Source organism: Spea bombifrons, chromosome 5 (assembly GCF_027358695.1).
Source record: "Spea bombifrons isolate aSpeBom1 chromosome 5, aSpeBom1.2.pri, whole genome shotgun sequence".
Lineage (NCBI taxonomy): Eukaryota > Metazoa > Chordata > Amphibia > Anura > Pelobatidae > Spea > Spea bombifrons.
The window spans coordinates 67,266,356-67,338,444 of record NC_071091.1 but is presented as its reverse complement, the minus strand read 5'-3'; the positions used below and the strand labels follow the sequence as shown (position 1 = coordinate 67,338,444).

At 37.9% G+C, this 72,089-nt stretch overlaps 1 protein-coding gene across 2 annotated transcripts; it reads right to left on the bottom strand.

The window, feature by feature from the left end:
- Window positions 1-21,517: 21,517 nt before the first annotated feature.
- CAP2 (cyclase associated actin cytoskeleton regulatory protein 2) lies at window positions 21,518-64,561 on the bottom strand. Of its 2 annotated transcripts, XM_053466664.1 has the most exons (14): window positions 64,359-64,561; window positions 63,553-63,648; window positions 54,575-54,699; window positions 52,829-52,929; window positions 45,736-45,813; window positions 32,668-32,811; window positions 32,345-32,430; window positions 31,090-31,195; window positions 26,236-26,443; window positions 25,853-26,028; window positions 24,141-24,264; window positions 23,686-23,768; window positions 23,181-23,321; window positions 21,518-21,759 (listed from the first exon to the last, which is right to left on the bottom strand). In XM_053466664.1, exons 3-14 carry the CDS (start codon window positions 54,696-54,698, stop codon window positions 21,676-21,678), a joined length of 1,455 nt encoding a protein of 484 aa, XP_053322639.1. In that variant the 5' UTR covers window position 54,699; window positions 63,553-63,648; window positions 64,359-64,561; the 3' UTR covers window positions 21,518-21,675. The 2 variants fall into 2 exon arrangements, with proteins under 2 accessions (XP_053322639.1, XP_053322637.1); XM_053466662.1 differs by lacking the exon at window positions 63,553-63,648 and having other exon boundaries at window positions 64,359-64,559.
- Between the last annotated feature and the right edge of the window lie 7,528 nt (window positions 64,562-72,089).

The window sequence follows — 72,089 nt, the reverse complement described above, 5'->3', positions numbered from 1 at the left end:
GGGATGCACTCTTATATCACCATTCGTCCCAAGCCGGCATTCTGGATCTTTAAGCAGAAGCTGAGCAAGCAAAATAAAAATAAAAAATGGTTTTTGTATTCCAATTTCCTTACGTATTTAGCCAAGTTTTTGTTGAGTTTAGTAACCATATTTTGCCCATTCCAGAATCTGCTGCACTACAGTCCCTTATTGTCTATAAAAGTTCCTGTATAGCCACACACCTTATCAGGACATTTGTGATCCACTCACCTTGATGAGGATGTCTTTCTGATCTGCTAGCAGCCAGCTTGGGTACGGGATGTCATTGTGAACGGTGCAGTCCCGGTACTCCCTCTTGGGCTGTGATGATGGAACTGGGACCCTTCCCACCAGCATCTGGTACAGAGTGACTCCAAACGACCACCAGTCTGCGGAGGCGCCATATTTCTTCGTCTGAAAAACCTGCAAAACAAGTTCAATATGTGTAAAATGTAGATAGGTAATGCATTGTAAAATAATTAAGGTTTCGATTAAATATAGCATTAATCTAATTAATAAATTCTCACCTCGGGGGCCATATATTTTCTGGTCCCAACTACGCCTTTGGTTTTGGCTGCTCCGATGATCTTCTCCACAACGAGGCCAAAATCGCAGATCTTCAGGTGTCCCTCGCTGGTCATCAACACGTTCGCTGGCTTCAGGTCCCTAAATGATTCAGAGAAAGAAGATGTTCATTTTCCTCTTAAGAATTCTGAAAGATTTTGAAATGGAATAAATGGTGAGATGAAGGGAACTTGGGGTGATGGAAGACATAAGACTCAACAAAAGAGCAAGAGAATGGAGCAGAAATATTTTTTTTAACCGATGAACTATTCCGTGGCTGTGTAGAAACTGAAGACCGCAGGTGATCTCTGCAGCGTAGAACCTGCCAGAAGGACACAAACAGTTTAGTGAGTAGTTTCTAAATATTAGCAAAGGGTTATTTAAAGCGATAGAGAGCCTCTGATTTCACTGCATTGGGATTAAAGCTAGAGGAGCCATTTAGACAGCATGGAAACGATCATTGGCTTTATGTCTACTCTGTTGCTCACACTGCAGCACTGGTTCCCATCCGGCCGTTCCTCCTCAGGTGGTTTGACAGGCTGCCTCCGCTCACGTTCTCCATGACGAGAAAGACGCGGTGCTTATTTTGAACATAGAGCAAAAACAGTTACAGTCATGCAGAGACTAATAGTACAGTGACACATGCAGATCTTCTGTAGAAATGGCGCATGGTAGAAGGTGAAAGGACGGGAATAGGCTGCAGAGCAACAGACAATTCCGTACCTGGGTGTGAAAAGCACCAAAGCCGTGGCAGAGGAATGGGCTTTCTGCTGCTAGCTCCAAGACTCGTCTTTCCCGCATGATGCCTTCTTTCCACGATGAGCTGCGTTTGATGATCTTTTTTTTTTTTAAATTTAAATTTTTTCTTTATTTTCAACAATTTTTTTAGTCGTTTCCAATACATCGTGCAAGTACAAAAGAACAAGCTTTCATCGTACAAGTACAAAAGAACAAGCTTTTTTCCTGGCGGACACGTAGAACAAGGTCCTCGAAATTAGAAAATGTACAGGGTAACATGACACGTACATGCATAGATAAAATAAACATAGCGACATCTAGGACACTCAAAACTCAGTCGTGAGCTAGGAGAGGTCAATAGTAACATAGAAACGAGAAAGGATGCACACGACATCCCCTCAAAACAAAAGATACTCGACCATTAACGCAAGACTAGAAAGCGCTGATGATGGAAACAACCTAGGCTTCGAAACACTTTGCGTTGAAGCTAAAAATAAAAATAAAAAGAAATAAACAGCCAACAGGCAAGGATTTATAGGGCTCTAGTCAGGCACAATGGTAAATCAAAGACAGCTATAGTCAGGTAAAATAGAGAGCCGTCTTAACAGCCACCAGATGTTTACTGCTCCTCCATGACGCGAGCATGACCTGAGATAACCAGGAAGGGGTGACACAGTTATAATTGATATTTGAAATGTGAAGCTCATTATCAACATAGAAAGGTGCAGTTTGATGGCAGATCAGATCCATTCAGGCCATCCAACGTCCTAATGTAAAGACTCAAACCGTAATCAGTCCTTGGTCTTACTTTATATTCAGGAGCCATATGCCTATTCCATGTATGTTTAAATTATGTCACTGTTTTGTCCTCTACCACTTGTTCTGGGAGGCTATTCCACCTATCTACCACTCACTCCGTCCACTATAATATAGATGCGTAAATCTAATTTTAAAAATAGTCGTAGAATACTTAACCCAGCCCTAAAGGTTCAATGTCTTAATCTGCAAAGACAACCTGAGACCATCTTTTAATGAACAGAATAATATAGGCTCCAGATGCCTTTTTAACATCGACATCTCATTTTATCTCAGACGTAGTTTACCTAATTATTCCATTTGCAGTTTTGTGTAGAAAGCTGACCCCAGAGCATTTGAAGCCTATTGATTTTAGTCCTTTAAGCATTTTCATTTAAATCTGTTACTATGATAAAATTACCTGATTCATAGAAACATAGAATCTACCAGCAGACCCATCCGGCCCATCTAGTGTACAGACTCACAGCTTAATCAGTCCTTGGTCTTGCCTTCTTGATTCAGGAACCATCTGCCTATACCATGTATTACCACTTCTGCTGAGAGGCCATTTATCTACCACCCTCTTGGTAAAGTAAAATTTCCTGACTTTACATGGAATCCCCTCACCCTTCACATTATAACTTCAGGATACCCCTTTAGCCTTTAAAAAAACAACTAGAAATAATAATAGTGATCAGGCGCTTAAATATAGTTGAATAATTAAACAATTGTATATATATATATATATATATATATATATATATATATATATATATATATAAATCAATATAGGTGAATATATACAAAAATGCAGCAAACACTATTAGGATAACCCCAAAAATACCTATCAAAATAAACAAAAATAGAATAAAGTGTTGCGCCTAAAATTGTGAGAAATAGCGATTTGTTAATTATTCCAATACAAGTGCAATATAATAAAAAATAAACAAATACTTATATTGGTTTCCAGTTTTCGTTCGTTGTGTCAATATCGCGTGTCAATATATAGAAGCATAAAAAAACAAAAAATCATAGTGCTTTCCGCAAATATGTGAAAATCAAATATATCTTTGTATAGTGTTCCACTCACATGAGAATGAGCAATGAGTTTGTTCTGACTTGTTGGGATGTATAACGAAAAAATGCCGGCTTCATTCCCGCCGAACAAATTGCTTTGGAGATGCCCTCCTCGAAAGTTTGCGTTGTCCACACAGCAGCAACCCGGGTTTAGCCGATATAAGAACAGAAAGGCAGGGAGGTGAAGTATAAATATATACCGTATTGGCTCGGATATAGGCCGCCCCCGTATATAGGCCGCACCCTAAAAGTTTGGTGCTTTTTTAAAGAAAAAGTTTTTTCTTTAAAAAAAGCACCAAAAAACATGCTGCCACTCTGCCCCCCCGGGATATGCTGCCACTCTGTCCTCTCTCCCCCCGAGATATGCTGCCACTCTGTCCCCCCCCCGAGATATGCTGCCACTCTGTCCCCCCCCGAGATATGCTGCCACTCTGTCCTCTCCCCCCCGAGATATGCTGCCACTCTGTCCTCTCCCCCCCCCCTCGATATGCTGCCACTCTGTCCTCCCCCTCGATATGCTGCCACTGTGTTCCCCCCCCCCGATTTACCAGAGTAGACTCCCGGGTGTCTTACGGGGCCGGAGGGGGACATCTATGCACATCGTGTATACAACTCCCGGTGCCGGCACTCAGCGGAAGTGCCAGAACCGGAAGTTGTATACGCGTATTGCGTAGATGTCTTCCGCCGGCCCTGCAACACACCCGGGAGTCTGCTCTGGTAAGTCGGGGGGGTTAAAATGCATTGTGCGGATGTTCACCGGCAACGGCGCATCGCCGCTGCCGGTGAACGTCTGTGCGATGCGCTTAGACAATCTCCCGTGCCGGTACTCCCCCCGTGGAAAGTGCTGGCAGGGGAGGCTGTCTGAGCGTATCAGACAGTAGGATACAGGTCCCCTGCACCGCTGCGGGGGATCTGTACCCCGCTGCCTGCCCAATTATAAATTTTTTTATCAATTATAAAATACATCTTCAATTAAGAATTCGAATATTTATTATACTGACAGATTAGAATTAATTTTGTATATTATATATTTTTTGTGCTAATGTATGGATGTATTCTTAATTGATTGTTCAAATATATATTATGGCATATGAATTCATTATGTACCATTGCTATTTGTTTTAATATAACAAGGGTTAAAAAATATATTATAGAGAGTTAATTGACATCTGATACAATGTAACAAGAGCCAATTAACACGTCATAGAGAACTAATTGAAACTGGATACAAAGTAACAGGAGACAATTAATATGCCACACATGAGATCAAGCATTTAAGGAGGGAGGAGAGAACCAACCAACACGTCACTGAAGAAGCCCTATTGGGTGAAACGCGTTTGCGTGTTGGATTATTGTCATCGCGCTAAATCTGTAAATCGTTTACCTTGAAAAGGAACGCTGAGACTTAGATGCGCTATAGATTGCTTTTTTAAAAGCACGCTATATTTTTTTAAATATTAAATATATATTTATACTTCACCTCCCTGCCTTTCTGTTCTTATAACGGCTAAACCCGGGTTGCTGCTGTGTGGACGACGCAAACTTTCGAGGAGGGCATCTCCAAAGCAATTTGTTCGGCGGGAACGAAGCCGGCATTTTTTCGTTATACATCCCAACAAGTCAGAGCAAACTCATTGCTCATTCTCATGTGAGTGGAACACTATACAAAGATATATTTGATTTTCACATATTTGCGGAAAGCACTATGATTTTTTGTTTTTTTATGTTTCTATATATTGACACGCGATATTGACACAACGAACGAAAACTTGAAACCAATATAAGTATTTGTTTATTTTTTATTATATTGCACTTGCATTGGAATAATTAACAAATCACTATTTCTCACAATTTTAGGCGCAACACTTTATTCTATTTTTGTTTATTTTGATAGGTATTTTTGGGGTTATCCTAATAGTGTTTGCTGCATTTTTTTATATATTCACCTATATTGATTTATATATATATATATATATATATACAATTGTTTAATTATTCAACTATATTTAAGCGCCTAATCACTATTATTATTTCTAGTATCATTTTATTTATTCCCTCATTAGTGAAGGCTGCTATATTAATTGAAGGCATTTGCAATGTCTATTTTTGAATACCGCAATGGTTTGTGCTTTGATTGGGATTCTACTATCATGAATTCTCCATCAGGGGAGTATACACCTATTTCGGAAAGTCTAGAGGATGTCTTTAAAGCTCTAGATAAATTATTAACGAAAGAAATAAAACTATAAATGGGAAATTGCTACCCTTGAAAGATATTTAAAAGAGAAGATTACCCCGAGAGGATTAAGAATTATGAAACTCCCTACTATGGAGTTAGATAATATGACTTTCCTAAATGAGTGGCACTCCATCTCAGAAAGATGTACGATAGAATGGATGACTTTAATCATCCGTCTACGTAGGGAAGCTCTAGCCAAATTGGATCAGGAGATAATTAATATTAGGGAGAAATTACAACCTTTTCTCAATACTAAAGATTGCAATGAATTGTCTGATAAATGTACCAGAGAACTAGAAAAAATTGAACAAGAGGTTAAAAATATGAAACATAGAAAATATGAGAGATAAAAATGATTATGCGAATGATAAAGTAAGAACATATATGAGGAGAGAGAGACCCCTAAATCACATTATGAAGATAAAAAAACAACTAGTAATAGATATGCAGGTAGGATAAATAGTCACGATAAGTTTATTCCAGTAACTAGGAATAAAAGAAATTATAACAATGAGACTAAAGACAATAATAGTAATAGATGTAAAGGTACATATGAGAATCATAATTATGACAATAGAACGTCAAGTCATTATAGAAATCCACAGAGGAATGCTCCCTTCAAACAAAATACCCCCTATAAACAAAGTAACCCCAATATAATTCCCTTAAAAAATCGATATGAAAGGTTAACTAGTTATAGAGAAGAGAAAGATAATTTCTCTCAAGACCCTTCTTTTTTAGGGGATGGAATAGCAAAGACACAATGGAGAAATATAACGCCAACACCCCTCTCAAAGAGAGGGAGATCATTAGAAAAAGAGAGTGCCGTTGGGGGCGAAAATTATGGAGGAGAAAAGAGAGGACGCCTGTGGAACCAATAGGTATTTTTAATCTATCCTCACGCATTCTATCACAGGATGAAATTAAACTTTTGAATAGGGGGCTGAAATTTGCACCAAATAGGAACTTTAATTCTTTTCATGCATTTATAGATGTACAAAAGTTTTCTAGACGTTTAACCCTAAAAATTTTTTTTTTAAATAACCCTATAGAACATACTGACACATCTATTCGTACAGAATATAAACACACAATGTTGTCCAAGAAATCTCATTTTTATCCAGCATATTATAAGTCACCAGCTATAGATATTTTTGAAAAATCGATTATTGAGGAGATAGATAAATTATCAAAAAGGAAAATACATTATTCTTCCAACAATTTAACCCCTAATGAGACTCTTGCTTTGAAAAATCTTAGAACTAATAAAACTATAGTAATAAAACCAGCCAACAAGGGAGGAGGTCTGGTTTTGATGGATAGACATCAATACATTAACGAATGTCATAGACAACTGAATGACCCCCTTGTCTATAAAAAACTTAAAAGTAATCCTATCAATGAAATGAAAAAGAGCTATACTCATTTATTGGATCTAGGAAGGCAACAGGGCATTTTGAATAAAAAGGAATATCAATTTTTAAATACATTATATCCTCCCTGCCTTTCTGTTCTTATATCGGCTAAACCTGGGTTGCTGCTGTGTGGACGACGCAAACTTTCGAGGAGGGCATCTCCAAAGCAATTTGTTCGGCGGGAATGAAGCCGGCATTTTTTCGTTATACATCCCAACATGTCAGAGCAAACTTATTGCTCATTCTCATGTGAGTGGAACACTATACAAAGATATATTTGATTTTCACATATTTGCGGAAAGCACTATGATTTTTTGTTTTTTTATGCTTCTATATATTGACACGCGGTATTGACACAACAAACGAAAACTGGAAACCAATATAAGTATTTGTTTATTTTTTATTATATTGCATTGGAATAATTAACTAATCACTATTTCTCACAATTTTAGGCGCAACACTTTATTCTATTTTTGTTTAAAAAAACAACACATGCACATTTTTCTGCATCTTTTATTATAGCGGAAATAAACATCATTTTATCTTTATACCCGGCACATCCTGATGTATGAATGACACCAATGCGCTTGCACATCCGCTTTTCCTTAATCTGGCAATATGGACACTCAGTAGGCCTGGCAGTCTCTGGTATATACTGAACATTTCACTCATTACTGTTCCATTTAGTTACAAAGATAAAGTTAAGATCGTTTCATATTAATGAATGAATGATGTATGACGTGAGTGACAGCTGCATGAGCCAATCAGTATCTCCCACCTGCCTAACTGCCGCCGCCATGTGGAGTGTCCAGTAACTGCTCAGTGTGCTTCTCCTGTATGATAGACACCGGATACAATGTATCAAGCTCTACCTTTGCTGCTCTCACAGTCTAAACCCGAGGATATCGTCTCCCAGCCTTAAGTGTAAAGCTTAAAGTGTAAAGTGTGTGGAATGAGTGAAAATAAACAGCTTTTGGAGGCATATTGGAGGCCGTACCGTCTATAATATGAGCTGTGTTCAAACTGATTTATTGGATTAAAGTGTCACTGTTTTCCCTACCTAGGATGATCCCAGAAGTAAGAAAAAGCCATGTTTTATGTGTTTTTTTGTTACATATTTCTGTACCCCTAGATAAAATAAACACGTTACTCACTTTGCCAAATCCACCTCTTCCCAGCTCAGAATAGAAGGTGAAGTCTGCGAGGCTGAGGGGCTTCCTGGGTCCATCTTCTGATCCGCTGGGCTCTCCTGCAGGGCTCTTCTTCCTCTTCTTTCTTCCGCGGTCTGTCTCGCTTCCTTGGGAGCTGTGTTTCTTCCGTTTTTGCTGGTCGTCCCGGGGTAGATCTTCGGTCCTCTCTCCCTCCTCTTTTCCCGGTGGTTCAGGGTTCTTCGGGTCTTCATCCTGTCGTCTACGTTTCCAAGCCGCTAGGAATGGCATTTCTCAAAATAAAACGCTGTTCTCGCACCAATAGTATACACCACTGGGAATCAAGAACTGATAGCTTATAACTGCCATTTGCCCCATATATATAGGCTGTCACATATAGAATACGATGACCTCATGCCCACGGCCGTGCGACTTGGCATGCGGGATTAGGGCGGCCATCTTTTTTTTTTTTTTTTACATTTCAAATGTGTTTTTGAAATATCGAAGTCCCCTTACTGTTTTTGATAGTAAAATATAGTGTTTTCATGAGCAATATGCTGATAGAACAGGGCCCCGGATCTACCGGCACCAAAGATCCCAAACGGACCAGCATTTTTGGATCTCTGTTTTACAGTCATATTAATCAAAATGATTGAAACTGACTAAATTACTGAAGTTTGAGCAAATAAATACCAGTCTTTTGTTTTGTGAAGTGTACTGAAAGCATATGCATATGGTACTTATATGTTAAAACTGATATAAATAAATTTGCTTCATGGGTAACGTATATAAAGATGTTTGATGAACGCTTCATCATTGACAAAGTTGTTGATATAGAATGCAAACATAGAATGCACATTAAGTTAATATCAATACAGAAGAGGTGGAATGAAAGCAATTTGTATACCAAGCGAACATGGGCTTATTGTAATAAATTATAACATTACAGAAAAGAAATATATTTTAACACCTAGATAATTTAAGGGGATAAATAAAAAAATTGTGAAAAACAGTTCTCACTATATAATAATTTTTTGAAAAATCGATTATTGAGGAGATAGATAAATTATCAAAAAGGAAAATACATTATTCTTCCAACAATTTAACCCCTAATGAGACTCTTGCTTTGAAAAATCTTAGAACTAATAAAACTATAGTAATAAAACCAGCCAACAAGGGAGGAGGTCTGGTTTTGATGGATAGACATCAATACATTAACGAATGTCATAGACAACTGAATGACCCCCTTGTCTATAAAAAACTTAAAAGTAATCCTATCAATGAAATGAAAAAGAGCTATACTCATTTATTGGATCTAGGAAGGCAACAGGGCATTTTGAATAAAAAGGAATATCAATTTTTAAATACATTATATCCTCCCTGCCTTTCTGTTCTTATATCGGCTAAACCCGGGTTGCTGCTGTGTGGACGACGCAAACATTCGAGGAGGGCATCTCCAAAGCAATTTGTTCGGCGGGAATGAAGCCGGCATTTTTTCGTTATACATCCCAACATGTCAGAGCAAACTTATTGCTCATTCTCATGTGAGTGGAACACTATACAAAGATATATTTGATTTTCACATATTTGCGGAAAGCACTATGATTTTTTGTTTTTTTATGCTTCTATATATTGACACGCGGTATTGACACAACAAACGAAAACTGGAAACCAATATAAGTATTTGTTTATTTTTTATTATATTGCATTGGAATAATTAACTAATCACTATTTCTCACAATTTTAGGCGCAACACTTTATTCTATTTTTGTTTAAAAAAACAACACATGCACATTTTTCTGCATCTTTTATTATAGCGGAAATAAACATCATTTTATCTTTATACCCGGCACATCCTGATGTATGAATGACACCAATGCGCTTGCACATCCACTTTTCCTTAATCTGGCAATATGGACACTCAGTAGGCCTGGCAGTCTCTGGTATATACTGAACATTTCACTCATTACTGTTCCATTTAGTTACAAAGATAAAGTTAAGATCGTTTCATATTAATGAATGAATGATGTATGACGTGAGTGACAGCTGCATGAGCCAATCAGTATCTCCCACCTGCCTAACTGCCGCCGCCATGTGGAGTGTCCAGTAACTGCTCAGTGTGCTTCTCCTGTATGATAGACACCGGATACAATGTATCAAGCTCTACCTTTGCTGCTCTCACAGTCTAAACCCGAGGATATCGTCTCCCAGCCTTAAGTGTAAAGCTTAAAGTGTAAAGTGTGTGGAATGAGTGAAAATAAACAGCTTTTGGAGGCATATTGGAGGCCGTACCGTCTATAATATGAGCTGTGTTCAAACTGATTTATTGGATTAAAGTGTCACTGTTTTCCCTACCTAGGATGATCCCAGAAGTAAGAAAAAGCCATGTTTTATGTGTTTTTTTGTTACATATTTCTGTACCCCTAGATAAAATAAACACGTTACTCACTTTGCCAAATCCACCTCTTCCCAGCTCAGAATAGAAGGTGAAGTCTGCGAGGCTGAGGGGCTTCCTGGGTCCATCTTCTGATCCGCTGGGCTCTCCTGCAGGGCTCTTCTTCCTCTTCTTTCTTCCGCGGTCTGTCTCGCTTCCTTGGGAGCTGTGTTTCTTCCGTTTTTGCTGGTCGTCCCGGGGTAGATCTTCGGTCCTCTCTCCCTCCTCTTTTCCCGGTGGTTCAGGGTTCTTCGGGTCTTCATCCTGTCGTCTACGTTTCCAAGCCGCTAGGAATGGCATTTCTCAAAATAAAACGCTGTTCTCGCACCAATAGTATACACCACTGGGAATCAAGAACTGATAGCTTATAACTGCCATTTGCCCCATATATATAGGCTGTCACATATAGAATACGATGACCTCATGCCCACGGCCGTGCGACTTGGCATGCGGGATTAGGGCGGCCATCTTTTTTTTTTTTTTTTACATTTCAAATGTGTTTTTGAAATATCGAAGTCCCCTTACTGTTTTTGATAGTAAAATATAGTGTTTTCATGAGCAATATGCTGATAGAACAGGGCCCCGGATCTACCGGCACCAAAGATCCCAAACGGACCAGCATTTTTGGATCTCTGTTTTACAGTCATATTAATCAAAATGATTGAAACTGACTAAATTACTGAAGTTTGAGCAAATAAATACCAGTCTTTTGTTTTGTGAAGTGTACTGAAAGCATATGCATATGGTACTTATATGTTAAAACTGATATAAATAAATTTGCTTCATGGGTAACGTATATAAAGATGTTTGATGAACGCTTCATCATTGACAAAGTTGTTGATATAGAATGCAAACATAGAATGCACATTAAGTTAATATCAATACAGAAGAGGTGGAATGAAAGCAATTTGTATACCAAGCGAACATGGGCTTATTGTAATAAATTATAACATTACAGAAAAGAAATATATTTTAACACCTAGATAATTTAAGGGGATAAATAAAAAAATTGTGAAAAACAGTTCTCACTATATAATAATTTTGCCGAAAACAAGAAACATAATGTTTATCCAAGGTGACTGTAAAAATGAAGTATATTGGTTCTTTGACACAACTCTTAATTTAGATAAATTGCAAAAATGTAAAGCCCCAACCTGTCTATTTTTTTTTTAAAGAACGCCTTTTTTTTCGTGAAGCTTGGTTGTATAGCCAGAGGTATCAGCAGTAGACAGAGAGAAGTGCTCATGCCGTTGTACAGAGCACTGTTGAGACCTCACTTGGGTTAATTTAAAGGCAGTTATGGTTAATGGGGTGTTTAGGGCAAATTTAGGGGCAGTTATGGTTGATAGGGTATTTAGGGTTAATTTATGGGCAGGATTGGCTGATGAAGTATAATGGGTTAATTTAGGGGCAGGATTGGCTGATGGGGTCTTTAGGGTTAATTTAGGGGCAGTTATGGTTAAAGGGACGTTTAGGGTTAATTTAGGGGCAGTTATGGTTGATGGGATCTTTAGGGTTAATTTAGGGGCAGTTGTGGTTGATTGAGTCTTTAGTGTTAATTTAGGAACAGTTATGGTTAATGGGATGTTAAGGGTTAATCTGGAGGCAGTTGTGGTTGATGGGGTCTTTAGCACTAATTTAGGGGCAGTTATGGTTAGTAGGGTATTTAGGGTTAATTTAGGGGCAGTTGTGGTTGATGGGGTCTTTAGGGTTAATTTAGTGGCAGTTGTGGTTGATGGGGTCTTTAGGGTTAATTTAGGGGCAGTTATGGTTAATGGGGTATTACGGGTTAATTTAGGGGCAGTTATGGTTAATTATATCGTTAAGGTTAATTTAGGGGCAGTTATGGTTGATGGGGTATTTAGAGCTAATTTAGGGGCAGTTATGGCTGATGGGGTATTACGGGTTAATTTAGGGGCAGTTATGGTTCATGGGGCATTGGGGTTAATTTAGGGGCAGTTATGGTTTATGGGGTGTTTAGGGTTAATTTAGAGGCATTTATGGTTAATTATACTGTTAAGGTTAATTTAGGGGCAGTTATGGTTGATGGGGTCATTAGGGCTAATTTAGGGGCAGTTATGGCTGATGGGGTATTACGGGTTAATTTAGGGGCAGTTATGGTTTATGGGGTATTTAGGGTTAATTTAGGGCAGTTGTGGTAGATGGGGTCTTTAGGGTTAATTTAGGGGCAGCTATGGTTAATGGGGTATTACGGGTTAATTTAGGGGCAATTATGGTTAATGGGGCATTGGGGTTAATTTAAGGGCAGTTATGGTTTATGGGGTGTTTAAGGTTAATTTAGGGGCATTTATGGTTAATTACATCGTTAGGGTTAATTTAGGGGCAGTTATGGTTGATGGGGTTTTTAGGGCTAATTTAGGGGCAGTTATGGCTGATGGGGTATTATGGGTTAATTTAGGGGCAGTTATGGTTAATGGGGCATTGGGGTTAATTTAGGGGAAGTTATGGTTTATGGGGTATTTTGGGTTAATGTAGGGGCAATTGTGGTTGATTGAGTCTTTAGGGTTAATTTAGGAACAGTTATGGTTAATGGGGTGCTTAGGGTTAATCTGGAGGCAGTTGTGGTTGATGGGGTGTTTAGGATTAATTTAGGGGCATTTATGGTTAATTACATCGTTAGGGTTAATTTAGGGGCAGTTATGCTTGATGGGGTTTTTAGGGCTAATTTAGGGGCAGTTATGGCTGATGGGGTATTACGGGTTAATTTATGGGCAGGATTGGTTGATCGGGTCTTTTGGGTTAATTTAGCGGCAGTTATGGTTAATGGGGTGTTTAGGGTTAATTTAGGGGTAGTTATGGTTGATGGGATCTTTAGGGCAAATTTAGGGGCAGTTATGGCTGATGGGGTATTACGGGTAAATTTAGGGGCAGGATTGGTTGATCGGGTCTTTTGGGTTAATTTAGCGGCAGTTATGGTTAATGGGGTGTTTAGGGTTAATTTAGGGGCAGTTATGGTTGATGGGATCTTTAGGGCAAATTTAGGGGCAGTTATGGTTGATAGGGTATTTAGGGTTAATTTTGGGGCAGTTTTGGTTGATGGGGTCTTTTGGGCTAATTTAGGGACTGTTATGGTTAGTAGGGTATTTAGGGTTAATTTAGTGGCAGTTGTGGTTGATGGCGTCTTTAGGGTTAATTTAGGGGCAGTTATGGTTAATGGGGTCTTTCGGGTTAATTTAGGGGCAGGATTGGTTGATCGGGTCTTTTGGGTTAATTTAGTGGCAATTATGGTTAATGGGGTGTTTCGGGTTAATTTAGGGGCAGTAATATTTGATGGGGTGTTTAGGGTTAATTTAGGAGCATTTATGGTAAATTACTTTGTTAGGGTTAATTTAGGGGCAGTTATGGTTGATGGGGTCTTTAGGGCTAATTTAGGGGCAGTTATGGATAGTAGGGTTAATTTAGGGGGCAGTTGTGGTTGATGGGGTCTTTAGGGTTAATTTAGGGGCAGTTATATTTGATGGGGTGTTTAGGGTTAATTTAGGTGCAGTTATGGTGGATGGGGTCTTTAGGGCTAATTTAGGGGCAGTTATGGCTGATGGGGTATTACGGGTTAATTTAGGGGCAGGATTGGTTGATCGGGTCTTTTGGGTTAATTTAGCGGCAATTATAGTTAATGGGGTGTTTAGGGTTAATTTAGGGGCAGTTGTGGTTGATGGGGTCTTTAGGTCTAATTTAGGGGCAGTTATGGTTAGTAGGGTTAATTTAGGGGCAGTTGTGGTTGAAGGCGTCTTTAGGGTTAATTTAGGGGCAGTTATGGTTAATGGGGTCTTTCGGGTTAATTTAGGGGCAGTCATATTTGATGGGGTGTTTAGGGTTAATTTAGGGGCATTTATGGTTAATTACATCATTAGGGTTAATTTAGGGGCAGTTATGAGTGATTATGGCTGATGGGGTATTACAGGTTAATTTAGGGGCAGTTATGGTTAATGGGGCATTGCGGTTAATTTAAGGGCAGTTATGGTTTATGGGGTGTTTAGGGTTAATTTTGGGGCAGTTATGGTTAATGGGGTCTTTAGGGTTAATTTAATGCTGAGAACTGAGGGTTAAGTTTATTTAATAAGGTTAAATTAAGGTGCAGTTAGAGGTAAAACGGATCAAACTAAGGGGAATCAAAATCCTGGGGACAGTGAAGTTTAACCCAGTACTTATTTATAAAAGTATTGTGTCAGTGTGCTGTGAACGAGTCTGAATCTATGAGGGCATATCTGGGGAGGACGGAATGGCATATCTGGGGGTATAAGGCATACTGGGGTATAAGGCATATCTGGGGAGGACGGAATGGCATATCAGGGTTCACAGTGGCATATCAGAGGGTATAAGGCATATAGGGTGGCATATCTGGGGTATGTGGCATATCTGGCAGGCAGTGTGGCAAGCCTGGGCTCAAACGTGCATAACTGGGGGGGCAGGTTGGGAAATAAAAAAGTTTTTTTTTTCCTGCTGTTTGTTTTTAACATTTTTTAACAAAAACGGCATTTAAAAGCCACTCACCGGCACCCCCCGTGAGATGGCGCCCATGGCACGTGCCATGGCTGCCATACCCTATATACGCCTCTGCACAAACTGCCTTTTTAAGGTCATGTCACAGCATCTCAATCGCACTCAAGTGAGGACTTTGACTAGGTCACTCCAAAACCTTCTTTGATTTATTTTGAGTCATTCAGAGGTGGACTTGTTTGTGTTCTTCGAATGATTGTCCTGTTGCATAACCCAACTGCACTTGAGCTTTAGGTCACAAACTGACATTCTTCTTCAGGATTTTCTTGTAGAGAGCAGAATTCATGGTTCCATCATTCAGTAAGTCGGCCAGGTCCTGAAGAAGCACAGCAGCCCCAGATCATCACACTTCCACCACTCTGTTTGACTGTTCTTATTGTGGAATGCTGTGTTAGCTTTATAGCAGATGTAACGGGGCCCATGAATACTATCCCAAAATTCTTGGGGGTCATCAAGATGTTTTTCTGGAAATATGAGACTAGCTTTTGTTTTCTTTTTGGTCAGCAGTGGTTTTTAGCCTTGTAACTCATCCATAGATGCAATTTTTGCGCATAATCTCTTATTATTCTGGAATTGTAAATTCTGATCTTAACCGAGACAAGTGGAAGGGGACAAATACCTTTTCACAGGATTGTGTAATATATTGTTAGTGCAACAGAAAACTGACATATTAAAAAAGGACCAAAATATATTTTATATATTCAAGTGCTTTCTTAAATATGATAACATTGTTTTTTTCCTTCAAAATTGCAATATATATTTTTCAAATATTTTTTTTCATAATTTGAGGTCAAGAGAAAATGATCTGTTCTGACTGTTCGCCTAATATCTAGATAAAACATGTCCAACGCTTTCTGGTATATTTACAAATTTAAAAATATAGTGTACAAGTTTAAACACTTAAAACAATAAGTGTACATTTAACACATTTGCAGGTGTAAAGAAAAACAAGTTAATTATCTAAGACAAGTGGTTTGCAAATAGGGTAACATATTGGACCTCCTATGTTAACGTTATTCCCCATATACAAGATAGTAAATGTGAAAGTGTACACCAGCGCTATCCCTAATTGACCTCCATCCTTATAAATTGTCATTAATGAAGAGGAGGAATTTAAGATCAAAGAAGAATTTAAATGATCAAAAAACATATGGTAACATTATTTTTTGGCCATTTCTGCCGTGTCCAAAATTACAATGTGAAGCCATCTTGTGGATGAATACTACAATAACAGTCACTTCATTTGGCCAACAACACCACAAAATGTTTTATTTATTTTGAGTATTTCAAATGAGATGGTTTTTAAAATCACCATAGGGTTCTATGTTAGCTAAGGGAATATCGGGTTTATTTACATAGGACACCCAACTGTCAATTTTTAAGCAGCACAGTCCCAATTTTTAGAAGCTGTTCGGCTTTTGCAGGATATCATGGGTCAGTAAGGGAGATGAGAAGGTCTCGCCTCTCTGTCCACGGAGCTGTGCAATCACTCGATGTTTGTGCTATGGCAGTACAGACCTCAATGTCAGCTCTGACAGGGTCACTTTGCGATGTATTGAAACACATCATCACTATTTGATGTCATAATCCCAAAGTTCTGCTAAAGTATATTGTAAGGTGTTTGAATGTTTGAGTTGATGGTCTCCCCACCTCTAATGGCACGGCCCAACTTTGGACATCTGAAATGTCATCACCTTCTGTGTGTTATCTCAGCAATTTGGTTATTGGCAAACCTTGATTATTTAAAGAGAATAGATCCAAATTCTATGTGTAAAATCACCAAAAACAAAAAGGGATACTATATATTTGTATCATTCACCTCTGTGACAGGCAAAACGCATTGAAGACAAATGGATAATAACAAACTTACGATTTTAATTGTGTTTTATTTCTGGCACCTATTATATCTACTGCTGTACTGTTACTTTGGGTGCATCTGAGCCCTAATTAGGTTCTTTTCAGCAGCCTTCTATCTCTCTCTCCTTTGGTTTTTTTTCCCTTCTCCTTCTCTTCTGTCCTCCTCTTCTCTCTTTGTATTCACTAAACCCATTCCAGACGCAGGCCTACACACATTATCTTATTTATTAGTATAGAGCAAGAAAGCAAAATGCTGGTGTTGATCAGCAATACAAAGTATCTTCCCTGTCCAGAACACCCTGAACTGTTTTGTAGAATTGCTAATATTGTAGGATTAATAGTACATAAAGCACTTTTCTAGAAAGCACAAGGAAGAGAATATACTGAAGAGCAGAAAATATTTCATCATCCGTCATATCTGGACTTATTTTTAGATCCCTAGTTTGATGACGTCCAATATCATTTTTAGTCCCCATCTAATTTTGTCTTCAAACACATTTTCTATGTACTATAATGAGAGTGATAGCTTGTTGCAAGCAAGGTATGCTGGATCTTCGAAACACTAAATAATTGTAATTTTTCAATCACTAGGGGAGGAATCATGGCCATGTACAGTGGACCTCACAATGCCATCTGCGAGGAGGTAGCAACAGTACGGTAAATCAGCAACACTGTTTAGATCAGAGTGGGAAAAACGTGTTAATCTCCCTTTACAATTCATTGCGTATCAAACAGAATACAGCCCAAGAAAAACAGGAATTCACAAAAAATCTTTATTCAGCAAGTCATTTTCAATCCAGATTTAAAAAACAAACATTCTGAAATATTGACTTGGTGCGAATGTGCTACATTGCCATACTTTCAATAGCCAGATCATATGCCAGTCACTTAAATCTATTTTGTGCAAGGTGGGCAAGACAATCTTTTGCCATCATGGTAAAAGCTCGACTGTTTACATGATTGATTCTGCCGAACCTAGAATTGAGTTAATTACATGCAGGTCCAAAGCATTGCAGTGCATAATAAACGCATAAACCAACATCAAGCCATTGCAAATATTGATGTACGTAATGTATTTATCGCCCCTGTCCATTTAAAAGGTTAATCCCCCAACTCTTTGATAGAATGTGAAAAATGAAGGCTGATGTCCTGACCATCCACAAATAGCATAGTGAACACCTATACAACTTACGTGAGCTTTCCATACATTTTACTTCACAGCACAGAAACACAGAAACTCATATTTTCCCCTCACAATTACATTTTGCCAACATAAAGAAACCCCACCTCAATTCACATGGACACTTATTTTAGGGTGATTACTGTTTGTATACAGTATTCCAGGTCCAGTTTGCCATATAATATATTGGCTTTGTTGTAAGATTAGACTACCCTTCCATTTCTGTTTCTTACATGGTCAATTCCTTTTGTAATCTGAAGATTCTACAATTGTAAATTGTAAAATTACTTAATTTGATTATATCATAGAGTAAACTGGATTCATTCAGTATCACTTTCCTTTCACTACCAGAAAGATTTGGAATTTGCATACACATTTCAAGCAAATTTTGTGATGATTATACCTTCAAATGCCTTTAAACTGTATTAGATTGCATGCTTGTGAGAACATGTACGTTTCTTCTTCAGGTATTATGAAAAGCGCTAAGTAGTCTCACAAGATTACAATCTAATGTAATTAGTTAGCTAATAAAGGTATCATCTTCACCAGATTTTCTTATTTCCATTCTACAGCTACAATCGCACTTTACACCGCCATATACGCAACAAGAGAGTTATAACAGTAATACTACTCAGTGTTTTACATTTACAATAAATTCAATTAGCCCCTATGTCTTCAATCTGCATAATACTGAATGAAGATCTACTAAAAAGATCTACTGGACATGTTTTCATTCATATAGTGACCGATATTCTTTAAAACCACATATTCCACATATATTTGTGCTTTCTGGACTTTTAAGTATCTTTATCTTCCTATAATCCCCAATAATTGTATCTTTTACCATATCTAAGAAAAGCCAGAGCCATAAGTAACCTACAAGAAAAAATAATTACATGTTTGATATTCATTTTAAGGTGACTAATCTAACCTTACAAAATGTATCAAAGTAAATCATTTCAGACTATAATATTTTATGCAGAACCCCCCCCCCCCACATGGAATGGCTTGAATTTATAGAAAAAAAAAATACCGACCTTGCACAGTATGTAAATAGTTTATTATTACATTTTAAGGCAAGATAAACTTCAGAAGACTCTTAATTATTGATTTGATTTTGTGGCTTCCGTTGAAACCATTTCATAAGCATGCTGTCAATGAGCAAACTTTACCCTGTTTAGTATTCTATACATTTGGCACTGTTGAAAGTAACTGCTCAAAATTCTGTATTTTTCAAAACATTATAGAAATACAGAATCACACAAAAATGTAATTTTTGAAGTTCCAGAAGTGCTGGCCAATAAAGGCTAATGTTTTGGACCATAGGGGTCTTAAAAATCATTTTCTGATCACAGACTAACTCAATAACAATTGGTGATCATTCAAGACCCTTGTCGTCTCCAAAATAAGAAGAAAACAAAAACGGAATGCAGTTAAAATTAGAAAATTTAACAAAACATACAATATTTTGGCATGATAAACAAAAGTAATTCTAATTAAAGTGCTATCGAGTATTTTTCATTATTTCATTATTGATGAGTGTTTACTAATGGAAGTGAAAGACAAGTGAAAGACAAAATAGTAAGGAAAAAAAGGGAGAAATCCACTAAGCTATAAAAAAACCTCTTGGGTTACCTTGTTTTACATCTGTCAATTAAAAATGTTCTCTCACAATAAAAAAACCCCTTCAAAATAGGTTTAAAAAATGTTTAAATAACATGATAAATAAAGATTTTATTTTTCTTACAAGGTAAGGTTTTATTGACCTAGTGAATCCAACCCCAGGCCATGGTAATACCAAAGTTAAAGACTACTGTATTGTTTGTGGGTGCATAAAGCTCTTAGAACACCAGACTGTTGGGGTAAAATATACATAAATGTCATGAGGAGGCACAAAGGGAAAGGAAAATACACGTGCTTTTATGCGGCGCTTTCATCATGGTATGCATCAAATTTTAATATTAGGGATTAACCTTCATATTTGTAAGGAAGTCTATGTCCACTGTTCGAGTACCCACAAGCTATCTCATCACTTTACATTTTGAGGCAACTGAAATGCCCCCCCCCATCATCTGGATCTGTAAGTTCCTGTAGAATATACAGTAGATAGCACATATGATAACAGATCTTAGTCGCAACTCAAGTTCTAGTGTCTTAGACCAAGGTTCTTCCAATTTGGGTCTCCGACTTTGCAAGAGCTTTGTAACTGGGTCATACCAAGGCCTAATAGTGGCCGTTCCTCTCATATTGTTACAGTTGCCTCACTTGGTTATGTCACTAGGGTGTGACATCACATCCTGACACTTAGTACTGTCAGGGCAAAGTGAGGAAATTGCGAGAACAGACATTTCTTTATAGATCTCACATAGGAAGGGCTCCCAGAGGCAACTGTGACTCCACAATCACATAACACATGCACAATCACATATGCAAGTGCATTAGGCAGATACAATGGAATTCTTATTTACATTGCTTATAGTAACGTGTGAATAACATTATGGCTTTAGTATAGCATAGTATACAACATGCCATGGAAAGCCTGCATTATTTGTGATATTTCTGATGAATTATTTCAGCTAAGTTGCATATTGATTTGTGGATTTAGTGCTATTGTGTAATAAATGAATGCTGAAGTTAATTAGCGACTGCATTGGGAATCAAAATATCCTTTCACCTTATGAGTTCACAGTGTCCATGGATCTTTATACTCTATAAGCATTAATGTGTTTCTATGCTTCCAGAAGGGCTGTTCCACAAACTAAGGGAACTAATTGATTGAACTTTTTCATTAATTAATGATAGATTCTGTTTAGGAATTTAGATCAGCATGTAAGTTGAACAGAGATATACATGGAAAACTACACACAAAAATGTCTTTTATCTCAACACAGGCTGGTGTTAAGATAAAAGTTTACTACCCGGCAGAGTTTTATAAATGCATGTGCTATTTACGGGGGGGGGGGGAGTTTGAAGAACACTGTCTACCACTATGTTTGGAAAACTACTATTCCCTATTGTCTGCCTTCTCAATAATCTCAGTTAAAAAAACTTTCAGATATGACAACAAGCATTTTAAAGGTGTCAGATACATAATACTAAGATTTTTATTTGCCAACCTGTGGGGTTATAGGTAAGTTAAGTTTGAACATTAAGAGCCCATTTTTGTGAGCCTCTCCTGCAAGAATGACCAAGATTCCCTTGCATTATACAAAGTTAAACCATGGCATCCAAAAGAATCTCCTCACATAAAACTTATATAGTGCTTATCCCCTAGCGCTTTATTATTTAAAGTGGTATAATTATACCCAAATAATATGAAAGACTTACTAACATTATAAAAATGTGTTGTCTTCTCTTGTCCATATTATTTTGTTGCATGTAACTTCCTGAAGCACCATTTTACTTTATTTTACTAATTTAATTTTAATTTTCATAATAATAATTCTGTCTAATATACTGATTGGGTTTAATTTGACCTTATTATTGATTGTCTGTGTAGCCACTTACATACAAATGGTCAAGTGTACTGACTACTTTCAGGGTCTGATGCTGTAAAAAATGCCCATGACCACAATTCAGTGTAATTTCTATTCTTGATCACAGAGCATATTCCACTTTAAGAAATTCAGGCAAGAGGGAGTTAAAAGCAACCAGGGGGGCTGGCACACATATAAAAAAAATACAGTATCAGATTAGCCCATCATTTCTGCTGGTTCAGTGACCAGCTTGGATCCATCCCATGATGTCTTAAACTGTTCAGGAACAGGAAATTCTTTCTGTAGAGAGACAAAATAAACAAACGAGATTAGATGAACTCCAGGGATAAGATACAAACACAGGGTAGAATGTGCTCAAAGATGCATGAATGGTGTGGTCTTTCAGACACAGAGCACCGGGGATTATGAGCTATTGGCTGTAAAAACTCCCAGGAAGCATTTGTGAGATCGCTCTCATCGAGATCACCCTGAGGTCGCTCCTGTTACATGTATTTGCTGACTTTTCCCTTTCTCTCTCTCTCTATGTACAGAAATGTTCTATTCCTTTCTAGGTGGCCACTTGATCTTTAATAATCTGCATTTAGCACCGACATCTTAAAATGTTTGTAATACTTTTTGGTGTGCCAAAGTTTATAAAGCAGGATGTAACATAAGCCTTCAAGAGTCCAGTGGTCCCTTGTACAGAGCATTAAGACTAGCGAATCAAATTTGTTCTCTAGTGAAGATACAGTTATAGTCTAATTGACTCACAATGTATGCTAAATAGGGAAGGGAAAAGCAAAAACCAATATGTAATAGTATATATATATATATATATATATATATATATATATATATATATACACACACACACACACACATGCATATATACATACATATATATATATACACACAGACAATATAGGGACAAAAGTATTGGGACACCTGACCATTACACCCACAGGGACTTTTATGACATCACATTCTAAATACATAGACATAAATATGTAATTTTTTGCAACCACAATAGCTTCCACTCTCCCGGGAAGGCTTTCCACAAGATTTTGGAGTGTTTTGAGGGGGATTTTTGCCCATTCCTCCAGCATTTGTGAGGCCAGGCAATGATGTTGTCCTCTTAAGCATACCAAGAAATTTTAGACAATGCTATGCTTCCAACTTTGTGGGGAAAGTTTGAGGAAGGCCCTTTTCTAGTCCAGCATGACTGTGCCCCAGCGCACAAAGCAAGGTCCATAAAGACATGGAGGTTTGGTTTGGAAGAACTTCACTGGCCGGCACAGAGTCCTCACCTCAACCTCATCGAACACCTTTTATGATGAACTGGAATGTGAGCCAGGCCTTCTCATCCAACATTAGTGCCAGACTTTATAAATGTTCTACTGGACGAATGTTCAAAAATATCCAGAGACTCTCCAAAATCTTGTGAAAAGCATTACTAGAAGAGTGGAAGCTGTTATAGCAAAAGGGGGGCCAACTGCATATTAATGTCAATAAATTTAGAATGCAACGCCAATACTTTTGTCTATATATATATATATATATATATATATATATATATACACACTTAATGTATATAATTGGTGTTCCTAAAAAGCACTATTCAACAGTGTGTTTTAGGACATGAACAAAAAGGACCTTCTTGTTGCACCTATATGTCCTTTAACAATAATTTCATTGTAGTGCAAAATCAACTTTCAACCTACATAATCTCCATCTTGTGGGACAAGGATGTTCATCTCGGATGATTTGGCGCTCACAATCTCGCAGTCTATTGAATTTTCACTCAGGTATACATGACAGCCATCGGTCTTGTTGATTGAAATGGTGGGCACTTTTCCCATAACCTTTGGAAGGGCACAAAACGCATCATCATACACAATTATCAAAATAAATATATACACAGAATGAACAGGGAATACAAACATAGACAGTTAATTAATTTTATCAGTAGAAACCTATAATCTACTCTTAACATTTAGCTGTTAGTAGAGATTATGGTCTAGAAGAAATCCATTGTTCCTCTTTCTTCCGCTAACCATTTGCTCTTCTCCCACCTACCTCCTAACAGTTACGCTTTTTTACATTTTAAAATCCATTATTTAACCCCCGTCCCCAAAAAACACCATGATGATTTGCAGTCTCATAAGGGACTAGGGGATAATAATAATAATAATAATAATAATGAATGTGCAATAGTAAGGTACTTGCCTGGATCTGAACATCTTTTGAATTAATAACTTCTACAATTCCGACAACATCATCAAAAACAAGGCCGAGCTTTGTGCAGTTGTCTGAAATGGAGAAAATTAAAATATAACTTTTCTAAAAAAAAATAAATACTCATTTATAAGACAACAATCCGACTTTACCAAACATAAAGGTATCTCCAGCTTGCATCTGAGTCGGGGAGTCGGCCTACTGAGTAATCTCCCAGTCAATCAAATGCTTATGTATTGAAAACTGAGGTTACAGATATACTAAGTGTAAAAAAATAACCCACAGTAGCTCAAATAAACATATGGAATTTTTCTTTCCACGTCTTACGAGAAATGGTTGTCACCTTTCCAAAGACTAAATAGAAACACACAGGTTGTACAGCTGTATTGCCTAGCTATAATGAACCGGCCATCAAAGACAGCATGTTCCACCCACTGTTCACCCACCTATTATGATTGAATTTATTTTTCCTTTTATCTGCAGTGTTGTCTTCTTGCACTTAAAAATGTAAGCAACTTGCTTCAACTCAGTCTCAGAGATCACAAGGTCATTCACTCCCTCCTGGAATTCCTAAAATATATTATAGAAATAAGCAAGATCGGGTTAAAATTATGTCAAATATATTTATATACTGAATTCCAGCAAACACCTGTGCATGGATATTGTTAATGTCATCTAAAATTGGCTACAAAAAATAAAAAATAAAATAAAAAATTATATATATATAATGAAAGTCATGGACCAAAAAAAATGATGACCACTGTGGACTGATCCACATCCCATCACAACTGCAAAGGCTTTCGTTAGAAAAATAGGTAGATAATAAAACAACTAATATCATTTAAAGTACATTGCAGAATATCCAAAATCAAAGAACAAGAGTGTAAATGTTTATGTTAGAGTATTTAAATGGCCCAGTGTCAGGATAACCTTAGATTTGTACATTTAAAATGCAGCTATAGTGCCTCCTAATGGAGAATACAATGTATTACCGCAAAATGTATAAGTTACTTTTTTAAAACATTAACATTTCGCAAACATACATTTTATTTAATGCTCACATACTAAAGTTGTAGGTTACCCATAGACATATTGTATTGAAGGACACTTGGCAATAAATGAACTGGAACGGATATTTAAACCCAATCTTTACTTATGTGTATAAACAGCAACATGTGCCTACTGTTTATTCTAAGTATAAGTCATAATTGCAGGGAAAGCTGGCAGGAGGTGCAGGGGGCTGCTTTGATTTATAGATTTTAGGACATGGATAGAAGCCTTTTCAATTGCTGTTCACATATAGTCACCAGGATATCTACAAAAACAAGGGCTTTAAGCTGTGATAGCTTTTATTGGGCCAAAACAGGGAAAACGTAAGCCGTCATAACATACAATGTCTCTTCTTCAGATATAATTCACTATTTTACGGGGCTGAATTGTGTGATTAGTTAAATGTACACTATCCTTTCTCATTGTTTAAGTTCACTATAACCTTATCTATAACCCTTAAAACATGAACAAGGGAAACAATTTTCAACTTTGAGTCTTTCCAGTTAACACATTATGTATATAAACAAACATATTGATCTATATGCTGTATCTACTGTAAAATACTAACAAAGTTTGGTGCATTTTCAGATTTAAATAAAATGCAGACTTACAAACAAAAAAGTATAAATATAGAGAGACAGTGTAAGAGAGAACAAGTAAATTCCTGGCAATTATTCGCTAAATTCAGATTTTAGCATTTTCACTGTTACTCAAGAGTAAGTCATCATGGACTCACAAGAGCTACTAATGAGAGCAGGACTAACTGCCAGCCACTTGTTTCATTGGCCAACCTTGTAGGGAGCTCAGACACTGATGTCCCAAGATGGATAACTCATGGAAGCTGAAAAAGGTTTTTCGGTCTCCACTAGGGAATTAGGATCTTAATGGCCTCACCTACCAGTAACACTAAGTTTGTGCTATGAATAGCTAGGGATGAGAATTATCAGGCCTTATAAAAGGGACTGAAATGTATTTATCTCAGGGCCCATAATAACATAACCATGATTTGGTTGGCACAGAACCTGTCAAATAACTAATTGGAGTGGAATATGACTATGGGCCGGTCTACAAATGTGAATGGATTGCACGAGAATATAATAAACCTTACCACTCGCCACTTCTTTCCTTCCAGCTCCAGCAGAGGGCAATAGGTCTGATGAGGAAGAGGTTTTGGAGAAGTGGGGCTTGGAGTGTGACGTTTTGATGGTGATCGGTTTTGTCCTCCTTGACCACGTAGTTTAGGATTCTTATGTGTTTTCTCATCATCAGTAACATGTTTAAGACCTATAAAAGTGTCATCAGCAGATATATGAGATATAAAGGAAAACTGCAAGGTGCCCCACCCCTCATGCTTTAGAACTATTTAAAGAGAAGGGCCAGTTTCCAATAGAGTGCTATATAAACTCCTGACCCCCAAAACCCCCCAGAATATTTTGGTAATCCAAGGACAGTTAATCAGGAATTACAATATAATCTACCCACTTTTCTAACCTTTTGTTATTTGTTCTCCTTGATTGAGCTGGGCAAACAAGGCAGAACGATCTTGAGAGGCATCGTCTTTCGACTTGGAAGCCTGAGAGTCTAGCATTGGTGGAAAGCATGGAGGTGGAGGAGGAGGAGGTGGTGGTGGATGACATGATCCAGATGATGTATTTTGCACTTGTGGGTCTCCTTCAACAGCCGGTGGTGTTGAAAGTACCTGTAATAACATTCCAATATTATGAGCAGGTATACATAATCCAATAAAACTTTGCCTGTAACTGCCACGCACTCATCCATTAGTCCAATTACTCTCAATCATTGTAATTTAGCTTGATTGAAAAAAAGGCATGCCCTACCTGTGTGACTGGTAAAATCCCTAATAAAAATATCAATGAAATCAGGCCCCAGTACGGAAACATGACGTTTCTCTGAATATTTCCCACACTAAAAACTTTTGAACAGATCCATTGTAGCATGATAATCCAAGCAATACATTTTACTGTCTTCAAGTTCAGTGCCACGTGGCATACTGAAATCTAGGTAAATGGTAATGTATAAAGGAATTCTGGCTTGTAGATACCAGGCTCTTCACTGTTACCCTCTTTGTGAATCAATACAAGTTGCTAATGTTTTCTTGTCTGGAAATACAGTGGCTGATCAAATAATTCTAGACTTGCAGATTAGTATGGTTCTTGGAAGATATATAATGGATTAATGTTTTATGGGTTCAGGTATATGATACATTATATAACATGATTTCTGTATGGGGATGGATATAGTATGAGATGTCTTTAACGCAGGGCAAAAGAGGACATCTATTATGCCTATATATTTACCCTATGACCCTTCTACAGTGAGTTTTACTCACAAAGAGAGAGACAGTTGCTAACTGGGCACATCTTTCTTGCCAGATATTGTCATTGCAATTCAGCACAGAAGGACTTGAACTTTGTGAGGGAAGAATGAGGAAGCAGCAGGTTCCCCACTACTGAACAAAAGTTACTAGCTGCTAATGTATTTTTAAAAGTGAATATGTCCCCTCATGCAGAGGAAATTTGTCTTGCATGGAGGCACTCATCAGTCTGAAATGTTGATGGAGTTTTTTCATCTATAAAGGCTCACCTGTTTGTAAATGTCATGTTAGGGGGATGCTTCTCTTCAGCAGATTCTAAGATGAGAACAATGCAGATTTTCTAATGTAAGAGTTTAAGGTCATGCGACAAGTGGCGTATTCTTGCCTGGGCCAACTAGGGCAGCCTGAGCTGACTAGGGCAGCAGGTCCAGGGTGCTGGCAGCCCCTCTGCCAAAGCCATACATCAATGGGCTGATTAAAAGGGAAGTCACTGATCTTTCCAACCGTTCCATAGACACAATGGAGGGCTGTTCTAATACAGCACAGCCCTTTATAGTTTCCTTCTGTGCCACGCTTCCTTTAAAATTGGAGTGTTATGATACCGGACACTGTCGCACTGAATCCAGGCTTTTTAGTGAGAGAGACAGTTGATGCCTTGTTGCTCTCACCTCTTCCTGAAGGTTACAGCGGTCCTCCTCCTTGCATTAGGAGGAGGATCAAGAAGATCCGGCCCACCTTCAGGCTAGTGATATGAAGATGTTGGGGCTCTAGCTTCCGTTGTGGCCCTTGGGCTTCAAAAGGAAAGAAAAAAAGTTGGGATATGACATCATATCCCACTACAAAGGAGTGTGGCGCAGAGGGGATGGTAGGTGGTACTGCCCAGGGTTAGGTTAGGGCAGCACCAAAGGTAATTATGTGGGGGGGGGGAATGAATGTATTAAAGTACAAGCACATTTTGGAAAAAACTTGCTTGAACCCATACACTGGATTGAGTTAAATTCATATGAACCCGAAACACAGATAAAACACATCATGCAAGAGGATACCCACTCAGAGCCAGTTCCTGCAATTATTGCTCCGTTTGCATAAAAATGTAAACTGGAGATTTTTTTGCCTGCAATGAATGAGTAAAGTTGTTATCTTAATGTGCAGTTTGGGAGATATTAAATAGTTAATGTAAGAAGAAGGTCTCAGGCAAGTAAAAAATGAATGTACTCCAACAATCAGATATCAGATTGGAGACAGATGAGGCTTGGTGGGAGCCACAAACTAAATTTAACATATTAAGGGCAGATTTTATCAGTTTTCCTTTAGCTTTGCCAGAGATTATTTATTCCCTTTTATAACTTGGTTTCATTAAGGCACATTTCTTGGACAAAATAAACAGGAAGGATTCTTGATATGTAGAAAACAAAGGGACTGGATGTATGTGCATATTGAACACTTTATTAATATACAAAGTGTTTATTCAAACAATAAAGAGGTTGAACTAGAAGAATTTGCAATTATCATTTAAATCAATATGAATTATTGCGTTTTCCAAAGAAAGAATTAATACAGAACCATCTACCTAGAGACTGTTATAAGTAGGGACCCTCAAGAACATTGTGATTTGCAATGAGGAGATGGCCCTGGGCTTCAGGTGGGAGTCAGAAGTTAATGGGTGATAATTCCCTATTCACATGACAATTCTGAAATTGTACAAATCATAATTCCACTGTTCATTCCCATATGTGGGCTCCGTAAAGGATAGCTAACAGACGTAGGTCCATCACATCCTTAAAGAAGAACTGTCTACTTATTACCTGTTTATGTTTTTTTTTTTATAAATAAAATAATTTAAATAAAAAAATATCAATCTTTGACAATTAAAATAAATAAATAAATAAAAATCAGTCATTAACAAATGATGTCTACTTTTTACTACAGTGAAATGATTGCAACTGTTTTCTAATTTTCTGTCTCCGTAACAGCACATGGCGAAGCCAAGAGAACGTTATATATCAGATTACAGCTCGGGGAGCAGGTGGATGGTGACATAGACATAGATCCTTTGTTAAGGTGCTCCTGTAAATGTAGTTGCTTGTTCTATTCAGCGTGTTATTACAGCCACCTGTTTGCATGCACTCCTGATGTGCAATGATGTATACATTACAAGAAGGAACAGCTGATGTTCAGGCACTTCTGTTATTGTCATTGAACAAGAGGCCTCTGCTTTTCTTCGGTGCTTGAGTAAACGTATTTGTTTACACAGACCTCATTCACTGTGCTTCAGTTTTGAGACGCTGCAGTTTGTCACCTGCCAGTTCCCGGATTGCTGATATGGCCATGTGTCAAGCTGTCTTCAAAACCAACAGCTTGAAAGTTGACATGGCCAGACTCTTCAAAGCATCAGAAAAATAATTATGGTGGCTAATTGTAATTCAACTGCTGGGTTTATTTGTTAAAATTAGTAGTATTAGTTACTATTTTGGGTTTTCAATGCAACGCAGCACCAAATGTTTGGCAAATTCACTACAGGCCATTGGATCAGGTTTCCTGAGTACTTGTGACTTCTGCTCTTGTTCACTTGTATAGTGGTTAAGGTTCACCTAACACAGAGGATAAAGCCCTGTATCTCTTATATATCTATAGCCATAAAGGTAAATATTGTACTCTGGTCTCAATTCTATCTTTCTCTACCACCTATTGCTTCTTCTGGAGGTTCTTTGTGACAGATGGCTTTTCCTCTTTTTGTGCCAGTAAACAAGCAGATGCCACGACGCACAGATCAGACACCTTCTCCTTCTTACCAGCGCATAGGGATTTATACTAACTGCGGAACAATTACTATACCTACTCCAGGGACAGGAGTTTATGATGAGCCAGGTGGAATCATGTTTTTCACAAGGTACCCCATACCATACATATTACCTTCTTATTTTAGGAGGTGTGGGTGAGTAAATGAACCTAGACGTGATCTATAATTTGGACAGAGAAGGACACAGTGCTAAGGATATACAAATAACTGTTAAGTCATGATTTGACACAGCTATCAATAATCAGCTCCCATGGAATCAAATAAATTATATATATATATATATATATATATATATATATATATATATATGAAATAAACTGTGTTTTGGATTATACATTTTGTGAAGAATTGTCCTCAAACGTTCTTTTTGATATGTTTGTGCCGTTGACCTTTTTAGCACTGGGGCACTGAGACAGGATGCAATTTTGTCCTAGACATAATCTTTTAGCTGATAAGAAAGTTGCGTCCCATCTGCTACTTGGTGCAAAACTTGAAACCATATTTGGTTGTTGGCCTTGTCTTATTTCCTTTTTATGTATTCCAGCTCAGGGTAAATACTTACTATGGCAGGAGATCTTTCCTGCGCATATGTTTTAGATTCTGAATTTGAATACAACTAAACATGTTAAAAAAAAATGTTAACATGCACATTGCTGCTTTACTGTATCTATTACTTAGCTTAAATGGGACATTTTTTTTCATTTTAGCCAAATCTATTACTAAATAATTGAATTCAATATAAAGTAGTTGCTCACACATGTTCCAAGGAATCATACATCACCATTTGTTCTGGCATTTAAGAGATACACAGAGTAAGTGTATTCCTATAAGCCTGATGATAGTCTGTACTTTAATCGCAAATTCTTCTAAACCCTCACAGCTGTTGCCAGGTCTCCTTGCACTTAGCAGCCCCGATAGTTCAATAGCGTCACTCAATGAAGACACAATTTGGCATACACCACCAAAATAAAAGGAACAGTTGCTCGGTACAGCTGTTGGTTTGAAAGGTTAACTGATGTAGCTATATGACTTCAATACATTACTGAACGTCTGCAAATACCACATGGGGGTGACTGACTTCTAGGAATAAAATAAAATAACAAAAGTCGACAAAATAAAAACAAAGATTCACAAGAAAGAGTAATAAATTCAAATATACACTAGTTTGTTTCCAAATGTTAACCTAAAGGATGAAAACTTCAGGTCTTACCGTATTACCCCATGAAATACCCGTAGTATGATATTCCTTGATATATGCTTGCAGCTCACTCCAAATGGTTAAGTACGACTTGACCCAATCCACATGGTGAGCATCACTATACAAACAAAAAGCATAAGCCTCAGTATTCTGATGCAACTGAGCTAAAAGAACCAAAAGATGGCACCATGGTTAGTTGTGTAGGGACTAGATACTTTTCACTGGCATTTCTGCTTATTCTGTTAAGCACTTATGATATTATCCTTTCGATTCTAGCCGCGGGGCTTGAAATATTACATTCCAAGTTCAATTTTGAGTAGCTTTAGAGAAGAAGAGTTAGAATTATGTATAATTCCAGTGGAGAGTTAAAGTAGATGTTGAAGGTAAAATCCATACCCTTCACTGATATCAGAGCCCAAGCAGAAGTATACGGTTATGCCTAGGAGTGCTTCTTGATGGTGGTAAGGGTTTGTCTAGAGAAATTAAATACTGTTCACACTGCTACAGGACAAACTGGCCTCCCAATTGTGCATGACTACTGTTGATATAAGGAGCTGCATCAAGTAGAGAAGGAGGATAGTTTTGTTGAACCAGTATCTGCTCTTTCCAAAGAAGAGATAAATATATAATATGAAGTATACACGGGACAGGTGAAAAATAAATGAATATCATCAATCAATGAGAAAACCCCTCAAATGAAGCTGCAGGTCATATACTGTGAAATGTGAGTTGGCACATGTGTTTAAATCATGTTAATTCATACATGCATTTATAGCTGTATTTTTGCATTACCTTAGCAACCCCCCCCCCACACAGCAAAGGACAGGGAGTCCTTTAGTCTTATATATTAATATTATCTTTGCTTTATATAGCGCCAACAATTTACGCAGCGCTTCTTACAATACATATATTCAAAGGGTATGACAAGACGAGAATTGACAAACTGGGGAATGGAGTTTGGACAAATATAAAGAATATAAGGAATAGAGAAAGGGTGAGAGGTAGTGTGGAGGTTGTATCAGTGACAGGGAAGTTCTAAGATGGTGCGGCTTCTCTGAAGAAGTGAGTTTTGAGATGTTTCTTGAATGTTGGGAGGGATATAATTGAGTTTTCACACCTTTGCCACTCTTTAGTTCATATTAGTACTTTTCTAACAAAAAGCTCAGGATTTTATTTTTCCTAGTGCAATTTACAATACAGCAGAGCTGTCCATTTGACATTAGTGTAAATAGTAGAAAAAGGATGGAAGCAGGCAAACAACACTTACGTGGTTTTATAATCTTTTAATACCCGGTTGGTATAAAAGGTGGCAGCATCAGCCATCTCCTTGACATAGGGACCTGGTTTGGGGGCCTAAAGGTAAATCATGAGATTCAACATTTTCCAAATTACAAAAACTGGCATAAAAACAGATGTGTGCTACAGGAGAAATATATCTATTCAAAGTTAAGTTATCTCATTTTTTTGTACACAGTGATGTCCACTATGACTGGTGTTACATTTATCTCCTAGGTATGCCTTACGGTGGCCCTAGTTTACCAAAGAGCTGAAAAACAGGCAGTAAACAACACTTTCAAATACTTAACTTACCATTGCAATCCATCCAAGGGCCGGAATACTTTCACTGATAGCTGAAAGGTGGTTAAACATTTTGCTTCCTCGATTCTTCTCTCTAAATGTCTGGATTTCAAGGATTCTTTCAGATATGGGCTTCAAGATCAAGGTTTCTTCAGCCTATAGAGAAAACATAAATACATAAATTAATATTACATACCGAAACACAATGTATTCTTGAGAATGTATAGTTGGAAGAAGTACTATATGTATAGAATAGGTATATTAAATCATGAGAGAAGTGACTTGTATCACTATGTCACACTAGCATTGATAAGTATTTCGGTACAAACTAAAATGTTGCAATTAGAGAAAATAATGGACAAGGATAAGCTTTCCAGAGGTAACAGAGTCTACTGTCCTGTGTTCAAGTAATGTGAAATCAGGCGCCCTAAACCAGGGTCATGGGCTTGCTCATAGTTCACCTTTTGAAGGAGTTCTTCACTGCATAGATAATTGATAGAACTTGTGACAATATCAATTAAAGAACTTTAAGAAAAATCTATTTTTAAATCTTTTGCTGATTTATTTGACAAATTGTCGTTTCTGTGGATGTTTCACATAATTCAATGAATAAGCAAGCATCATTTAATCAGTTTATAAATGCAATAAAATATCAGTAATTAAAGATTCACCATAACGCACATTTGTACAGAGGTGCGCTTGAATGATAATCAACTGGCAAGATGTATTTTGATTGAAATCTTTTCTGTTTTCACATCTGTATGCCTCCTGACCAGAATCTCTAATTATGGACAGTACTAAAAAGCTGAAAAATCACGTTTGTTTAATTTTTTTTTTTTTTAAAGAACTCTAGCCTCAGCATAAATTAATTTTGCGACGTAGTCTTTAGTGTGAATCAGGATGTCTCTGTGTTGGTATGTATACAAAACTACAATGCTCTTTTGGAAAATACTGAAACAATTTCACACTTATCTTCGTTATTAGTGTTATTAGAGCAGACATTAATAAAAAAAAACATACTTGATTTTACTCTCTGTAGTATCAGGAAATAACTGTAGTATACAATTTGTGCTAGGGTTTTCCAAAACATAAAAATCTTTTAAATCCTCTAATGACTGCAATGTTATGACCGGCAATTTATTTTACAAGGATTTTTCATCCTTCTAGCATAAATTCACTTGCACTCGGTAAGATTCTGTGTGTATAAGATGAACTAAAAGGGGGGGAGAGCAACTTTTGGAGTGAAGACTCAGTTGGGGGCAATAAATCAGTTTGTGTATAATGTCCCACCGATCCATTTAAAAGGAGTTTATTTGCAAGTTTAACTATGTTAAGGTCTGCCTGCTTTTTAAAGAAATCAAAAGGACATACTATTTTGGTATTGTTGTCATTTTGATAAAGACCAAACCTGCTGAAATGATGGTGAATTTGGCCTGGAGCCATAGAAACAGAAAAAAAGCAGTATTTACAGCAGAAGTTATACACTTTACCCCTCACCACTCTTTCCCATGCATGGGGATACAGGAAAGACCCAAAATCCTTCTACGTACATAATTTATTTACCGATGCACAGGCAGAAAGGGTTTACTTTTTCTTAGTGGTTATTTCCCAGATGGCTGTCTTGTAATTTTATTCAACGGTGTTCATTGAGGAAGGTATTTATGGTTATTTATTTTATACCACATGCAGCCAACATTTCTTCCCCATCATTTAGGCTCAATGACATGCCATTGAAATAGAACCGCAAGAGAGTCTAAATCCTAGGAAATAAATCCAACTAACAAATTTCCTTGTCCTTTATAATGCTATTCACCAGATCATACAGCGGACACAGGCAGCTACTGCAGAAGCTCCAAAACCGATATTAGCCTCTGTTTGTTTCAGCTTCCAGCGTACCGAAATTCATTTATCAAAGTTGCTTATAATTTGGACTTTCTGCTTTTCAGATGGTGTAAATGTTTACCCTTTAGGAGTCTTAGAATAGTGGCAGAAATTGGCAGAATCAGCATTTCTAATCAATTTCCTGCCCTGAAGTTATATCCCTCACTGACCTTTACAAAGGCTTTATGAACCAATAATCAGCAAATTATCATGGAGGGACAGACAATGGGGACCATGCAGCTACTTTGAGAATGTTTAGAACTGCTCTATTGGTATAGTCATAACGTAGGTTTTAAACGCATACATTAGATTTCTTATTTTAACTTGTAAACACCCTTATATGGGTTTATTGTGTACTGAACTGTCAATGCTAGGATTCAGGGGAAAACAGGTGATATATTACTAAAAAAAATAATATTTTCCGATAGATTTCCGATTCTGCTATAGTTATATGCAAATACCAGATAAATGTTTTTTTTGTCTGTAGAACTCCATGTAGGGATATTTCTGTTAAGAGTGAGATAAACTGAAGAGGGTCTTTATCATCAACTACATTCACTTAGGAGTGAGTGGAAAATAATAGCTCCCATGCCCCACTATTATCACTATTTATCAGGTATATCACTAGCAGACTCTGTAGCACAGTATAATTAAGGACACAAATGACCCATATGTGACTATCAGTGATTGATAGTGAAGTGGTAATTTGGCTGATTAATGACACTACCCAGCTGCTGGTCTCTGTCTTCTGTTGGCTTGCACCTGCTTCCTAGCGTGATGGTTAAAGCCTTACCAACGTGTCCCCAATCCTAAACCAAGACAGCATGTTAATAAGGGGCATGTTTCTGCTAATGTATTGGACACATTGAGGTCAAATTTACTGTAGAAACTTTTGTAACTTTTTTTTTCATTATACTTCATGTTCCAGTTATTTATGGAGAAGGAAACCACCGAGACACATGCACTAAACACATAGACCAGCTTGCTTGTGTCATGGAATCTTTTCATTAAGACAAACCAAGTGCAAATCAGATACATTTGTTAGAGCAGTTGCTAAGTTAATAAATCAAAACTCTGCAGGGAATACCAGGCTGAGGGTAGACACGTGCTGACTTCTTGTGAGTTCAACAGCTTGTGGTAGTGGACTTTTTACTGATTTGCTAAATTTGGATCCTATTTATTTCCCCGAGTTCATGTCATCCAGTGGCACAGGTGATCATTCTCAGGTTGCACAAGCTTGAGCAAGAGCTTTTAGGCCTTCTTAACAAGGCTTAACAAGGACTACTTTCTATATCATTATGCATTTACAAAGATATTCACCTATATAACACAAACCAGAACCAGTTGTTCTTTTGGCTGCTGGGACAGAGTCAGAGGTCCCTCCAAGAGCAGATGTCACATCAGCCTCTGGAAGCAGAAGGAAGCACAAAGAGGGGCAGCACTTGGAGGCGTCTCCCCCTCTTTTCCAGTGGAAATTATGGCCTTGTTACAAACAGATTTCCCAGACTTGAGTCCATGCATGTGAAGGCTTATAGCAGGGTATGAAAACCTGATGTGATCTGTGCATAGGAAATTTGGGGTTGTTAACAGCTAAAATTGAGATACTACCGGCACCACAGAATATGTGCAGCATCATGATCAATGTTTTATACGTGGCATATTCACAATTATGTACTGTTTATTTAGCACTTCATCTTTTTACCAAAAGTTATATTACATTTCTGACTTTGAATTATATATTTAAAAAGTTGAAAACAAACATTAACTAATTGCAATGCAACATTTCTACAGGTCCTTTATTAACTGTTTTGGTTTTTTTTTACTGTAAGTTTACTGGCAGTTGACAACCATGATACAATTGTGGAACTTTAGTGATAAGCATGTTTTCCTTAATAATGTTTCCGCACGGTGCATATACACATTTGTTAAGATACTATACAAACTCCACTGTTTCATTCATATGAGATGTACTCATCATTAGGATTAGGGTAGACCAAATTCTGATAGTCTTACTTAATGTTACCATGAGTGAAGAGGCAGCCATGAAGTAGAAGGTCTATAAGATTATGGTACAAACATTATAATGCTTGCAATAAACATAAAAAATGGTATTAAGGATTTAGTAATAAAGAGCATTTCTGGTACAAAGTATGAAAAGTGGTCTTATTTCCATAACAACTAGTGGAATATAGAATCAATTAGTGAGATGATTCTAGGGAGATAAGATCAACTTTGCACTACACTTACACTATTTAAACTAAACTAAAACTAGACTTCTACTTTGTTTTTTTCTAATGTATCTATTTGTCTATTTATTTTTAACTGATTGAAATATGTTAAGAGTGTGTCTGATTTTTTCAGATGGTTTAATAATTTGAGATTGTTAGTCTCCCTTTAATTTGTGTATGCTACATAGTTTTGTAGGATGCATTTTTGTATGAAAGAACGTGCTTGTTGCAGAATCGAGTAAAGGGAACATTGAGAATTCTTCTTCTTCTTATTATTATTATTAAGGACTGAGAACTACTTAGTAGGGCAAGTAAAGCTATATAAATATCATTTATTTTTGGAGTATATAACATTTAATAAAAATGTAGTATTAGTATATTAAACATTGAGTGATTGAGAAGAAAAGAGAGAATGGGAAAAAGAAAAAACTTTGTAAGAGAAGAGAAGATAAAGAAGACGAGATGGAAACACCTCTAGCATGTCTGTGGCATGTGTTATACAAATTGACTTGTCATTTGAGACAGGATACAGTTCCTTAAGATTACTTTAGGATCCCTTGCATAAACACTTCTGTTTTATTGCAGAGTTCCTTAAGGATTTTTGTTTTAATATATCTGAAGCAAAGCATGACATAAGTGCTACTTTCCTTGATGGCTATCTGAAAATATCCATTCATCTGGTATGTATTAACCCATTCTGGATGTAAAACCCAATTGAAGGCAATACCATACCACCGACCAAAAATGATTCAGAAAAAAATTTTCTTTTGTTTTTGGTACATCCATTTATGGAAATCAGATTTAGTTTTCTGCCGTTTCGGTCTTATTGTCTCCCTACCTTCTCTGCCGCCTCTACTGTGTCCCTATCTCCTTTTCCCCAGCTCCACTTCTTGTCTTGTCGCTTCTTGATCTTTGCTTCTTCTATCTTCCGTTTCTTTCTTCTTTCTTGGTCTGCTTCGCCCCTCTGCACACAAGCTTTCCCCAGATCCCATCAGATATTCTCCCTCATCCGCAAATTTCAAAAGCTCTCTGAAAACCCACCCTCAGCCAGCATCCTAATCAAGCCATCTGAACAACCAACCTCTACAGATCACCCTGACCTGACCAATGCATCCCTATCCAAGCAATCCTTTCCTATTATATAAAAAAATGAATGTAATACAAGTACTCCAAGAGGTCAGAATAATGTAGATGCATTTGCGGAGGTGCTGAAACACTTCTCTTGCTATGCGGACCTGTCTACGAGGAGTAGTGATGACATCTAAGAATCTATAGTCTTTAAGTATCGAGTCAATGTTCTTATGGAAAGAGTTCTTGGCTCAGTTACTAGTGCCTTTAAAGGGCATTCTGATTTAATAATATTGCTACACACAGAAATATTTAGCTTTCCAATCATTTCTACTTTTTTGTTACTTTCAGGCCTTGTACAATGTCTATGCTGTATTCAGCTTTCATCAGAAAAAGATGATATTATTTGTTAAGCTTTTTTTCCCAGCTAATACCAGGATTCCCGTCAACCCTGAAGAAACACACTGGCTAAGAGCAGAAGAGGAACCTTGATTTCAGTGTAACAAGACAAAAGAGAGAATCGATGTTACTGCAGGTCACCAAAGGGTTAGGTACAAGATGTTTTTGTAGATAATCACAGCTGCAGCATCTGATATTAAACACTCTGCCCCTCTGTCAGAATTAATTATGTCAGCTTGAAAATCTAACATTCTTTCAGGTACAATGCCAAGATCTAGTTTTTTTATTTAGTATTTTTTTTTAATAAAGGAATCCAACCTGTTCTGGGTGGTCTGCGTTCCAAAAACAGACTTCATTTAGATGGCAGAAGGTATGGTTAATGAAGTGACAACACATATGGCGTAATCGTTCAAACTGCAAGTCATCTGCACACTTTTAAAAATGAAATCTGTTGTCAGGGCTATGGAGCTACGAATATTTTTTTTTTACTTTATACAAACATATATGTCAAAAGTATTAGCAATGCATCATGAGAGGCCATGAATAAAATGTTTTCAGTGGGCTTATTTTGCTTAAAAAAATGCTTATGAAAAATTAAATGATGCCCGCCATACATACAAGTTTCTCCTAAACATAGTTTTAAAGACATAGATTCATTTTCTTTTTTTCAAAGGGATTTTTTTTTAACAAAATATAAATTTTGTGACATATGTATAATTCCTTTTTGTTTGTGGTTTGCTTTTTTATCCAGCTCCAATCTACTAAACAAACATACTATCTTCTTATCATACCATATTGTGGTCAACAATAGAATAGGGCTGCAACTAACGATTATTTTAATAATCGATTAATCGGCCGATTATTTTTTCGATTAATCGATTAATCGGATAAAAAAAACAATATGCAAATTTTTCGTTTATTTAAAAGAATTTAATGAACTGGATGTTAAAAAACAACTTAAAATTTACATTAACATTCGTATTTTGTTATGTTGTCAAAATACAACAAGTTTGCACCCAGCGCACAAGTTTGCATTGTGCCCCCACCCCTTTGCACTGTGCCCCCACCCTCACTCTGCCCTGCATCCCCACCCCCACTCTGCCCTGCACCCAGTCTCACAGCCTGCCCTGCACCCAGTCTCACAGCCTGCCCTGCATCCCCACTCTGCCCTGCACCCAGTCTCACACCCTGCCCTGCACCCAGTCTCACACCCTGCCCTGCCCTGCACCCAGTCTCACAGCCTGCCCTGCACCCAGTCTCACAGCCTGCCCTGCACCCAGTCTCACAGCCTGCCCTGCACCCAGTCTCACAGCCTGCCCTGCATCCCCACTCTGCTCTGCACCCAGTCTCACACCCTGCCCTGCCCCCCCACCCCCACTCTACTCTGCACCCAGTCTCACACCCTGCCCTGCATCCCAACCCCCACTCTGCTCTGCACCCAGTCTGCCACCCTGCCCTCCCACCCCCACTCTGACCTGCATCCAGTCTCCTGGCCCCACTCTGCCCTGCACTCACATCCTGCCCTGCATCCCCTGCCCCCCCCACCCCCTGTGCCGCGGACCCCCCACCCCCTGTGCCGCGGACCCCCCACCCCCTGTGCCGCGGACCCCCCACTGTGCAGCGCACCCCCCCCACTGTGCAGCGCACCCCCCCCCACTGTGCAGCGCACCCCCCCCCCACTGTGCAGCGCACCCCCCCACTCACTGTGCAGCGCACCCCCCCACTCACTGTGCAGCGCACCCCCCCACTCACTCTGCAGCGCACCCACACACACACTCTGCCGCGCGCACACACGCACACACGCACACACGCACACACGCACACACGCACACACGCACACACACACACACACACACACACACACTCTGCCGCGCACCCAGTCTCGCACATAAACATTCGCACAGACAATAGACATAAAGAGTACTTACCTCCGCTACGAACTTGTTCCACTTCCAACTTGATAGTAGACGCGCGTCACATCCGTCGTCACGTAGCTTGAAGAAGGCGGAGACTGCAGAGCGTGGAGCAGAAGCGGGGAACGCTGGCGGAGGTAAGTAAAAGGAGCCTAGTGCTCCAACGACGAATCGATCACTCGATTAATCGATAACGGAAATCGTTATCGATGATTTCCGTTATCGATTATTATCGATTTTATCGATTCGTTGTTTCAGCTCTACAATAGAATGTCTCAATTCAAATCAACTTAAATGTGTAACCTCTGAGTAATTAAGATATATACAAAATATACATTGGCATAATGAGGACTTCATCACCATTGCCATAAAGAATCAGCGAGTGCGAGTGAATGAGACTTCCTCTTTAAGATACATTAAATGTAGTGCATTATTAGCATACTATAACAATAATCAAATGCAATTATCAGCTAATGATTAAATCCCATGGTTACCACTCAAAAACTCAAAATAGTGAAGAGCTGTGCAAACATACAAATTAGGAACATTTTTATAATAACATTTTGTTGTCTAATTTGCACAGGCACACACACACACACATATATATATATATATATATATATATATATATACAGTATATGGTTACTAAAATATTGAATGCTTTATAGAATAAAAATATCAGGAACAAAGACTCTAAACATGTATAGTTGGGAGGAGAGATATAAAACATTTTAATACAGGTACACAGAGTTATTTAACACATTTCAAGAGGGAAATATATTTCAAAAGACGGGAAAAATGAGGACAAGGGATCATAGCCTATGGGTCAAAGGCTTAGATGTAATGTAAGGAAGTTAAACCTGACTGAGAGAGCGGTATGTAAAGTGGAAGGGGAAGATGTTAATACAATAAGGGAATTTAAACACGCATGGGATATGTATAAAAGCTTTCCTGATTATAAGAGGACCAGGATAGATTTTTACAACACAACAAAAGAGACAAAATACATGTGCCAGATTCTTATCTGGTGGTTTATGGGTAGTATGCTAAACCCCTGGCACTCATTGTACTGAACACCAATCTATTCTGGTCCATATTTCTAGATAGAAAAAGCATTCTATGATTCACTGTCACGCTGCAGCTATGCTTGTTGATCACACACCGTTATATAGCACTTTTTTCTCCGGTGAGCACATCGTGTAAATGCTCATACTGCTAACAGTAATAAAACACAAGGTTACTGGCAGGTCACACACGGATCTAAAAAAACTTTCATATCTTTTCATTATTCCTTCTATTTATAAAACCATTTCATTACAGGGCAGCAGGCTAATCATTCTGTTAGACCATTTAATATTAAAATGTACTAAAAAGGAATGTCTGTCCTTAACAATCCTTAATTGCAAGACCCAGAGATTCCGAGTTGTCTTGCACACCAGGCAGCCACTAGTGGGTACACATAAACATTTATATCAGGTAGGAAAGCCATCTGACTGTTCCCATCGCTCACACAAATATAGAACATGACCATAAAAAGTAACAGAACAGGCCCTCTGCACGGTAATTTATTACAGTGTCTGTAAGATCGGTATGCCAACTGGAGTCATATTCCCAGCGCAGCCTCAGTTCATGCGGGATGTAGTGTGTGCAAACTGGGTGGGGGGCTGGTAAGATGTGTATTACAAACTTCATCGTACATATCAGGTCCTGGATTCTGTATATTCCCCACCAACGAAAAAACGACATTTCTAATCAAACAAATGATGCGTCATGTGTGTTGCAAAACTGTAAGTTCTGAAAGGATATTAGTACACACAACACGACACTTTTACATAACGCACAATACAGGAAAAGAAACAAAGCTGTAATAGAATAAATACATTCACCGAAGAATATAACAAAAGCAAACATTTTAATAAAGTACTAATGTTTCTAATGTGTCTCCAATATAGCAACTATGATACATTGTTCCAAAATGTTTTTCATTTGTGTTTGTAGTAACCAAAACCGGATTAAGTTACATTTATTTATTTAGCGGCAGCAGATTCTATAGCGCTGTATCAAATATTAAACAAATTTAATTTAAAATGACAACAACATATTAAAATATACTGGTACAGGAGGAAAAGAGGGCCATGCTCTTGCAAGCTTACAATCTATTGTATTCATCTAGTTCAGATACAAGGTCAGAAGTTCCTTTTTCAGATTTAATTGGCTCATTTGAGTTTATAGTATCATTAAGTCGAGAAAACACTGAAAATCTATATATGCTTGCTTTTATTGTATAGTTCCCAAGTGTCCCTATTTGGCAGGGATTCCTTTGTCTTGCTTTCCTCCTCTGAAATATTCATACTGTTTGGGGAGTGTGACAGTATTACAGTGTTCTACTGCCCTAACAATTACAATAATGTGTATAGGAACCACACAAAATGTGTTTCTAAATTAAATTGTGTAAATAATATGCACCAAAGCTTTACATGTCTTTAATATGGAGGGAAGACGAATCATTCTAGAGACACGCGTAGAAATATTGTCACTTTCGTTATATCTCTCCTTTTTTGTACCACCATCCTCAGCATCTCCAGGAGCGGCAAAGAGAGGTAAGGGCCCAGTGTGCCACAGCGGCCAGGGGACCAGGCTGGTGCAGGGGCTTGTAGGTCCATATCATGGGAATGTGCGGTGGGTGTCAGACAGATGGGTGCAGTAATGGGGGCAGAGAACTGGCAGTAATATGGGGATACAACGGGTCAGGGGCAGGTGGCAGATCCCTGCAGGAAAAGACTGGGAAGGTGCAGGAGCCCTTACTGTGTGAGATGGGGGTTTGCAATCAGGAGCTTGGGTGGAAGTCAGACAAGAAGCACCAAAAGGGCCTATAGTGCAATAATTTAAATGATTTATTTTACTGTACTATTCATTTCTAGTACTGATCTGATTCAGTGGGAAATACTCTAATTGTATGCTCTACTTGATAATAGCTCTGTATGACAATAGCCTTGACATATAGATGGAGAGACCATTGCTTAGGGAATTTCAGCAAATATGGGCTTTAGAAACAGACCCCATTCCATGCTAACAAGTGTATTATGTGTCAGTAAATTACTGGAATCAGCAAAACTCTTCACTAACAAAGGTATTTAGATTTCCTCTCTAACACAATCAACTTCCTGACCTTCCCTTAGCAATAGAAAGTGCAAACGCCACTAATGATCAATCTCCCCAGATGACCCTCATTTGGAAGAGTGCAAAAGGTTTATTGGATATGAGCTCCATTTCATACGCCTGGTAAACATTCTAAATTGTTCTAACACTTACAATATATATGTGCTGAATATTCTAAAGTATTCTGAAGCATATTGCCTATACCTAACGGACATTGTCATTTATTCTGAAGTCTACTGCATCCATGCTATACTAGGTGAACATTCTAAATTATTCAGATGACTGTTGCATTTATGTGCTAAACATTATAAATCAATCAGAGGCCCACTGCATATATGTGGTGAACATTCACATTTATTCCTACATTTGCTGAATATACCTGGTGAACAATAATTTAGCAATGGATTATACTGTATCCCTTGCTTTGTCAAGTAGTTGAATTATAGTTTTCTGTATTAGAGCAGCCTTCTCTACTGGGAAAGGAAGATTAGAAATAATGAAAATCTTAATGAAAAAAATATAAACAAAATATTAAACAACGGCATTAAATACAATATACAAATAATAATAATTATTATTATTTTGCAGCATCAAAATTGAAAGTCACCTCTGGCATTAAAATGACAGCAGTAGAGCAAATCCTCTCAGTCTCCTGTCTGCTGTCTATGAATCTCTGCAAAGCTGCTGTGCCTTAGTTGTGACTCAATGGTTCATTCATAGCTTTACATTGCTAAAGCAAACAGTCTAGACAGCTGAATGACAGAATTACTTCTCTCTGGCATTAGCAGATATGCTGTCATCTTCATTTGCTTTTCTCATCCCTGTGCATTTTGATAAACTAATTGTTAACTTTCCTGTTTTGATTCGGCACAGACAGTGTGGATTTAGACATTAGGTACAGGCAGAACCCAACAATATCACTGTGATGTGTATATATTTATATATATATATATATATTTATTTTTTCCATAGTGGTGCAGGCTGGCGCAGCTATAGCTTATTGTGGTTATGCTACTGTGTAAACTCAAACACAATGTCCCGAAATGCTAAAACCATAAAATCGTTCAACTGAAACCATCAGGTAATCTAGGGCACTGCCTAGAACGTATTAGATTTTTTACAGCAAGAGAAAATGAGTAGATCAGGCAAGATTATTTTTTCCTATATGATCGAAGGCCATAATGTAAAAGCCTTTAAATGCTTAAAGGTTCCTGGACTGGGTTGTTGATGCTGCAGACTATAACATGATATATAGTGTAAGAATTAGCAGTTCTCCTTCACAACATTCTTCTTATGGTCACCACAATCTGCGGCTGCAGTCTCCAACTGCGTAATGGCTTAGACTTTTCTCCCTTGCCCAATGAGATGGACAACGTTTGGCATGACAGCTTGGATGAGACCATTCTGAAGTCTGCGGCCAAGTTACTATACATACAACAAATGTTGTGGATCTACCGTACCTTACTCCACAAATTGTCACAACTATTGTTCCCTCTATGATGGGAATCTTGAGGACGCAGCAATTTTTTTCTGTTTTTCTTGATATGGATCTATAGGTTGTTGTATGTATATTGTGTTCTACATGCATTTGTGGATGCGCTTGTCCAAAATATCTCAAAATAAACAAGCAGAAGTATTCATAACGGACTGAGTTTCTTCTACAACAGCTTCTTAAAATGGTACATTTTGTGCTGGATTGAACTGGCATATATATGTTGGTCGACGATAAAGAATATTGTAATTCTTTTCCTACATTTTCCTACAAACATGGCTATAATATTAATAGACACAAACACATTTAGGTATCAACTGAAAATAATACACTCATTTTAAAAGGTATTTAATGACACAAAAACAAAGTATCACATAGGGAGGGAAGAACCAGTAATACCATTGCGTGATATAAATGTAGTTACTACAGGCATCCTGAAAAAAACAGTATTAAACATATGCACAAGATTTTATTGATGTAATGAAATCTTATTTCCATCCCAACTTCCATGCCTAATCACTGACTAAATAGGACAACCACAAAGGAAATGTACTTCAATTTATAAATGATATAAATCACATATTATTGGCACATCATTTAAATAAATACTAAATATAAAAATGCTATAAAAATCAGTTAAAGTTTTTGTGAGAAGTCAAGGGTTTGTTAATTCACTTACAAATTATAGGGTAATAAGCAAGACCCTTTCTCCTAATTATTAATTAATATTAATTAGCATTATTTTTGTATGGTGCTTTGCAATAATATATTGCACAAAGTAAAAAGTTGCAGCCTCTTATGTAGTATGATTTTAAAAAATACATGTTTTTTATATTTTGTGCTTTATATGATTTCTACTTACTTTGATATGCTTGTATGCCTGTAAAATTATATATATGTGTGTTTCAATTTCCAATGTGTAAATAAAGAACTACTTTACCTTTGGAGGTTTCTGATGCTGGGCTGCATAAAGCAAGAAAGCTCTTTCTGCCTTGAAGGCTTTTTCCACAAGCGAGGCCTGAAAAAGTAATAATAATTTTATATTTGGATAATTGGTAACTCATTTTTGCAGTTTCATAGTTTGAGGTTCAGTGATAGCCTATAGAGTTCTCTATGTGGCCTACTTTTCTGGCTGTACAAAAGTCAGCGCAAGATAAAGACACTTTGTGTCCGCTACACTACTGTTAGTCTATGCTACAAAATGTGTATAAGTCACAATAAAAGTATAATACCTAACATTTCACATATACTAATCACAAACAAAGTGCGGTACTTAGGTGTCACATACAATATAGACGATAACAGTGCAATATTTAACAAGTGCTACATATGATACACCATTGCATTACAAAAAGTTACAATAAATCACTTAATGCACTTAAAAAGTACGTATAGAGCATACGCATACACATTTAGTATACTGTCCCAAGAACTTTGTTTTCCATGCACTTTAAGCACTTTTTAGTGAGTAGCAGAAATGCAGGGAACTTTTCTTATGTTCATTTACACTTAGTAAATTCTATGCAGTGGCGTCGCTACAGGGGGGCAAGGGGGGGCAATTGCCCCCCCTAGGTTATTCCTTGCCCCCCCTGTTGCCCCCCCGCCGAATTTGTAACCCCTTGACTGCTAACGACGGCATAGTGCCGTCGCTAGCAGTCCCAGTCAGGTGCTAACGACGGCACCATGCCGTCACTAGCACTACCTTACCTTGATGGAGGTCTGTGGACCTCCATCACCACCTACCCCGGCGATCTGCCCCTCACACTGAAGGGCATCACCAGGTCCACCCGATCTGCCCGGTGACGTCTCGCGCAATGACGCGATGACGTCACCGCGCAACTTTATTAACAACTGACAATTGTCAGTTAAAGAGGTATGGGGGCATGTTGCTTAGATGCCTGTATCTCAGGCATCTAAGCAGATACATACCCCCAACATATACCGTTGGAAAGGTAATCGCCTCACCTTTCCAACGGTATATAGATTGTAAAAAAATAATAAAAAATATTAAGTTAAAAAAAATAAAAATGTAAAAAAAATGATTTGGGGGTCTCTAAAGGCAGATAAAAAAAGATCAAAATTGCCTAGAGACCCCCAAATTAAATTATTTAAACATAAAGTAGTTTAACTTTAAAAAAAAAAAAAAGTTTAAGTATTCTAGCTAAATGATCACTGTGGTAGCCAATGTTACCACAGCGATCATATAGCTATAAAAAGTCACATTCCCTTTTTAAAAATGGCCGATACTAATTTTTAATCCTATGATCCCTTTGATCATGGGGTTAAATTTAGCCAACGGTAGAGGGAGGCAATTTTTGAAATCCTGATGAATTGCAAATATTATTAAAATCAGCCATTTAGCCTGTGCGGTACGTGAGTAACCATCTCATCCCTGGAGCGCCTTGCATTTTTACTGCAAAACTTATTTTTTCTCCCTTTACCATCATTTCTTTGGGATTGTAAGGGGAAAGAATGGTGTGTGCTACTGTGAGTAAATGTATGGAAAGAATGGCGTGTGCTTCTGTGAGTGAATGGAGATATGAAAGGCGTGTGAATGATCAGTAATTAGGGTTGAAGCCTTGACGTGGCATTACTGCTCACGTAGGAAGTTAAATTATGGCACAAAAAGTACACATTTGCAAAAACGACATCCCTTGGCGCATCAAATGAGGGGCTGCATGTGTTTCTAGTACAAACCTGGAGTGCGCAAGACACAAATGAACTTGTCACTATGGATAGAAAAAACATATTTTCAAGCCAAAGCGACATATTCCATCATTATTTGTGCACTCAACTTTTGTCCTAGAAATACATGTAGCCCCTCATTTGAAGCTCCAAGGGGTGTAGTTTCTTAAAATGGATGAATTGAATGAGGGAGAGCATGAGTTAATATGTGGATGATTTGTCTGAATGAGGGAGAGCATGAGTTAATGTGATTGTGTGTATCATAGATGTATAATTGTGGAAGGGCAAAGATGGCACTAGCAGGATGTTTGAGCCTTGGGGACCAAGATGGCACAGGCAGGGTGTATATGGGACAAAGATGGCAAATCGTATGTGTGTTATCTGGGTGCTGGCCAGGTTCTATGTGTGCAGTGTGGTTGGGGTGTGCAACCTGTGATCTATCCCTGTAATTTAGGGGGTTTTAAATATACCTTTAATGCCGTGTTTTTATGTGAATTCCAATTGATCTGTACCTGCAAAGCTTGGTTTGTGTGTTCTTCTGTAGATCCATATCTGCTATGCTATGTTTCCATACATTATTTATGTATACCTGCAAATACAGGGTTTGTATGTCTTGTTCAGTTGATTAATACCTGCAATGCTGTTTCCATGTATTGATTTGATCTATGCCTGCAATGCTACGTTTCATATATTATTATTGTATACCTGCAAATACAGGATTTGTATGTCTGATTCTGTTCATTTGATATATACCTTAAGTGCTGAGATCACAAGTGAATTTCAATTGATCTATACATGCAAAGCTGGGTTTGTGTGTTAATGTGTTGATCTATACCTGCTATCGGCAGCAGGGTCTAATATGTATATATATATATATTTATATATATATATATATCGGGAGCAGGGACTAATATTAGGCCCTGAAATCATTTAGTGGAAAAGTTAAGGTATTGTGTTGTTTAAAGGATTTCAAGGATTAGTCGTACTATATGTGTGTGTGTGTGTGTGTGTTTTTTCAGTGGTATGATTTAATGGTGGAAATTATTAATGCCCCCCCAGTTTGACTGTGGTATCTTGTGTGCCCCCCTATATATTGTTTCTAGAGTCGCCACTGATTCTATGGCAGGCAAGCTTAGTACAGTAAGGGGATTTAAAAAAGGATAGGCATAGGCGAGCCTGAATCTTAGTAAAAAAGGGCCGATCAAGCTTTGAGGCTTTACAGCATGGAAAATAATGGCAGACTAATTGGCAGACTAATTGGGCTGAATGCTGTCAAATTCTATGTTTCCATGTTTACGCTACTTCTGCTTACTTAGCTTACAACCCTTATTATTTTAGAAAAACGGTAACACAAAAAGTGATCGCTTTATGTCCTATTGATAATGTCCTCATTAGAACAAGATTAAGAAAGCAACTATAAAGAAATAGTTGATGTATGAGAAAAATCTATCCAACAGGCATAAAAGTGTAAAATACTCCTTATTATCTACTGCAGCATCAGCACTGCATTCACGATGAAATATTTTGGGACATCTAAATTCAAGATACCAATCATATTGCCAATAAATTAATTACAAGTTTATTCCCAAGTCATAGAAATAAACGAATATAGTCATACAAATATAATACAACAAATTGTATTTAAAGAAGGCCATGGAAATATCTACATAGGGCAGAGGCTCTGGCACTCCATACATACTTGGCTAAAATCCCTCCAGCAAGAGTGACCGATTGGTTATTGGTGGATTATTTAAAGCCAGTTCCATGTACAAAACTATGGAGGTCTAGATATTCTACGTATCAACAGTCATTACGAGACACTGGTCATGTGGTATGGCACTATACATTAATTTGTACACTATACAACCTAAAAGTATATTTGATTAACTTTGAATTTGAATTAATTACCCATTAAGATGATCATTTGGCGAACAAAACAGTTCACTGCAGGCCATATAAACTTTCAGTGGGTTCTACGAGGCGTTCCTGTTAGGTCTGATAAACACCAGAACAGCTACTTGTTCACAGATGAAAAACATAAAAGTAAATTGTCAAGAATATTATTGTTCAGAGCATTAATGCCCAAGATATAAATTGTTCTACCTCAGAGAAGGATTGGGCACGGGACATTTAGTGACTGAGCATACCCAGGTCCACTGGCAAGATGATGAGATCATCATTTATTAAATTTCATTTTTCAACTTGATTTATTATATTTCTATGAAGGGACATCACTGAAACACACACCATAATCATACTTTTTATTTATTTTTGCAGACTTGTGAATATTACTCCATGTCGGTCGGCCTGTCCTAAGAAAAGAGTCATCACCTTTACAAGCTTACAACAATCTGATTATTCCTGTACCTGTGCCTATAAAGTGGTTGCATTGCTTTGGTGCACATAGACAAGATCCTTTTAGGTTAAGACCAAGTTAATATTTGTATAAATGGGGTTATGAATGGACACCTGGTGCCCTTGTGGCCTGAATATTAAAATCATCTTGTGGTCTTCTGTAAGTACATTAAGGATGATTTGTATGAAGAAAAATAATTGGATATAATGCTGTTTTTCTATACAATGCTTTATACAGTTTTCACCATTGTTCTCAGTCCATAATGTCATCCCAGGAGGTTCTTTCTGTTTAATAAGGCTGGTCGTGCTTAATAGCATGGATGATGTTTAACACAACAAAGAGTAGCAAGCTGGATTTTGGGTCCCATTGTTTACATTTCTGCTGACTGCAAGCTAGTAATTGACTCTTCTATATTCCAGTTCAGCAGATCTTAAGCTCTGTGTGACATAACTACTGGTCAGAGGAGAGAAACAGAAAGCAAGGCAATCCTTAACCCCACTTGTGTCATAAAGCACCATAACAGAGTACGCGCATCATTTAGCAAACACATCTTTCCCCACTCAGCACAACCTCAGCTGCTTTAATGCATTACTTGATGAGGTAGATAGAGCCAGTCTACATACAGGTCTGTTCGTGACAGCATGTAACCCGGTATGGGTGTACCAGAGACATAAAACCAAAGACCCCCCCCCATTTTTTTTATCATGTAGAATAAAATACACATTGATATCATCTGAAGTGCTATAGACTGAGACATTAGAATTCCATACCAACAAATGTTTGTCAGCCATAGAAGTATTAAATGTACCAGCGTGCAAAACTGATCTTAAAAAGGAATTTTTCTTTCTCCCGAAAAAGCAAATTCTATTTCAACTCACTGATTCGCTAAACATGATGAAGGGACATATCTGTAAGGTCAAATTTACAAGGTGACATTTATGAAAATAACTATATACAGGGCCGTATAAGTTCTCAGATATACTGGCCCTTCATATTGTTGAATAAATTGAAGCTGGTGAGTTCAAACCACTGCTCTCATTCAAACTCCCAATGTAGCAGACAATCATTATAGGAAGCTTTAGCGGTTAAAATGTGTTTGGAATTCTTGGACTATTTTCTGACATTTTAAGGTTTTCTTGCTAGGGTGCTTGAATCTTTTTCCAGGTGAAGTAGGTTGAATATTCTCACCAATTCAAGTTCCTTGAGAGAGACCACATTTAAAGCCATGGGCATCGGGACAATTTTGCGATATAAGTACAAAATATATAAATTGGCTTTGTATTTTCTTGACCCTATGGCCCCTTACAGCTGTGGAAGAAAATGTAACCAACATTGGTGGTCTTTCAGGAAGAACAGGTATCTAGCACATTACAACACAACAGGTGCTTTCTAAAAAAAAAGCCCTGCAAGCTGTTTGTGACAGCAGATGCTGGGCCAAACACACATTATTCTTTCATTTGCTGGAGGGAGGCAGTTAGAGAATGTGCCACATGTTAGCACGGATGTGTAAAGCACATTTAAATGTACCTTAAAGATATAGAGAGTAAAGTGTAGGTGACAAAGTAGTGTGGTAGCACCTGGCTGTTAAAAAAGGAAGAGTTGGAACATCATGCTGTTTTTTTCCTACAATGGATCCCGAAGTTAGCACTTTATTGCTTTAAGAAGATTTATTGAGGGCCACCCACATGCGTGCAAAAAATGGCACACAATAATATAAAAGCTGTGCATTCTGCTTGGTTTGGTAGTAGTCTGATAGTGTGACAACCCTTGAGAACAATATCAAAACCTAGTACGCTATTGATCTTGGAGCTAAATTACATGGGTGATTTGTCACAACACTTAAACGGCAAATTAATCCAAGCATAATGTACCAGGAGGAAAAGTTATACATTTTACATACCTTCCAATACTTCAAATGACATAAGAGTGATGCTTTTATTTAAAGGAGTTTGGTGAGATGTGGAGTTACCATGACTTTTAATGTGAACTTTTAAGAGTTGTTTGTGTAACTGAATAATAAGAATACATTATTTAATACATTTTATTTATTTAGTAGAATTCCTAAACAAGTTTTCATACATACCCTGGAACTTTCTGAGCCCCTAGAAAAGAGGACCATAAGGGGAGAAAAGAGGGGCAGATGATCACTTGAGAGGTATGACTTATTATTCCTGTGTCCGATATATTTGCATATTGTTTGAAAAGCCTTCTTCATTTTTGCATTCCTGACCACTTGGTTTGTGTCACTTTCATCCAATCGCTATCAGCATGTAAATGCTGCATGTAAAGTGCATTTGTAAAGATAAAGTATTTAATGTATTTTATTTACTAATTTAAATATATATTTTCATAAATACACAGGAAACACTTTCAGCTTCTGAGAAAAGAGGGACATAAGAGTGGACAAAGACGGACAAAAGGATTTCTCCCTTCTAGAAGGGACCCGAGTAAGCGTCACTGGGTTCATTGATCTTAACTCTCAGTGTGCAGAATATTCATTTAATCAAAGTTTTTTGTTGATTTCATATCCTTTCTATGTGTGTCACATATTTATTGGCTATAATTACCATTGTTGTTAAATCAAAATGTATTGTGACGCATGATATTTTGATGTTGTTAGACTGCGATGGATCACAATCACAGGCTTTTCTGATCTTAATCCATCCACAGCGGGCATGTAGATTACCACAGAACACCCCACATACAAAAGAACAATAATGGATCTATTAAAGAAGTATATTATTTTTGTAGGATATCGGAAGCCAAGGTTCTGGCTTGCTGTGGTACATGGTTCGACTACCGTGAACGGCGGAAGCGGAACTCTCCAACAACTGCTCTGACCATGCAGAAAGCAGAATATTTTGAATCATAAAGCTTTATTCGTCCATCAGTACAGAATACTGAACGAGGGAGGGGATAAACATGCATGATGTGTTTTGTGCCAACAATGTACTTAATCAAAGACATGATTAATACCACTTGTGCTACTTACATGTGTCTCTACATCACCACCAAGGACCTTGCTATTCTTTAGATATTCTTCCAAGGGCCCTTTTAGCAGAGCATCAAAAGCTTCCACAAATGGAGCTACATCTGCAAAATATATAAAAACAATGATTTATGAAATCTGACATTTTCTTAGAAATTATGTATGTAATATGATGGGGTTACACATAACACAATTAAAGGGAAGATTTTTCTACATTTGGTAAGAAATAAGCTGTCTCTTCCTGACCCAGCAATATCACCCCCCCACACATAACAACCCCAGTAATATGATTGCATTATCTCCCTAACCAGACAATGATCAAGTAGGGGAAGGGGGTAATACGATCAGACTATCCATCACTGACCATGTGTAAGTCATACATCGCAAAGGTTGGTCTGTACTGAGTGCTCCTAGCTTTTAGTGGAGGCTGAGGTGTCCAAATTTTCCCCAAGATTTACATTAGATAAACCCTTTAAGCATTCTCTAGACCCACTGTATTTACCATAAAATCTTGGGTATAATACACACAATTTAGCACCTTTCAAGAGCCCCGAAAAAGAGGGTAATATTTTATACCTGAGTAAAAATTTGCTTTTCCGGCATAATCGTTCCATGAGAGCCATGGTGAATCGTTAACCCCTTCAATTCGGCTTTAAAGGGGTTAACAATTGTGACTTCAGTCCCCATAGACTTGTAGGGACTGAGTCACAATGAATGCTGTGCTCCTATGAAGTTAATAATAATAATAAATCTTCCAGTTTAGCTGCTGTCTGTTACATTCATAAGATCATCGATCAGCCCATTATCAACCAGCGACTGAATCTAGTGGATCTGAATCCAGCAACTGAATCTTTTATACAAAAGCACTTAATTTTTCCCTACAAAATTAAGTGTAAAGTTATACCTGTGTATCATCCACACAGGCCCGGCTCAAATCATAATGCCGCCTGGGGCGAAGTTTAAAATGCCCCCCCCCATTATCTACCCTTCCTCTCCCGCACCCGTTATCTACCCTTCCTCTCCCTCCCTATTATCTACCCTTCCTCTCCCTCCCTATTATCTACCCTTCCTCTCCCTCCCTCCCTATTATCTACCCTTACTCTCCCTCCCTCCCTATTATCTACCCTATCCCCCCCCCCTTTTTACTTACCTTTCAGCAGTCCTGCGGCGAGTCTCCCTACTCGGTGTCGGTGCCGGCTTGTAATGCTGAGCGCCGGAAGTGATGTCATCTTCCGGCGCTCAGCCTTACAAGCCGGCACCGAGACCGAGCTAGAGGGCTCACAGAGGAGAGAGAGAGGGGCGCCGAGCGGGTACTGACAACTTGGTAAGCGAAAACCACTCGGCGCCCCTCTCTCTCTTCCGCTTAAAAAAAAAAAAAAAAAAAAGGGCCTGGAGCAATTGCCCCACTCTGCTCCATGGTAGGGCCGGCCCTGCATCCACAAGTGCATATTATACCCAAGATTTTACAGTAAGGAAATATCAGTAATTGGAAATTGAACCATTGTATAAATCATATTATATATATCATCTGGATAAATTCTACTTTTTAAATATAGCTTAAGAACAGGTAACAATATTAGGGAACAGCAAAACAAAGTTTCAATACTAAAGCATATAATGAAACAAGCTTTTTCAACATTTCTGATTTATCTGAAATGGCAACTGCCAGTGCTATGAAATTCGGTTTACACTAGTACAAAAAAAATGTCAATTTTTCCAGACCTATTACATTCCAGGATTGCACCATACCTCCATTGATCCCATTAACGATGTTACTGTCTGTTAAGGTAGAGGGGTAAGACTTTGACAGGGCTGCTTCAAGACGAAGGACAGCATTCTCTAGTCTGTCCATCAATCCTTGTACATCTGCCATCCTAAAAAATACAGAAAACATGCAATAACTTGTTTAGTGCTTCAAAATCAGATATTTACTTTATAATTACCAGTACACATTTGGCCCTCCTTACTAAGGAGCGGTCGCTATGACAGCTTTCAGCATAGCTAAATTCATTCATTATAAACAGGTTATAGCTGTTTTATACATTAACCCGATTGACTTTTTAGCATATAGACCACTTTGTGTTTTCAGATCATAATCATTCATTAAAACACTGATTGCATTCTTCAGTCAACTACATCTTTGATTAAATCAGAAGAACTACATTGTTGGATAATGTCAGAGCTGATATTTTCTGAGAAAAGGGTCTCCACCAAAATGATTTCTATATCTTAAAAAAGATAACATTGTTGGTTTACTATACCCTTTGAACTTAAAAAAAATGGTTTTTTTTTAGTTTCTAATTTATACATTTGGTTCTATGAATAAATGGTGTGTGACTACAAAGAAGAAACATACTAAATGTATTATATTGTCATAAACATTAACTGTCTACAGATCCTTGAAGATAACCATCATTGTCAGCTATGTCTTTTTTTTTACATAAAACATTTAGTAGAGTTTTACATAAATTGAGGTGAGACGAAATCTCACCAGCCAGTTCACCAGATGAACCCTTCAGGGTGGCCCTCAAGGAGTAATATGCTACACGTCCATCGAAACGTGCGTGCTCACAAAAAATAAATTGGTTCCATCATTACAGCTTTGAAAAACTATTTTAAATCTACATTGTTATAAAAATGTCTTATAAGATATTCACTTATTTATAAAACACTGTTATATGGATTTCTTTCAGTAGTGGGACTCTGCAGTCCCATAACCACTGCTTTACTCTGTATGTAAATAAACAGATCAAAAGAACATTATGGCACCTTGTCACCCTGTAAGATTGTTCCAGAGGCTTTTCGTTGTCTACTCTGAGACATATATAACATTAACAATATGCAGAAACTGTTATTAGCTTAGTTCGAAGATTAAATAGAAACATCTGTAAGAACTGCTGCCCCCTGAGCAGGTTTCCAGAACAGTGCCCCATTATTTCCATAGTTAGTTTTATTGATGCACCAAGCCTCCCAAGTCTCCCTCCTTAGGAAAGACAATCCCTCTTTAAAAAAACAAATTTCTCTGTCCCTCTTTTCTCCATGATGTCCCTCGTGAGCTTAGAATGTTTGCTTTGTCTCAGTATATCGTTTTTTCTCTGGTTGTGACCCTGGCTTGGCCTGACCTGGTTCCTGTTGTCTCATTCAAACACTGTCACCCCTAGCTTTGCTACCCCAACTGACTCTCTAGTTCTGACCCTGGCCTCGCTTGAACTGCTCCCTGTTGTCTCATTTAAGTACTGTCACACCCAGCTTCACTATATGGACTGACTCTCTAGTACTGATCCTTTTCTTGCTTGAATTGCTTCCTGTTGTCTCCTTCGAGTGCTGTTGCATCTGGCTTTACTATTTGGATTGAGTCTCTGGTTTTTACCCTAGCCTGGGTTGACAAGCTTCCTATTGTTTCCTTCAAGTAACATCTCCCTCGGCTGCCTTATTTGGACTGACTCCCTGGTTCTCATCTCAGCTTTGGCTTTAACCGGCTTCCTAATGTCTTCACCCTCAGGCTCCTTTCCGTACAGGTTTCACCCTTGGTTTTTTTCTTCTACTTGCATTTAATAGTTCTCCTGTCTTCTTGTATCCTGAGGACCTGCACCTTCAACTTCCCAAGCTCTGCCTATCCTCTTAGGTGACAGTTGTCACTACTGCTGCCTCCTTGGGGTAGTGCCTCAGACTATTCTACTAGAGACTCCATCCTCCAATCTCGGACTTTGTGTAAGTCCACAACAGTTACATAAATGCAACAGCGCCCAAAGTTCCATAAAAAGTCTTGTCCATTGTGCCGCCTCCTAGCTATACATCTAACTACATTGCTAACTGTCCCTCTTTAACTATTCCAGATGTTGGGATATTTGCCCTTACCCCCATTAGTTTAAGGGTGCCCCCTTAATACATGAATAGAATGTGTTATGTATGTGAATGTTGAACTGAACCATCCTACATCTCGTGTAAGCATTTGCAGAATATATCTGTTGCATCTAGTCTGTTTTCCTATGGAGGAATAAATCCATTCGGAATAGTTTTAGGCTGCTTTTGTTCTGTCTTTGTTGAAGGATAATTAAATGTGCATCATGAAATCTTAACATGCAAAAAAAAAATGTAATGATATACTTCCCAAGACTCCCTTTTTAATTACAGAGTGTTTGCATTTCAAATTTATTTTTAACTCACTTCTGACATTTAGAAAGGACCGGGGAGCGATTATCAGCTTTAAATGAAGTTCTGCGGTTTCTTTCTGCATTTGGCTTCTTAATCAACTTACATTTATGACTGTGTTCAGTCTATCCAGCATATGCATCTGTGCTGAGCTATAACCTTGGTTCAGTATGGCAGAAAATAATTGGTGATTAGTCTTTAAATGAATCCAAAAGTGGGTAACATTACCACTTTTCTTGCTGGTTATACGTATGATACATTTCCAGTGATTATCACTGTCTGTAGAACACTGCACTCAAACTCACTAATCATTCTCCCCACCAGGGTGTCACACCAACAAAGCTACAGTGGGGTAAATGTGATGGAAAACTTCACTCCACTTAAAAGTAAGGGGGTAGCAGAGGCATTATTAAACACTGGTCTACACCAACCAGACACGCCGGATCACTTATTTCTCCCTCAGAAATCGTGTAGTGCTGCCACAACTGAAAGAGGTTCTGTGTAGATGGGTGCAAAGAAGCTTAATAATGGTCAACTTGGACGACTTGGAGCAAATGTCCGCTGTACTAGACAGCTTTTAAATAGAAGTGCAAAAGTCAGATCACCCCTCATGGACAGCTATTGATGCTGTTTTGAAGGCCACCAAATATTGATTTGATTTAGATTTTTCTAGAGTAATACTTTGAGATTTGTTAAATTATAAAAATAAACTTAACATATATATACATATACATATATATATATACATACATACAGTAGAAGTTAAGCTTAGGATATCTTAAGGTAAAGGTTGTGTTACAGGTTATCATGTTATTATGGTAAAAATGAAATAAATGAATAAACAATAAAAGTAATGAAAACAAAATATTTGTCTTAAAAGCTCATCCCCCCTTAGTAAATGTATCCACTATGACGGTATATGATTGTACATAAAGCCCTTGCAGGTGATGGTATACAACATATTGCAAGGTAGGCACAAAAAAGATACTAACATTACCCAAAACATTTAAACATATACTTCTCCATTTATGCCACCCCTTTAAATATATACAATACTGTATGTTTGTCACTTAAGAGGGGAGAGAAAAGGAGATTTTTTGGGAGAGTTCTGGTTCAGCTCATTCGACTCACTGTGCATCATGGAAGTTTAACTCCAGTGAGCTTCTTTGTCCTGTATAATATAAAGTTAAATCAGAAAGATGTCCTCAAAGTCTCCCTACACACAGAATGAAGCATTTTACAGGGAAAGCTAAACGCTGGAGAAACTAGTGTTGGCTCTTCATGCTGAACAGTGAAAGAGTGAATACCGCAACTCTCTCGTTAGTGAATAAGCCCTTTTGTCAGTAGACACTCTACACTAGAGAAAGATAATTTAGATTTTGCTTTTACAAAGGGAGGTAAGGGAGGAGGGAGGAATAACACAAAATGTTGGGTTCCCCTGCGAGCAGTGCTGGGGAGCCTCCCACTCCTTGTATTTATCCTACTTTGGACATGAGTGCTCATTACCTCTCAATATGACATTCCACATTTGTGAAAGCAGACCTCAATTAGGTGCAGTCACATTATGGGGCTAAAACAACAGTTACATGGTAAGAAACACCGTGCAATGCTTGGCAATAAATGATCACAACATTCATTAGCAGAAGATGTCATTGGTACCAGAATCAAGGAATCCACATGTGCACCAAGAAGCCTTTAGGGAAACCACTAACACCTGGGGGGCTCTTTACTCTGCAGGAGCCTTCATTGTGTCCACGAAGGGAGGATTAGAGTGCCACAACGAATGGCAGACGTAATTATTCTGAGGCCATTTTGAAACCCACGTATCTTTTATACATCACTGTTAAGGCAAAGGGATAGCCTTTAGGGTTAATAAGGACAAATAACACACAAGGATAACACAGCTTTGGTGACCTAAAACAGATTCCAGACACAAATGTAAGCCCATGTGCCCAGTGCTCGCTGGTCTGTTTTATTATTTAAATGATTATCTATCTTTAACTGTGAGAGCTGAAAAGCAAAGACTGTGTAAAACCAAGTCTAACCGAAATCACCTAACACACAAAAAAAATGTGCATGTTTAATAAAAGAAAGCTAGTATGCTTGCTTTCCTCCTTCTCTACTCTTTTGTCTGCTCTGCAAGCTGTCATTTCTCCTGTGCTACACGAACATATTCCTTAGGGGGACTGCTATAATTTATGTGTCAATCATAGTTTATGCTGGATTCACAGCATCACTTCTGCACTGCCTGTACTATTCATTTCCATATTCCATTAAATGCAATCACCTTTGCTAAAGTGGTCTCCAAACCCTACAATTATATACAGATTCAGCTAAGTCTTACGCAATCATTCCACATATGGTGGGTTGTATGCAAAAATGCTAGCCCTAGGGTGTTAGTCCAAATTGCACTGCATACTCTTGATAGATAGATAGATAGATAGATAGATAGATAGATAGATAGATAGATAGATAGATAAGCAGTATATACAGCATATGATAGAGAGAAAAGGAGAGATAGAGGGATTAAATCATGTGCATATATTTTTTCTCCCCTCTCCGAAGAGGCAAGCGGGCATGACAAAGATGATTGTCATGATACACTGACATCTAAGTATTTGGAGTATATATTATGTTTTTTTGACAAGTCACAAAAATTACCCATATGCTAGGTTTTTGTATAAGTTAGGTGAAAATTCACATTTGTTTCTGAATTATTTTTCTGTGAATACCAACTTAAATCTGTGGGGAGACTTTAAAAATATGCACGAAGTGTCTACCTGTGCTGATATGGATGAATACCTCTATACAGCAGCGATCAGTACCCACACGTATGCAGATGTATGCGTTAATTTGTTTTTTTGTGTACCCCGGTGAAGAAGCAGTCTGACAGAGGGTCATGACTATTAAGCCTTTTTTTAGAGGTTTTTCCTTTTTCAAATAAGGAATACATGGTAAAAGGCAACAGTAGATTCGTCAGTTTTGTTAAAAAGCGGGGGACATTACATTTTCACACTAAAATGACAAGGTGTTTGTAGATTGTCTGGCATAACTAAGCTGCTTCAACAACCTGGACCAAAATCCTTCCGCAAATCCCCATCACCATAGATGGAGATCATTTTGCAGCAATAATTCAGAAAGCTTTAGGGCATATACATGAAATCCACGCATTCCAACTCATGTACAAAATTTGCCAGCACAGGCCAATTCTTAAAAAAAGAACTGGTTTTATGTATCTCAAATTGAAGAACTATTCTCCTTATACAATCAGATTCTATTTACAGTATGTGTTTTGATTCACATGCATCTAAGCTTGAAGTGTCATATTTGTGTATTTGCCAGTTGTACCGTGTTGTGGTATTTGTTGGTGCTTTATTTATACACTGGTGTCCAAAGTCTATGTATAAATTTTGATTTTGGTGCAAAGTTTGAAAAATGGTCTTATCATCATTGAAACCAAATAAAAGATCCTTCTGATTACACTATCCCATCAGTTCCTATGGCATTAAGACAACATTTAAATGTTGCATGAAACTCCTGATATTGTATATGACCCTACTGTCTGGCTGATCATTTAGTGATAAGAATCACTGCAGGAGGAGACCTATAAACACAATATTTTCTATAACTGGAAAAAGCCCAGGCACCCAGCCTCTACTGTAATATAATATAATGTACTACAGAGTTCAAGCCCAACATAATAACAGGAACCCTTTATCTTTCATGGACCCCCATTAATACCGTATTTGCCAGAATATAGGCCGCACCCCCCCACACTGTAAGTCTTTAAAGTGGGGATGCGGCCTATAATCGGGGTTTAGAGCAGGGATACGCAACTCGTATAGCCCGACGCCCAGGACATGCAGAGTGGCATATCTGGGGGGGCAGACTGGCATTTCTAGGGGGCCTAAAGCATAATGGGGTGGCAGAGTGGCATATCTGGGGGCAGAGTGGAATATCTATAAGTAAGGTGCATTATGATTTAAGGGGGGACCTTAAAATGGCTATTGGTTTTCCAAATTTCTGTTTATATAAAACATATGCAGACCAACTGCATAATAGATACCAAAAATGTTTAAATACATGTATTCTTGTGTATTAGGTAAAATACTGTTTTACCATTCCACCAATGTGTATTTTTTCTTTAAAAATATTTTTTTCTTTAAAATAGCACCAAACTTTTAGGGTGCTGCCTATAATCAGGTGCGGCCTATAATCGAGCCAATACGGTATAATAATCATTTGGCTTTAAAATCAAAAGCAGACAGTGACTTGGCACAGTCCTCATCTCTGGAAGAGAGGTTTTAAATATGTTCTTTAGAGAATGCATATACTGCATGGTTCATGACATAACATAGCATGTTCTGGCCTAGTAGAGGTCAATCCTAAATACAGAAACAGCTTCCCCCAAAAGGATCAACTCAGAGGAAACATGTATCTACACCATTCACCCCAAGTTGAGTTCTGGTGACGTTAATGAAATCTAAGGGGACTCGGCTTAGGAGAACTAGGTGGGGGTGGAAACTAAGTAGACTGGTACATGGAATTTTTTGGGCTTAGTGAATAAACTAGAAAAACACAGTCCAGCTCTAATACCCCAGACATTTCTCCTACACACATACACATTGCATGCATCTTCAGGTTTTCAGGAAGTGTAAAATGGGTTAAAAAATAAACCACAACATTTCCCAACTCTCCCCATTGGAGTTGATTTTCTAGTGATGTCTCTTGAAGAACACAAAATTATATATAACAAATACAATACAACATGGACTTAATTACAATATTCAAATCTATTAAAAGGTTTTCATTTTTAAATTAAAGAAATTATCAGAATATTAACTTATTGTCTTCAAAGCGGCAGGACTATCATTTTATCCAGGACATAGATATACAATAAGAGATCTGCCTTTATGTACGCACTATAGACAAAGTCCGGTATTGATATTCTAAGGCCAAGATGCACAAGGCCAAGTCTTTCCAATAACAGAATGTTCCATAGCTACCATGAATGCTATACACCAAGATCCTTCCAACTTGAACAGGCTCCATAAAAGTAATGTAAACTTCATGAGAGGGCTCTCTCTCACCTTAGTGTATCCAGGTCTAAAAATTCCGATAACTTTGTCCAGTTTTACACACGTTTCAGTCTCACAGACAATGTCATGCCTTCGGTCTTCACTTGGAGATTGAATCTGTACACAGAGGCCACTGAATTCAGTATGTATTATCTGACCCTGCATTATTCATTGAGGCATGAACATTGCTCCCCTTACAGCTCTTGGAAGAATGTATTCTTCACACGCATTATGTAAAGAATGGCTCTGTTTACTGGAGTTTAAATAAACTAAAAGGAACATTCCCTCCAAGGTTAAATGGGATGCAGCAGATATTTCGAATTATTTAGATGGCTTTACCATAAAATGACTCCATAAAACAGATAAAATAATATTGCCACTTTTTGCTTCACAATATGCAAGATTTACAGACTAGTTGGCAAGAATGGTTATCATCTGTTGTCAAATTCTATGTTTATATACAAGCAATAATGTTTCATCCATTAAAACCACAATTAGAATATGTGATAAAGCAATTTACTGAACTGTACACAACCATAACTATTTAGAAATGTAGCTTTTAAACAAAAAGAGATTGTTTAACACAGGAATCAGCACCTACATGATAACACAGACCAGAACATGTGTCCAATCACAAAGTCCAGATCCTACAGCTTATCCACATATCTAATGCTGTCACCGGCAGAACACGCTACCATTTGTCTACTAATCTCAGTTCCCAGTACAGGGACACGAAATTATAACATGCTAATCTAAGATCCACTAGCTCTTATTTATACAATGATCATCTAAAGCAACACTACATTTGCAACATTTACCAAAAACAACCCACAGGTTTCATATGAATGTTTCTGTGACCTCATCAGTTTCTATCCTTTTCCTTAACCCCTATACTGATGCCCGTGTCTTACTTAGATGTTTTGTGGTTAGTATTGCTTTGGACTTGATAAGGGGTGGTTAATAGTCTTGGAGGCTTATAATGGAATCTAGAACTGCACTAGAACGCCCCCCTCCCATTTTCGGGCCACTGATTGGCTGCTTCAAGCACCCAATCAGTAACAGGAAAGTGTTCTCAATTAAATGAATGGGAGCAATTTCTGCCAATGGAGCCAGAGCTGGAGGTGACATGCAGTGTGCCCGCAGATGACAGAATATATGTGCTCGGCCAAACACATCTCCAGTAAGCCTAGGAGCTAGGGGGTGGGGAAGAGGCAAATATATATGGGGGACTCTACAGAAACCCTCTGCGCATTTGCAAGAATGCCCACACAAAATGGATGCTCAGCTAATATAAGTATTAGCTATATATGTATTTAGTGTCCCTTCAACACACATATCCACAAGATCCTTAAGTGTCACTTTCCTCTAGAATTCTAGAACATGGATGGTGACCAGCTAAATATTCAACATATCAACTTAAACTAAATGTATAGGAGCTATCATGTACCATGTTCAGTTTCTCGGAGTTCTACCCAATGTTACAGTGTTCAAGGTTACTTCACTGAGTACTAGTAGTCCATCTTGCTCTTGAAGTTTAAAGGCCTTGAGGTTGTGTGAAAGATATGTTGAAGTCTAAGAGGTCACCATAGAAACCTGTGTAATTATTGCTCCACTATGAGAACTTTCCACATAAATTCTTATTATAAATATAGCCCCTTGAATAGAACATTAAAATAATCTTTAAACTGTGTAAACAAACATAGCAAATGTTACTTCTCGGAAACATAAATAATGTAATTATGTATCACCCAGGATATCACTGCTAAAAATAAACTATCCATTCTGTAGGTTCTGACAAAAAAAGAGAAATTAAAAGCTATTAAGATATCTGGTAGTGAATAAATAAAGTACCGTATTATTTGGAACAAAATCAAGCCATGATCTGCAGAAAGGCAAAACCTGGTTCATGCATTTTTATATAAATTGACATTGTCATCCCTTTGTGCTATGGATTACTGTATGATTTCATTACATTGCATAGAGAGCCCCATCATCACATCATTATAAAAAGCTATATACACATGGCTCATCATACCAAAAATAAATACCAGGCCACACACATGAGAGCAGAGGGAGGGAGTGGGTGGATCACTGGAAACAAAGTAATATCAAAGGGTGATCTAAAGTGATCTGTCACCATCCTTAAGATGTCCCTGTGCAATCCAACATACCATTATGATCAGTCACACAGGTTCATGTGCTCTCATTCGACATTGTGATTCTACATTCAGCCCCCAAAAAACCCTTCCCCTCCCTAATTCTACCCAATACACAAACCCCATGCTTTGAGAGGCTGATATTACCTGCTTCCTTGTGTTGAGGGTGACACAGATCCACTGGAACCCAGTAATATAATTGCAAAAGAAAAAGACTGATGCAGAAAAAAAAAGATGAAGGAGAAAGGCTGAGCAATCACACACACACAGGCTGCTGCTGCTCAATTCCTATGTGTCAGTCATAAAAGAGAGAGGTGGCTCTGGTTTCCGGGATCTCCAAATATAGAGAGGTCTTCTGAAGGATGGAGACGGATGGGAGATGGAAGAAGGGGTGGGGAGAATGAGAAGGGGATTGAGGGAGATGGACAGAGGCAGCTTGTTACAGAAAGAGCTGCTTGCCTCTGCGAGCTGCTGCTGTCTCTGCATTCAGTGTAGCAGTCAGTTGTGAGCAGGTGGGGAGGCAAGCAGAGGCTGGGGCAGTCCACATGCCACTGTAAGGAAAGCAATACTGGCACAGTCAGCAAGGCCCTCAAACTACTCAGATTATGGAAAAATAAGCATAGGGGGAAACTGGTACATGCTTAATGCACAGCATTGATATAATTGTGATCCTTATAATGAGAGCTTGTCAGTATTGCCATTAATACATACACACCACCTTTCCCAGGAAGACCCCAATACTTAAAAATGCTCATATATATACAAAACATATAACACCAGTACCGATGAAGCCCTTTCATCCAGAACCATGTTGCCAAATCTTGTAATATTTTTTTTATTGGACTAACACTATTTTGTAATGAGAAGCTTTTGAGGGTCCTCAAAAGCATTTGTGACCAGCAAAGTAAAACTCACAGGTTACATTTCACAGGTACATGTCCTGATGCTGGGGGTTGAACCAACAGGGCAGATAATACACAGAGACAGAAAACTTAGCAGGTTCATAAACAGGCATCTGTCCTATAGACTGCAGAGATAGGGGAGAGTGGGAAGGGTGAGAATGTAAATTTGACAGCCATGACTCAAGGGCACTTTACCAAAATGTCCTTTAACCTGTCATTGATTCATTGCTGTCAACTTTACATGCTCACCCTTCCCACTCTCCCCTATCTTTGCAGTCTATAGGACTGAAGCCTATTTATGACCTTCCTAAGTCTTTTGTCTCTGTGCATTATCTGCCCTGTTGTTTTAACCCCTGTTTCCAACAACCATCCCAGTATCAGTATATGCACTTGTAAGTCTTAATCTGTGTTTTACTTTGCTGGTCAGAAATGCTTTTGACTTGATAAAGGGAAGACTCCCAAGTGCTTGTCATTACAAAGTACTGTTGATCCAATAAAAAAGGTATATGCCTAACATACCTACTCCTAACTACATCCAGAACCCTGCAATACAGAAAACTATTCATATATTTAAACACGACAGTGCCATACTTTCCCAATATCCCCAATTACAGAAAAGTGCATCAATACTGGCCCCAAATAACCCTCTATTCTAATAAATGCTTACACATATATAACAAATATACACGTGCAAGGAAAGAAGACCAGTGTAGCACAACAGTGTCAGTAAGTGGTCAGGATCATCAGCAGACTCTTCTTCAATTATTAAATAAAATTTTTAGCTCTCTTGTGACTGTTGTGTTTGTCCACAGAGGGACTGAGCTGCTAAGTGCCCCCTTGACACTTAGTTTATACATACAGTTGCTACATCCGCAGCACCACCAATAGTTTTGTTCCAATTCCTCTGTGTCAGCCACTTTAAGATGAATTGAATAAGAATTGTCATTGAATATTCTTATTCGGTTAATGTGAAATAAAATTGTATTATTTTCTAATAAACAATTAAATAGTACTACCTGATGAATGATCAGTGGCCTAAAGTGTCACTGGTAAGTGATCAGTCTCACTGCTCAATGTCAGTTGCCTTAACTTCTCACTTATAAGTGATTATTATTAGGTATTATTAGGTAAATTTTAACCTAGTAAATTCCTATGTGATCACTAAACTGATCAGTCTCACAGATCAATAGCTAGTGACCTAATCTGACCGTCATCCCTATCGCTAACACTATACAGTAACTGCAACCTAACCCTAACATCTAACCATATCTAACAATACCTCTATCCACTAACAGTATCCCAGCCCTACTCCTTACGCTATCCCCTAAGCCTTAACCTAACTGCTAGATGTAATCACTAAATTGTTTATGTAAGTATTTGCGCGTTACTTGGTTTTTGAGGCACCAAAATAATAATTTCCACCAATCACAGTTTAGTGACAGACACTAAAACCTTTTTTAAAAAATGCCCCAAGACCCAGGGAAGTAGCTCCATCAAAAAATATGCCAGGTGTTCAAGAAAAAAAGGTAAAGACTCCAATATGTAGCTTTCATTCTGATATGTGCAAGAAACATGTAAAGATAGGAGAAAAAACTTCAGTATCCTGTGTTCAAGTTCTATATATTGTTGTGATGTCTACTTGAAAGGTAACCGTAGTGCCCTTAGGCTCAGCGTGCAACATCCACCCAAAACATGCCTGCCATATAAAAAGGTACAAGAAACCCCCCAAAACTCTGTGTCCCCATTTATGTTTCTTATGGTTACACAGAAAGGTTAGTGGAGTGTCTTTAAAATCCTCAGGTGGTGTGTTCTCAGGGAACATATAGTTTGTTATTTTGTGTTTTTGGAGTAGTTTTGATATATGGGACCTCTACTGTCCCTTAAGTAACATATAGACCTAGCAAGGTGATACGTCAAAATTCCAAGTTTAAAATCTAATGCACATCTTCCAATTTTACCCCCAGGGAAAAAGTGTGAAAAACATGATATACCCATGTATGTGGGATATTGTTCTTGCATATATCCTGAGAAAAAAAATCTACTGAAATACAGTAATACAAATTAAATTTACCGTACTGCAATTTATCGCACAGACTGGTGCTTAAATGCTTAAATAAAAAAAAGTGTTAAAATGACCCAGTACGGTACTCTGGATTGTAAACTTTCAAAAAAGATATACTTTGGTTCAGCACTTTTGCTTTTTCCTAGCCCATCTGCTCATATCACATTTTTAAAAAATCTAGTTTAGAAGCAGTGATGAACATGCAATTAGCACTATAGATGAAAATACCAGGTATATGGAGTATTTCCCAAACATGGTATATTTTTTTATAGGTAAAAATGTGAGGGGGGGTTATAAATAACTAATTATCATGTGACATGAAAGAAGACACTGATCGAATGTTACATTAAAACTGGAAAAAAAGCTTTCCTTGTTATATTTATGAATAAAAGAATAAAGTGGCAGATCTGCTAAGGTTTATTAGCTTAACATACTACAGTGCAATTAATGGGTTATCTAAGTAGAACAGCATCCTTAATCTATGGACTCTATGTAATCTACTATTCGATAATCGTTCCGGCGGAGGTTCGTGTTACTGTACTTTTAAATAAATAATTTTGAGGCTTGACGTGTATGGGTATCTGGGAAGGAATAGCTAGACAAAGAGGTCATGTTATGACGTTCAATGGGTAACATTAGGAATTTCCTTACAGAAGGGTGAATTGATGCATAGCCAAGGCAGAATTGGTACCATCATTTGTTTAAAGCTTTAAAGAAGGAGAAAGAGATCAACAGGAAATCTGGTGGTTACACGTATGACAGATTTGCTGCCAGTAAGGGGCTGGCAATTGCCTCAAATGCTGCTTTTAATACTTTTGTGGCAAATGACATAGTACCAGACGTTTGATGCCCCAAGCTGAGCACCCTGAAATATGTTGGCTCGTTATACATGTAGATTATTAGTAATAATAATTGTAGTAAATTTTCATGTAAATCAGCAAATGTGGTTTGCGTTAAAGAAAAGCATCTTCATTTAGTGCTAGAGTTCCAGCTAGAAGCATTACATATTATTTAAGAACAGATTTATGAAACCTTGTCCGCTCAGTGTCTACGGTGTGTTATAAAAAGATGGACTTTTGTTCAGAAAAAATGCAAAGAAAAAAGATAAATATCAGGTGGATTCACAGTTAAGCAAAGTTAAATTGTTACCAAGTTAGCTGATTTGTATAATCAATTTTACAACTGGACAATGGCTCTGATTGCCATAGACCAAGAAAAGTTAGTGGTTAGATAGGAAAAGTGATGTATTATTGTAGCTCGATTTGCAGTTGTGCAGTCGCCTCTATAAAGACCCGGAGGACACTTACTCCGAGACTCGAAAAGGCTACCCACCTATAGGCGGCTCACAATGTGAGGTAGCGGTGGCAGTGACAGCCAGAGACCCCCAGCAGACCCCTGCTTCCCACTACATGGTCTTATCAATAAAGCTTATGCTGATTGAACCATTTCATTGGTTGCCATGATCACTTCTCAAGCTGCAATGATTCACTTGTCTTTCTGGCACTCATTTCCATTACATGTTGGATTGTAGTAGGGGAAACGCTGGATTTACTTCACAGATGCCTAAAGACAGAAAAATATTATATTTAATTTTCCACTTTTCCTATTCAAGAAACAAAAGATGCATGAAATCTGCAGCTCTTTTCTTAGAGCAGTAACCTTTGTTTTGGGCATTAAAATAGTTCTTCTGTCTAGAACCATGTTTTACTTTTCCATTGTAAAACAAGTGATATTTGTATGTCTTCCCAAACTGATTAATCTACTGTTACCAGAAGGCCATACAGCCTATTTATGAGGACTTTAGCCAGCAGGAATGGTACTTGATATAGTTTATTTTTGGTTAGGAAACCAGACATCCAGTGTATGCTATACTCTAAACTCTGTCTGCATTTATGAGCAATAACAGAAGTATCCATTCTTACATATAAATCATTATGTTAAAAAATCCCTCTATTTACTTTATTATAACTACTGTATAAGCAGCATTTTTTATTTCTCAGTAGCTGAGCCCACAATAAGGCTGGTCTTTTTAATGTATAGTGAAGCCAGAGTAGATAACCACAAACTCCAACTTTAGTGAATAAGTCCTTAGAGAAGTCTTCTTTGTTGTTCCTGCAAACTGCTTACCCACAGGAGTTTGTGAAAGACCCAATGGGTGATAAAATATCTTTACAGAATGGTGACTGGGAGTTATTTCCTTGTGACCACATTAGCAAGAATCTTCAAATTTATTGGAGATCAGGGTCAATGGATGAAAAATAAAGATTATTTTTTTGCATAACTTAGCCAATATATGCTATAATTCCCTCTGGAGCTTTTAGTAAGTGGAAAGTAAAAAGAAATCTTCCCTTGTGCCTACTATAACAAAGAGGCCCATTTTGGTACGAGAATATAATGACCACCAAATGACTTGAAAGGACGTTAGTATTTAAGTTACAATAATGAGAAAGAATGTAGATATATAACTTCCTGTTTTTGAAGGTGGTCCCAATGGTTATGTGGGTATATCATATTCAAGACCTATCACTAGGTCTCAGTGACAATATAGTTCTCTTACGTGGCAGTTGAGGTTGATAAACCATTGATTGCTATATCTATTACCATGTACCAGTCCATAAATCTACTGCTCACAACCTACCCAGGTTTAAGCAGACAAACAGATCACGTTTCACTGTACATGGTCTGTTTCAACCACAGCCTCCTTTATCTGGTTCTGTAAGGCCAGTTACTCTGGGTATTTTAGGTAACAAGTGCTTAAAGCAGTAGAGTTAATTGTAAATGACTCCATTTTATCTAACAAAGAGAAAAATGTGCAACTGGAAATGTGCAGCCTCCTAAGGGATCAGACTGGAGAAAGTACGTGTTTTGGTGATTGCTAGGAAAACACTATCAGGAAATAAGCGGATTTTGTAGTGTATGTCCCAAAGCTTGATGCACCAGATGCATTTTGACTTTCTCCAGAAAATCTTATCTGCAGGTTGATACAGGAGTGGTGAAAGCGTGCGGGCCGGCGGTCAGGGAAAATAAATTATATCTGTTACTAACCTAAGCTTCCTGGGAAAAGGAAGAGAAGTACCCTAAAGACGAGAGAGAATTCCATTTAGAAAGCTAAATTGTGAACATTTATATGTCACCTTTTGAATATAAATATTAGTTTTTCTTTGAATAAAATAATTACAAAAGGAAAGATTCATCCTCTCCGAAGCAATGTTGAGACAGTTATACAGTCTCCTTCGCAGGATGTGCTCAGGAGTGCTCAAAAGATATTTGAAAGATAATTGTGTGGATATTTTGGAATTTTTACGAAATCTTTAAAGTCTGTTGCGGAATCGGAATTTTCCATATGTTGGTGTAATATGCTGATAAATATATTAAAAAACAACATGAAAGAAAATTGTTCCATTTATTCAAACCAATTACCCATCAGATAAGACGGCATACAAATAAATCTTTACATTTGTCAAGGAAGTTGCTTCTGTCCTTGTATTGTTACGCTAATATACAGACACACAAAGGCATAATGAACGTACAGTACAAACATACACACACAGATATGCTTGATAGACACAATTAAAGATATCCCCACTTAAAGCCCTACCTGCTGATAGACAGCCACAAACTCTGCATAATATCTCTTTTCCTGTAGCTACAGGCTACTGGCTCAAGGAAATCCTAACATAGTAACTCTGACCCTTTCCAATTCCCTTCAAGCAGAGTGACATGTAGCTTCCATTCTCACTAACTGCAAAATGTGACCAATAAACCAGCCTTTAACTGGCTGATCCTGTCACATGACAGGAAATAGGAAGCTAGCTCTGTCCTCATTGGTCATACACCCATAATGGAGTCTAAATCTCCGCAAATACCCCTGTTGCAGGAGCAGGAGGGCCCTCTGCACCAAGTGGGCCCCATCTGACATTGCACATCACCTATAACAACAATTACTGTATTACTTCTGTGCAGTGCAGCTCACTACAGAAATTATTTTGCAGCAAGTAATCAAGCAGCAACTAGGGGCCCTGGAGCAAATACTCCATTGTTAATCCGCCCTTTGTACTAACACTTTCTCCATAGCCTGTGTGCCCACCTTCTGCTGCCCCTTCTGCCCTGTGTTAAGGATGGCCTGTAGTTATCCTACAAACTTAAATGATTACATTGAAAATGGCAAGTAAAACACAGACCAAAAAGTCCACGTCAAAGGGTACTCTGTAGTCCTCGGAGTACCCACAAATCCAATTACAGAAAAATACCTTTGCCTGTGTTAGTTTTCTTCACACTTCGAGAGCCGGGCTTGTTTGGGCGCTCCACTCCCACAATATACACAAAACAATTGAACAGCCAGCGCTCCACGGATTAGAAGCTACTCTAAAAAATGTTTTAACCTTTATGAGAGTGAGTTATTGACACAACACATCTGTGATTATTTTTATATATTTTAACAATGTACGGCATACAGTGAAGGAAAAAAATAATTGATCCCCAGCTGATTTTGTACGTTTGCCCACTGACAAAGACACGATCAGTCTATAATTTTATTTGAACAGTGAGAGACAGAATAACAACAAAAAAATCCAGAATAACACAGATTCCCTATGGGATTAAGGTCTGGAGAGTGACTAGGCTTCTCCAGGACCTTAATGTGCTTCTTCTTGAGCCACTCCTTTGTTGCCTTGGCCGTGTATTTTGGGTTATTGTCATGCTGGAATACCCATCCACGGCTGATTTTCAATCAAATGGCTAAGTCTGACATTTTATGGAGCAAGCAGGTTTATACATAGAGTCAGAGCATAACACAATTTTAATTTGTAACTATGTGGTGTGACATTGTGTGAACAACCGGTTACAAATGTTAATCAGTTTTATCCCCCAACTTTCAAAAAAGAGAAAAGTGTTCACTAAATCAGAGAGAATAGG

Excerpts from the sequence above, each read along its gene's own strand:
- CAP2 (XM_053466664.1), bottom strand. The coding sequence starts at position 54,698 with ATGGCAGATGTACAAGGATTGATGGACAGACTAGAGAATGCTGTCCTT. Across the intron at positions 32,812-45,735 it reads AGCATCAGAAACCTCCAAAG|GCTGAAGAAACCTTGATCTT; the intron begins GTAAAGTAGTTC and ends TTTTCTCTATAG. Across the intron at positions 26,444-31,089 it reads GTATTTCATGGGGTAATACG|GTACTTTCAACACCACCGGC; the intron begins GTAAGACCTGAA and ends ATGTTATTACAG.